This window comes from Thermobia domestica, chromosome 5 (assembly GCF_964235325.1).
Source record: "Thermobia domestica chromosome 5, izTheDome1.hap1.1, whole genome shotgun sequence".
Classification (NCBI taxonomy): Eukaryota; Metazoa; Arthropoda; class Insecta; order Zygentoma; family Lepismatidae; genus Thermobia; species Thermobia domestica.
The window spans coordinates 197,264,845-197,336,933 of record NC_137458.1 but is presented as its reverse complement, the minus strand read 5'-3'; the positions used below and the strand labels follow the sequence as shown (position 1 = coordinate 197,336,933).

Below are 72,089 nucleotides of genomic sequence, written 5' to 3'. Positions count from 1 at the left end.
AATCTGATCCTTGCCTGATCCCATTCGGGATAACCAATTTTTATAACTCCGCTCGATGCAACTCCTGTTCGGTACGCCTTACCTGTGGTGGATTTTAGTAGTTGGCGTGAAAAGGACATTACCAATACAAATGACAATACTGCAATGGAGAGTGCGGAAACCTCCAAGTTGGATCTCGAACCAATATACTGTTTCATTGAGGTTGCGACTGCGAGCGCCCACCATCCTTGCCACGCCTGCTGGTATCAGCAGAATAAGTACAAGTTATTAGACATAACATCCACCATTTCAGTAGTGATTGTGCAGAAATACTGTAAAGGTAATTGCACATAAAGAAATAGATAGTATGTAAATTTTATTCACTTAACACAGGTTATATATAATACTTACGTTTACAACATTACAACATTTTGTTAGTGATTTTTATTTAACATGTACCAACACACCGTGAGCCCAAAACTTCATTAATGTGGAATTTATGTGAATAGATTATTATATATTTTTACTTTCTCTTTCTTTCTTTAAAGAAGATGACGCACTACGAATGCCGGCTAAGATTTGTATTACACAATGCACTAGTATTAAACACACGCCATTTCGTATCACACTTGGCTGCACTATTAATTGATGGACTTTGGGGGGGGGGTCATATAGTTATTCTTAGGAACAAGATTTCTCCATGCTTCTTGTTGTTCGTAGGATAGTCATTATTTAAGTTCCGTGGAAGTTACTACTTTTCAATTGGGAGTGCAATTCACTCTTTTAGCTGTATCGATTCCTTACTCTTGCCTCGTTGATTTCATGGTTTTACATATTACACGTTGTCTTGACACACGAACATATATTTTGTGTTAATTTTATATTTAAATACTTATGTAGATTCCACTTATTCTTCCCATTATCAAATTTACAAAGTCTTGAACGATTGCAAACAAAAACTCAGATATTTTTCTCTGGCGTCACAGTAGTAGAACAATTCAGACCGCCATAACCACTTAGCATACCTTTCGCGGCTTTTTGCCTCAGCGTCAGTAAGTTTACGCTGAGCACGCCAGAAAAGATTTTATAAATATTCGTAATAAATATCTTTTATGAGAAATACACACATCAGAGGGCGTTAAATAAGTTTACCATTAAGACGAAATAATTAAAATGTTAAAAACAGTAAAAACATTTCACGATGGCATTTGAGTTTAAGGAACTATATTTTATATTTAATATTATCATGACCACATTGCACCTCTTTTGTTCGATGAACAGGAAGCACAAGTCACCATTCACAGGACTGCCACCTCATAGAAAAGGATAAAACTAGAACACAGTTTGCGTCGAAGTACGGTACATGAAGCCTCATTCCAATTCAGCCAAAGAAAACGGGAAAATTTAAAATGGAATGGGAGTGAGGGGGGCTACACACTCATATCTTAAGGAGTTCTTCATTCCCACTAGAAACAAAAATTTCAGTGCTAGTATACTTCCTGAGTTTATGTTTTTGAGACCATTCATCTTGTTGGTATTTAATCGCTTTAGCTATATGACGTACATTGTATATCACGTGTAACTTTTGAAGTGCTTATTTATCACATTTAGTGTTCAAAAAATTTTATCAAGGAGTATGCTATGCGTAGGAACCCTAAACAATACGGAAAATTACAGTGAGGACTACCAAATTGTTGTAGAGAAAGATAGGAGTTTATTGAATTCAAACTTTTTGCAGACTGCAATGGCTCAGTGATAAAGTGTACATTTCTTGTGCATCTTCTTTTGATTTGCATTTATTTGTCAGCATTATCCATCTCTCTTAGCTTAAAGAACATAAGCACTGAGACGTTAAACGGAATAAGCAATGTAAGGTAACTGTTAGAACATTCAGGATAATTCCAAAACACCATCAGAGTTCCTCCGTAGCTAAGCGGTTAGCGTACATGCTTTTAGCATAAGAAACCTAGCCCAATTTCCGGCAAAAGCTTAGATTCCACTTTAGGTCCACGTCTCACATAGCCTAGCTGCTAAAACTACACAAATCAAGTCAAGCTTTTTTAAAAAAAACAAAATTAAGCATCAATCTAGTAATTGTTGTGATATTAAACCTGAATTCTTTTACATAATGCTTGTAACAAAATCTTAATTGTTCTTTTCCATGTAAGCTACATCTACAAAAATCAGTTTACTTGTAATTAATCTATTAGCGCTCGGGTCATTAGTATGGAAACACAATTCAACGTGGTTAATCTGAAGCTCCACGTCTCACATAACCTCACTACTACTACTACTACTACTACTACTAGTACTACAACTACTACTACTACTACTACTACTACTACTACTAATAATAATAATAATAATAATAATTATAGTTTCTTTCTTCGGTCTTTAACGTCATGCCTGCCTATGAGACGGAATGAAAGATTTTGGTCATGGTTAAGCAGTTACCGCACACGCCTTTGATATCTAATATTTATTCGTACGAAGCAATTTCCAATCCCACTTTCCAATGTTCGCAGTCATTGAGGGTTCGATTCCTGGTGGAATGTCATATTCCGGTGGAAGCTTTAAAAAAAGGACTTCAAAGTCTAACAGTTTACTGTATAAGGATTACGAAAAATAACCTTAATGGTTGACAGGACGCTAAACTCCAAACAGCACCATTACCGCTACCATAGACCATCTTAACTGAAGTTTTCCGTAATCCTACCACGCAAATGCGAAGTGAAATAAAATAAGATCGTTCTCATCTTACGTGCAAGTGGTTAGAAGTTCGAAACCAAGGTACGTTTTCACCAATTAAATGTTAGAATAAGATTTAACATACAACTGACAGCCTACTTTTCCTCCCTCCGTTTCCATGAATACATATTTCAAACTAGCTGTTTAACTATACTTCGCCTTAGATGATTGGGATCCCAGGTTCGATCCTTGACCAAATAAAATTGTGGTGGACAATATCGTGTCTGTTGGTTTTCTTGGGGATTCTTCCGTTTCCTCCTACCAGTTTCTTCATTTCTTATCATCACCGTCTCCTTTAGCCTAACCAACATAATCGTGGAATGTTAAACTAACAGATATCATTTTATTTTAATATATAGCCAGGTGAAATCGAATCCAGTACTTCAAACCCAAAAGGAGATCTCTAATTATTCATTCAGCTAATGATTTCAAATTTCAATATAGGGGCGGCAGTGGCTGAGTGGCAGTTTTCCACGGTGCTGGGGGGTCCCTGCTTCCAGCAGTTAGACTTTGTGGTGAACAACATCGTGTTCGTTGACTTTCTTGGAGTTTTCCCGTTTCCTTCAACTTTTCTACATTCAAGCATTTCATTCATTTCTCATAATCACTGTCTCCTTTAGCCTAACCAGGACGTAAAATTCAAGGATTTCGTTTCACTTTACCAGCACAAAACAACCAGCATTTAGTTAAATTCATATCATTACTTGAAAACTCTGATTAGTTTGCTACAAGAAAAAGAGAAATATCACTGCTGAAAAAATCAATTAAGCATTTAGCCTTAAGAAAATACTGCTTCAATTGTCATTGAAGGTTAATGTTTCATATAGACGCGATTTTTGAAAAAATCATAGTTCGTATTCTACTGTTGAATCATGTAAGATCTGTAAAACAAAAAGAAAGAAAGAAAAAAGATTCCATTTTCAAAAATAAAAATTTACCATGTTCTCTCATGGCCAAGTGGTTAGTGCCCAGGACTTTGGATAAGTGGTTAGTACAACAGCCTTTGGCATTGGGAAACCTGGGCTTGGATTCCCGGTGGAAATTCTGGTGGTTTGGATCAATCATTAACCTGTAGGAGCACGTCTCATAGTCCCTCGTTGCTGAAAAGAACAATAAAATTCAAAAAATCCATCCATCCATGTATCCTTCAAAAATATAATTTCAAGTATTGAAAGAAAAAAACATATGTCCTGCACAAAATGAATTTTCATTACACAATATTTACTGACGCTATTATCAAAATACCTCAGCACTGTTAAGAAGGTTTAAAAATTCAGAAGAAACAAAACACAAATTTTTCCCAGTACCCATTATCAATAAACAATACACACTATATTTACAAACTTTAAAAAAATTATTTCACATTTTTTTAAAAATTTTTTAGCCCTCACTAGTCTTTCTTATTTTTCACCAGCCTTCACTATAGCTCAATCTTCCCCATCATTTAAAAATATGTTAAGCTCATTATGTCTATCCCCCACTATTTCCACTGGTGCATTAACTTCCCATGTCCGCACTTCCTCTTCTGTTTGTTGAATCACTAGAACCGGCGGTGCTAATTCTAGTGGTAAGTAGGCTCTGTTCTTTTCTCGTGTCTTCTTTCCTTTCTTCTTCCCTTTCTCCTCCTTCATTTCGCCATTTGCGGCGTTTTTTCCCTCCTTTAGCATTATTATTCTGTATTTCAATGGGGATTATGAGCTCATCAAATTTTTTAAACCAGTCCTCGTCAAAAAATGCGCTTCCTTTCGATGTAGACGGTTGTGGATACATTTTCTTCTGCAAATAAAGAAATAAAAGTGTTATTAGTACAAGATATTTTCACCAAAATAGTACAAATTATAATGAATTTTTTTAATGTGGACAATATATACTTAATACAAATAATACTTCATAAGAAAGATAAGTCGCAAACTTCTGTTATTCTAACCATGTACGAGATTAAAATATCAGTTTCTTTAGCGTACAAACCCTATAAAATATCTTTAGTTTCCAAGAGCTATGTAGGATTCTGGACAGAACTTCATACGTTTTCGGATTCCCGATAAATCCGCACAAACAAACTATCCATGTTGTGTGAGACCGGAGCCTAATTCCCCAAAAAATGTTCATATAATTCGATTTGCCCGTTACGAAGAATATTTTTCTGAGAATCTACAAGAAATTTCGCTGTTAAATAGAACGTTAAACTCAATATCAACTCTTGTGTTCCCGCGTAGCGTATTCGCTAATGCTCTCGCCTTGATTGCGAACGGTCCCGGGTTCCATTCCCGGTAGGGGACTAGCGGTCCCGCGTAGCGTACTCGCTAACGGTCAAACGTTCGTTGCAAATGGTCCCGGTTTCGATTTCCTGTATGGAATACGGTGCAAACGGTCCAGGGTTCAATTCGCGGCAGAGGCTGCGGTGCGAAAGGTTCCGTGTTCGATTACTGGTGGGGCACTCGGTCAAAGAAGAGTAAAAACGCTTTCAGACCACCCACTCTGATTGAGGTTTTTCTCTTATTCACACCAGTCAAATGCCTTGGGTGCTACCTAACTTACAAGTCACAGACCGCTTCCTTCCTTCCTTCGCTCTCCCCGGATGTTGTGCTCGCCGAGGGACATTATCCCTCAGAACGTGACGGTTAAAAAAGTCTTCAATGTCTAGAGCCCAGAAATATAAAATCCTAATGAAAGTCAACTCAATCTTTCGCCGAAGTATAAAAGTTAAATCTAATTCCCAACAGGAACGTTCACAAAAACTCTCGCAGTTGTAAAAACATCCCGTATTTCAATCTTAGTGAAAACGCATATGATTCGAATTTTCCCCAACAACAAAGTTTTGATACCATAAAAACAAAGTTCATACAAAATTATTTATTTAAAAAGTGGTAAAGCGTTCACTTCATATGTCTGGGAGTCTGTAGTTCGATCCCGGTTTACGCCAACTGAACAAACACTATGTCTATGGTTTCCTTATTCTTTTTTCACATACTTTTTTCAACTTTAATGTAACCAGAATAAGTGTGGGACGTAAATTTCAAAGATTTCACTTTATTTATTTAAGTATAAAATATAGTCTCCTTGGCAAAGGAAAAAAATAATATTGTTCGAAGTAACTATTTCAATAGATACTCAAGATACAGGAAAACATTTATTTCCTAGCAAATTATCAGGTCCATTACTCCGACAATAGTAATCTTATAGTATATCAATAATAAAACCATCATATCTACCAACATTGGTACCACCAGAGACACCTGGCGGCAGAATTCTAAATTAGAGGTTAGTTGGGCGATGAATGTTCTTCAGTGGACACGTATATGCGCGATTGTCCCATATATTTCTATATATCTTAAGGTGAGTATAGTACTGCTTATTTCAATAAATAGTATGTTACTTTTCTAAACCCCTAGTTAATACTAACAGAAGCAAAACATGTCTGCCATGCTTTAGGTTTTCTCTCATCCACAAGATTCAGACATTTTCAATAGCCCCACAGTAAAGCAAACTATTTAGTAGGGGGACCATACCAGCATCATTTGCGGGGCATATCTCCCTCTAGCACTATTGCAATAAAGATTTAGTTTGCAATCCTATTACCAAAAAGATGGAGTAAATGGTCTTCGGTGAAGCAAAAGTATAGAGGTAAATTCACTGTTAAACACTGGTAAAGTCCCATCTCAAAACGAGGGGTGTATGTGTGCGCTAGCTTCTTGCGTTTTCTTTCATATACTAAAACCAAGCCTAACAAAATTTTATTCGCCTTATGCAGAGTCGTTTTGAAGTCTTATTAACACCATACTACGGGTTGACTAACGGATGCTTATCAAAATTGTATTTAGAGTCTCTGATTAGGACGTAATATTTGATGAAATTAATCACATGTGACTAATTAATCTAGAGCAGAAGCTAATGTTTTACTCACCGTTTAGGATGCGACACAACATTTCGTATTTGGTATTTCATGTATTTTCATTTTTATAACCTACGCATGCGCTCATCTACTTTTCCGTAGTTTCGACATTTATTTTTCTCACCCGATGCATTGGGGTTATATAAGTTAATCATACCCAAATCAGCTTTTAGTTTTACTCAAAGTAGACTCTGAATACCAAACAGTGCACCTTCCTTAGTAAAGAGTTAGTATGCCACTTACAAGTCTGTGACCAACCCTCGATTAACGAATTCGCCCCACATGTTTAAAATACGCAAGTCCATATTTCTTACATTTTCAGAGGGTTCTCCCCGGTGCTTGTGCAAAGGCAGAACACCCATAAATCAATATCTACCATCAATTTTTCTCACCAAAAATACAAACCATTATTTCTTACGTCTTGGAAAACAATTGGCTATTCATTCCCTTTTTCGCAAAACTTGCGGCGGCTATACTATTCTAATGCAAATCGAAAAGGGGAGCCTACCGCGCACTTCCATGTTAAAGAAAAGATCGTGTTTCTTTCTTTCGAGTCTAACTGTGAAAAAGTGCCACACATCTACAGAAAAGCCTGCACATCTACGTAGGAAATATCAGACGCAAACGCAATATTTGGGATAATCAAATCTACCTCTGGAAACTGTTCAGCACACACTGAAACCGATTTCTTCCAACATACAATAATTGAACACAATTTTTGCGATGTGCAATCTATTTCGGTAAAACTCTGTGCAACAAACTAAATCCTCTTTTCTTTATTTGTTTCTTCCAACCTACGTTAAAATAAACGAACAATGTTGCGAAAATAAAATGTATCTCGGAAAACTGTTCCGCCGCAAGCTAAAAGCTCTTTATATCTACATTTTTCAGTATAGGTACACTTTTTAGTCGATCACAATTTGAAAATCGCTCATTGAGTATTTACGAAAAAAAAGCGATCCAGATAATTACCAGAGTAACAATGTTAACAAAAAATCAATTAAAAATTAAAAATGTTGGGCCGTACGCAATTCTGTTTAATCTCGCTTTCAGTTACAAAAAATCACAAGAAATTCCATACTTGGTTTCAGCAGTAAAGTATGAACTATAAACGGTACTAAATCATTTTCCTCCATCAGTGGGGGCTCTTAAGGAAAATCACCATGCATTCTCTAAAAAAGACTGACACCTGTAATAATAATAATAATAGTATCGTCCTTCAATCTTTCTTCGTTAGATTAAGCAGGAGAGGATACGAGACACACTTCAAACAACAGTTTCCTTCTTAAGTCGCCAACGAGACGAGACAAACACATAGTGTTCAAACAATAATATGGTTAGGGATAAAACAATTCATGAACAAGTAAATATTCACAACATACATGGCTGGTGCGGGGGCCCCGCTGGTTCAGGGGTAGTTTTTCCCGGTTTAGAAACATAATGGCTCAGTGGTAGAGTACATATCTCTGATGCTTGGTAGTTTATAGTTCGTTTCTAGTTTTCCCTCAATTATTTTCAGAAGAAAGATAATGTATGTAAATTTCCTGCGGGTTCCCGCTTCGATCCTTTTGCAAATAAGTTTGTGCTGGACAAACACAATATGTGTAAATTTTCTAGGATTCCCTTCACTCTCAATACAAATATATCAAAGCAATAATAATAATAATATAAAACTTACTTGAATTTGATATCTTCTTTTGATGATCACTCAAAAACAAACGATAGACACGAAGTTTTTAGACTTCGTGATACCCACTAGTTAATCGCAAGAGTAACGTTAGTTTAGAAATTGGCGCAGTGAATTTATATATATATACCATATTTATTAAGGTTGTAGGGGTGGATAAAAGACAAATAAGGTAAATGAATTTTCGTGTGTCCTTGTGTAAATGCTGCTTTGGGTAGTAATAAATCTCATTGTACTAACAGGAGAAGGAAGGGATATTTCGTTTGCAGACATCTTGTCGGATCTATAATAACCAGTTCAAACAATACATTCAAAGATAAACCATTTTTTCTTTTTTCGTAGTTCCGCAGAAATTTTAACAAAATACTTATGGTGGGAGATGTTCATTAAATATCAATTTTTTCAAAGCATTAACCATTTATTAGACAGTTTTACAGTGGGCTTAAAACTCTAGTCGCTAGATTTTATTTCGTAGTTCCCTAGTATGTCTAAATTCGTGGCGCGCATAGCTACCAATAGAAACAAGTTCGACGGGGTTTAATAACAATGTCGCATCACAGACATTCAAGCTGATATCTACAAAGATAGTGAACAATGTAAAGGCGTGTTGTTTGTCCTAATTTTATTTCAGTATACAGCTACTAATTTACATTTCAATTTACAGCTACTAATTTCAATGAAAAATGAAAACCGTTGTCAATTTTATACTCTTTAAATTTATTGTTTTCATTTCGACATATATCTCAGTAAATGTATTCTTGCCGAAAAGAAAATCCTGCATCTGAATAAACAAAATCCAATAACCTATGGCCAATAAAGCCATTTCACAAGAGGTAATGCTGTCTCACATAGTGTTTATGAGCGCCAATATGACACCCAAGGAAGGTGCAAAGAACCCAAGCATTTATCCAAGTTATGGGCATAAGAGAGGGAGACAAAAATGTGCAATAAATTCAGCCTACTGCCAACCTTTTCAGTTGTGTGCAGAGACAAAGCTAGTCACTCAATGGGTGCGGGTGGGGAGTCAGATAATCTTCCAGCAGGGTCGTTCACCTACAAATACAGTTCGTTAGCCAGCGGGAAAAGAGGGAGGGAGGGAAAGCACTTCAAGTTGCAGAATGGCTGGTTGGCAGACAGAAACGTGTTCAAAAAGTGGGAAAAAATGCATTCATCCATTCGCAACAAGAAATGTGTGTTCACCCAGCGGAAAAGAGGAGAGAGGGAGAGCGATATAGCTGGTCAATCATCAATGGGAAAAGGAGAGAGGAGGAGGGTATACCTGTCCAGAACAAGGAAACTATGAGGGTTGAGGGAGAAGTGATTGACAACTGTCTACCTTAGTATCGGATAATGGTGAGAGGTGTGGCTAAACTGGACTTGTTTTACCAATCAGATACCACCGTTGGTTTCTGTAGCGGGAGCATTGGAAAACTTGGAAACCCATCATTTCACTTGAGAGATAGCAAAGCTGGAGAACGCAATGGTATATCTGTTTCTGCAGCAGAGGACTATGTCAGTTCAGAGAGCAAGGCTGGAAGGAAGACGCTCCAAAACAAAGTTCTCTTCGTAGCAAAAAATGAAAAATAAATAAATAAATATTTGTCCCTTTCCTTCCCTTTCTTGGGCATCTTTTTTCTATTTTGTTTTGTTCTGTTCTGTTAATATTTTCAGAAAAAATTTTCAAAGTTCGCAACATTTTAACACTCAAATTATTTGTAAACTAATCGCGTAGTTCTTCCTATAAGTTTCCAACATTTTAACAGTAACTTTGTGTAACAATCAAACCAACTAAAATTGCTATAGAAGCAATCTATTAAAAATCATACTTTTTAAATATTTTCGAAACATTTTTACAAGAAGTATGCTCTGGCATACGAAGTATTACATAAGCTGAATTTCCTATGGAAAAGAGGCGGGAAAAGACATTGTATTCGATTAGTTACGAGCTATTTTAGTAGATTCATAATTAAAAATTATTTTTCGATTAAATTAAGGGGGAAAAGCTTAAGGACGGTAGGAATCGCGTTTCAAGCCTTATAGTTGAGTTCTAATAATCTGAAACACATTTTAATTTTAATTTGATTATAATTTTTAAAATTCCGATTAAAGAATCGTGTAGGATCATGTTTCAAACTGGAGAAAAGGTCATTTCACATTCCAGGACCGCCTCAACCCCTTCTGGTGCCCAGATAATAAATCTTCCTTTCCCAGGGACCTACCCAGGGCCGGTGCGGCCCCACTGACATAAAAGTAGTCAAGTACCAGTTGAATTAGGCCATCTGCTGAGCTATGGTTGACGACTTGTAGCGACAGGTCTACTGCTCACATGAGCTTTGTGGGCCCAGGCCCCCCTCGGCCACCCAGGATCGTTGCGCTTGTAAGAAGGTATGAGTTTTTCAAATTGAAATGTTATTTTTTAACGCGCAGCTCTAGCAAGACACAAGGCGTGAAATATATAAGGGTGATTTTTTAAAATGGCAAATTTTACGAATGAAATTAAAATGAACGTAAGGTTAATTACAAATGTCGCAGAATTAATGTTCTGATGCTCATTCCATGTGCCATAACTGATATGGGGCCTACGCCTCCCCTCCTTTCAAAAATCACATCAAAATTCACTATAAATATCCTTAGCATGGATATACGGGAAGAAGGTTGATGTTATTTATCCTATTATTATTGCAGAGAAATTTTCGGATTTTTTAAAATCTCAAATCTACTATAAATGATTATATCTTCGATCAGATTAAAAATTTGCATTTGTTAAAAATCAGTTGAGACTCTTGTTATAGCACAAAATCACACACACAAGTCACCAATGTATTTTCTGCACACTTAAGCAAAATCAGCTGGAAGTAGAACATAAAATGACAATGGGAAATGCCGCAGAAACCACACCCACCCACACACAAAATCTTAATGAAAAGTAAAATTTTAAAATTTTCAAGTTTAGTAGGTTAGCTTTATATTTCAAGATTTTTTTCTTTCTTCGTAATAAGAGGGTATCTTTTACACAGTTCCTACAAAACAACCGCATGATCCCACTTTCCAGACAATAACCTACACGTACGAACTGCAACGTAAATAGTCAAGAGATTGCATACTAGGACACACGGTCGTAGTAGAAACAAATTCCTCGTGAGAATAAGAATCATTTCTTCAAAATTATTCGTTCTTGAAAACAACGTTTTTTTGGCTCTGTCATTATTAATTTTTAAAAAAATACTATTAACCTAAGTATAAGACAGATAAAATCAACTTACTTTTATTTAGCATGCCCTCCTGAAAGAGCAAAGCAAAGTAATGTGATTTACTATAGCCATTCTGAACACCTTCTTCAACGTATCTGAGTGGTTACCTCTACACTCTGGACAATTCTCTGTTTCAAGTAAGGTGGTATATATATATATGTTGCAAAATGCGGTGGAGGCAACCGCCCATATCAGTAATTGGCACATGCAGGGAGCATCAGAGTATTAATTTTGTGACATTTGTGATTAACCTGACGCTCACTGACAGTTTCAGAACACATTGGAATTTTTATAAAGATCACGTGTTTCATCCCCTGTGCCCCCTAAGGCGCTGCCTTGCCAAAACAGCAATCCAGATTTCATAAACGCACTTATTTTACTACAAGAACGCCAATTTTCACATTAATTGACCCAAAATAACTTCCTACCCATATGTCCCTGCTAAGGATATTTATGCCGAATTTTTAAGTAAATTTTGGATGGGAGCTATAGCCTCATATCAGTCACTGTATAACAAATCGTTTTTAATCATAGTTTCTTAAAGCTAATTATGGAGCTGAAGTCGCTAATTATAACAACACCATCTCAGGGTATTGAAAAAAAAATCAAGGTTATATTAGACTTAATGTTCAGGTTGCGTTAGCTTTAGCAAAAGAGAAGGAAGACAATACAATAAAGTTATTATCTATCATCAGAAGATTTCCAAATTCTTGTTTTGTGGCCAACCAAGAAATAAGAATTAACATTGTCCAGCTTAATTAGTATATATAAAGAAAATAAGCAATTAGAACCGTCTAAGTTCAAGTTTATGAATTGCATTTGAAATCATAAAGTCAAATTCTCAAGACTAGTTTATTTGTGCCATTAGTTAACGATTACATTATAACAGATTAAAAAAAAAAATTGTGTCATTAAACATTTGCCTCCATCATGGTATCTCAAAAATACTTTATCAACATCTTATATGGAAATATGTTATCATAGTGGTTTAACATATTCATATTATCAAACATGATTCTCAACATTGATACATATAGGAAATTCTTAATACTAAAACAAAATTGGCGATCCATCCTCTCTACTTCTATATTTCTAAATAAACATCTTAATTGAGCGTTCATTCTTTATAGTATCCCTGTCGTATATCAAATGAAATACAAACATAGGCCATATCATTACTACTACAACGTCATTCTTTTAACTTAAAGTGAATAAGTAGCATTATTACTTCACATTAGCCTATTCATCATTTTCATAATACATATAACGTGGAAAACACTGCTATCAATGAAGAATGAAATATTTACAAATGTATAGTGAGTGAAAGAAAAAAAAATCTACTCGACAGGTTCAAATATTAAAACGCCTTTCCAACTATTATTATTTTAACTTATTATTGTTTCTGTTCATAATTAGTTAAGCTTGAAGAGGGATGGATACGCGTAAGGAATCATATTCTAATTGGGTGAAGCAAGTTGAGACATATTCCAACGTTATTAGTTTCGATGAGGCAAAATATATGTTTAATGGATAGGCACGTAACTATAATCATGGCACGTTCAAAGTAAACATCTACCTACAGAAGAAAAAAAAAACGTTGCACGAAGTGATAGTTTTAGAAATAATGATATTAAATCCAAAGGTATGTCCAAATAAAATTTCACCGGATCAGCACAGACCGATATCAACATCAAAGAATACGTTAATTTTCTCTTAAATTTTTTTCCTAACCTACAATACTAAATATATGTTGCGAAAACAATGTGACAAGACACACGAAAGAGAATTTTAAATTACGAGTATATTACGAGATACTATGAAAAGGGCACATCACTAAATAATAAAACACGTTCAAAGTACAAATTTTCCGATTTCACACATATTGCGCATGTAGAAATGTATTACAAATCAATATTAAAGAGCACACGATGAAATATGGAAAGCGCACATACAAAATATATTACGAAATAATATCAAAAGGACACACGGCAAAATATGGAAAACACGTTCAAAGTACAATTATTACCGGCTCTACACTTACGATATACTTTTCCCTAACCTACACAAATGTATTTAAAAAAAAAAGGACACAGTAGTATATATAAATGAAGACACTCCCAAAGAAATTTCATCATCATTAACACTTATCAATGACATACGTTACGGAGCATTTAATATTCTAACATAAACCGTCAAGTTATCACAAGTGCGTTCAAAGTGAAGTCCACCCCGGCAAAACAAAATATATCACATAGCGAAACAAAAGGCACATATTAGATTTGAAATCACAGGCAAAATTAAATTCTCTAACCTAACCAAAATATTATGGGACACATCTTCTTTAAATTCAGATTTAACCTACCTACAAACACATATTAGATTCGAAAGCACGGACAAAATTTAATTTCCTAACCTAGCCGACATAAATATTATGGTTCACACATTTAAGTTTGACCTAACCTAACCTACAGCAAATATTTTCACGAAACAAAACACCATTATGGGACATAATGTATCAATGTATTTAGACTAAGCCTACCTAACCTAAACATTCAAAATAAAACAAGAATCTCAAAGTACATTACTATGGAGGAGTGCGTGCAAAGTAAAGTTTATCATGTCAACACACAAAATTTTCAGGTTCACGTATCAAGTACATAAGATTTAATACTTCGATCATACATGCTTATGGCATGCAATTATAAGTACATGAGTGGACTATGACAATGAGCTTGAAAGACGCGTAACGCTTTTCGATTTAATTACGCATACTGATCTTGAAGCACTTCATGACTGAACAAGAAAAACAGAGAAAAGATATTACCAGTTAGGAAGGTTCCACAGGTTATGCAAGTCCAATCTTTCAGTTCAATAGGCAGGTTTCGTATACCCACTTCTTAAACTCCAAAAATTGATGCCACTGGATCACCAGTTCGATACCCTACAGTCGTAGGAGACCGTCCGTGTGGCCCATTGTCGTCAACTTTGAAAAATTACATCCCCCTTGCCATCACTATACCTCACCAGTAATGGCGGAGATGATATTTGGCGGCCTTGGGCCTAAAGGTATTTAAATTAATTTTGAAGTCAGGCTCCTCGATTTTCTTTTCCTTTTCTTTCTACTTATTCAGGTTGACCAAAATATTAAAATTTAGACAAGGTTGACTTCCAGAACTGTTTTAGCTATCGAATTTTCCGAAATTTAAAGGAGCCTAACTCAGACCGCCTTCTGTATTCTTTACCTCATGGTGGTGAACTACGTCATCTTTCTCACAATACCAGACCTTTATAAACGTGTTTTCGATACTAGATATGTGACTACGATTGAAATAATATTTATAGCCATTACATGTCAATACCGACACTTAGCCTTCGAAACAAACTAATTTATGCATGGTATTTAATATCCGGATTCTATAGCTTTTAAATATGATAAAAATTTTAACTCACCTATATCTGCCCGGTCTTATTTACTCGGTTGTCAAGGCGACCGCTACTTGCCAACTACATATGGTCGCCATCTTTATTAACAGCGATTGCTCGATAGCGACTCAAATGCCCTCTTGTGGGAATAACCAGAATGATCGCCATATCAGCAGTAATGTAATATAACAAATGAAAGCCAAAGTAAGTAACAAATGAATGAAATATAACTACATCGTATTCGGTAAATTTTTAAGGTAGAATTTTCAATAGTATTTAATTTTACTTATATTAATTGTTCGTATGTGTGAGCTAAGAATACGATATGGACGTTAAAGAAACGGTTACAGTTTGAAGTGAATCAGTAAGGACTAGATTTAAAAAGATTTCCGGATGTGTTTACGTGCGTATCTCATATCAAAATTGAGTGCATGTATTCTTTTGTGCCATTCCTTGTACTAACAATATAAAACGAATTAACATTAAATTAGTGTAGACTTACACGTAACAAAACTGGGCACAGTAATACTATGCGGGAACCAACTTCAACTTCAACCGGTACACATAACAATACGGACCCAATGTAAACAGCCGATGGTCGGTCTGTTACATTTTTACCGGCGGCTTTAAGAAAAAAAATTTTTTTTAACTACTTAAAACATCATTTTTTTATTTTTTTATTTTTTTTATTTTTATATATATATATATTTTTTATTTAAAATCTTTTAACAACTCCTCTCTCTTTTCCGGAGAGCAATTGAACAATTTTACATTCGATAAATTTTGAGTCGGCTCTTCTCTCCCCTCCAAATCTTTTAAAGAAACAGAGTTGTGATGCACTCGAGTCACAACAAAAGGCCCCGTGAATACAGGCATGTACTTGTGTGACCTTCTTAAATGCATCCGATTGAAAAATGGGTTTTAACCATAACCAAATCCATTTCCTAAATTTCAATCACATTATTTTGCGACTTTCGTTTTCGTTTTGATAACAAACGGGGTTCCACCTGAATATGCCGTTTAGAATTTTCTACTGTTGTTCTCAATTCAGAAGGCCATGGAAAATTTTCTCGAAATCTATCGGCAGCTGAAAAAGAAATGAACACCTCTGCAGGCGTACATCCAATGGTACTATTTCAGACTTAACGAACTGACATTTTCCAAAGGTTTAATACAAAACTTCCAAAGGGATAAAATTTCGAAAAGTTGTTCCAAATAAATAAAAATGTTCATCAAAAGTAGAACTAAAGCACATCAAATCATAAAAAGAAGTAAACCTATCAATAGTTCAGCCTTCATTCCTAACTATAAATACTGGTATACTAGAGGAAGACTATCTTTTTCCCGAAACCGCATTTCAAATATATATATTGGGCACAGGTCAATCTTATCTGAACGAAAAGAAATTTAGAAAGTTTGCCAAATATTATAATTTTAAAAAGTTCAGCTCGACTCCTGTGTTCAAGATACATTTTACTTATATTTCGATTCGCTGTACTTCCTTCTTCTTCCTTGAGAATAAAGTACAATAATAAATTTTAACGAAGGCAGTACAAACTCACTTCATCTCGAAACGAAGTCATTTTACATTCAAAATATTGTTTTGAGGAGAGAAGTTCCAATTGAGCAAACACCACTTCCTTTTTATGATAACTGCTCAATCTGTTTTCACGAATTAAGACCGAGATAGCTAACAAAATGGGAAACTTTATTGTTATTACTGTTAATGTCATCAATCAATTCTGATGCGACTAGAGAATGCGGCGATACAACGAAATGGTACGTTTGAAGAAAACAGAGGAATCATCATTGCATTCGAACGGAATTAACTAACAGGTAGGTTTATAATGTTAAACCATACATTTCCGGTACCGCATACTATACCGGTACGTAAACAACTTCTGAATATTCTGAATTAGTCCTAACAATCCCTTTTTAACAGAAATTATTCCGCGGGTTTAGCCAAACCGGAAGATTTATTTATTTATTTATTTTCTTTAAGCTGAAATGATTATGCTCACTAATCAAAGGAACTTGAGTCAACTTGCCACTCCTTTACAAAATTTCAGTTCTTATGTTAACTAAGTCCACTAAAAGAGAAGTTTCTAGATCAAATTTCTAAAATCCCCATTTTGTTAATGCATGTCTATTTTACCTCCTACGTTATTCATAGAACATCATGAACATAACTTAAACCAATAGAAATACAACAAAGAAGAAGAAAACAAAATTCACGGTTACAATTTCAATTGCAGGAGGCGCTAATACAGGCGGTGAGACTTTTGCCTGTCTAATCCTATGGAGTGCTTCTAGCCACTTCCAACAATATTTTCCAGTTATCATATGTCTCCGCCCCTGGCTAGAACAATTTCCAACTAACCATCTAAACAGTTTCAGTCTACTTATATTAACATTGATGAACAATATCAAGTCAGGTTTTCCTATCTCCTTTCTCCCTTTTTGAGATCTACCTACTCTTTTGTCATCAATATCAAGGAAATCATCAACGTCATCACCACTCAGTATATGAATCTTTATCGTATCGACTATACTAGACATCGCTACCCTGTCATGCTGCTTTCTTTCATAACCGACATACATAAGAGAGCTATTGTTCACATCATCATGCATTACCGGGGTTTCGTTTATCAAATATTTACTGACACGTACATTAAATCTACTACTACATACTAAATCTAAAGCTAAATCTACATTTACATCATCATAATAATCATCAGTCTCATCATTTAAATTATCCTTAGTCACATTTATGTGAGACTTAAACTCAGGCGCTTCTAACGCAGCCCTGTCATTTTCTAAACTATTACTTATTTTATCTGATACACCGCACAAATTATTTACTAAAAGTGTATCCGTGTCTTCAATATTACTGTTTATACATGAACCCCTAGCTCTTATGTCTAGTTTATCATTCGTGGTTACAGTTTTAACTTCTTTTTCAGAAGTCAATGTCGATGACGTTACAGATGACAACTCAGATGCTACTTTATGTTCTAATTCTCGTTTGACAGTGGATAAATCCGACTGTACCCTGGAGAGAGACTCTTTAATTGTACCAATGTCTACCCTTAAGTCATTATTATTAGCATCTATTTTATTGTTTAACTTGTTTATGTCAGATTTTAAATCATTGTTACCAGCATCCATTTTACCACTCATAACTGACATTTCAGTTCTCAAGTCACCGCTCATAACTGACATTTCAGTTCTTAAGTCCTTAATGATGTCAATCAACGTTTTAAGCAATGGTTCTCCATCAATTCCAATTTCAGGTTCCTCAACGGTTTGCTCAATTTCTGTAGCTAACACCTTACCTAACTTACAGTCAAAACAAACCCAATTACTATCCGGGGTACGTAACATTTCCTGTTCTTCCTCAGGAATATTGAGGCACCGGATATGGAACCATAGGTTACAAGTTTCACAGCATATGGATACACTGTCACGGTACTTGTTTTCACAACATTTAAAATGTTCGGTAGAACCATCTACACTAAGACTTTCTTCACTCATTTTCATGAATTGGGTCACGCGTCTAATAGCTCATTATCATCCATCCACTCATTACTTCACATACTTATCTCAGTTTGGCACACAAAACAATAATTATAAAAATATTAATACATATCCTGGCTGGGTCGCCAATTATAACAAATCGTTTTTAATCATAGTTTCTTAAAGCTAATTATGGAGCTGAAGTCGCTAATTATAACAACACCATCTCAGGGAATTGAAAAAAAAATCAAGGTTATATTAGACTTAATGTTCAGGTTGCGTTAGCTTTAGCAAAAGAGAAGGAAGACAATACAATAAAGTTATTATCTATCATCAGAAGATTTCCAAATTCTTGTTTTGTGGCCAACCAAGAAATAAGAATTAACATTGTCCAGCTTAATTAGTATATATAAAGAAAATAAGCAATTAGAACCGTCTAAGTTCAAGTTTATGAATTGCATTTGAAATCATAAAGTCAAATTCTCAAGACTAGTTTATTTGTGCCATTAGTTAACGATTACATTATAACAGATTAAAAAAAAATTTGTGTCATTAAACATTTGCCTCCATCATGGTATCTCAAAGATACTTTATCAACATCTTATATGGAAATATGTTATCATAGTGGTTTAACATATTCATATTATCAAACATGATTCTCAACATTGATACATATAGGAAATTCTTAATACTAAAACAAAATTGGCGATCCATCCTCTCTACTTCTATATTTCTAAATAAACATCTTAATTGAGCGTTCATTCTTTATAGTATCCCTGTCGTATATCAAATGAAATACAAACATAGGCCATATCATTACTACTACAACGTCATTCTTTTAACTTAAAGTGAATAAGTAGCATTATTACTTCACATTAGCCTATTCATCATTTTCATAATACATATAACGTGGAAAACACTGCTATCAATGAAGAATGAAATATTTACAAATGTATAGTGAGTGAAAGAAAAAAAAATCTACTCGACGGGTTCAAATATTAAAACGCCTTTCCAACTATTATTATTTTAACTTATTATTGTTTCTGTTCATAATTAGTTAAGCTTGAAGAGGGATGGATACGCGTAAGGAATCATATTCTAATTGGGTGAAGCAAGTTGAGACATATTCCAACGTTATTAGTTTCGATGAGGCAAAATATATGTTTAATGGATAGGCACGTAACTATAATCATGGCACGTTCAAAGTAAACATCTACCTACAGAAGAAAAAAAAAACGTTGCACGAAGTGATAGTTTTAGAAATAATGATATTAAATCCAAAGGTATGTCCAAATAAAATTTCACCGGATCAGCACAGACCGATATCAACATCAAAGAATACGTTAATTTTCTCTTAAATTTTTTTCCTAACCTACAATACTAAATATATGTTGCGAAAACAATGTGACAAGACACACGAAAGAGAATTTTAAATTACGAGTATATTACGAGATACTATGAAAAGGGCACATCACTAAATAATAAAACACGTTCAAAGTACAAATTTTCCGATTTCACACATATTGCGCATGTAGAAATGTATTACAAATCAATATTAAAGAGCACACGATGAAATATGGAAGGGGCACATACAAAATATATTACGAAATAATATCAAAAGGACACACGGCAAAATATGGAAAACACGTTCAAAGTACAATTATTACCGGCTCTACACTTACGATATACTTTTCCCTAACCTACACAAATGTATTTTTTAAAAAAAAGGACACAGTAGTATATATAAATGAAGACACTCCCAAAGAAATTTCATCATCATTAACACTTATCAATGACATACGTTACGGAGCATTTAATATTCTAACATAAACCGTCAAGTTATCACAAGTGCGTTCAAAGTGAAGTCCACCCCGGCAAAACAAAATATATCACATGGCGAAACAAAAGGCACATATTAGATTTGAAATCACAGGCAAAATTAAATTCTCTAACCTAACCAAAATATTATGGGACACATCTTCTTTAAATTCAGATTTAACCTACCTACAAACACATATTAGATTCGAAAGCACGGACAAAATTTAATTTCCTAACCTAGCCGACATAAATATTATGGTTCACACATTTAAGTTTGACCTAACCTAACCTACAGCAAATATTTTCACGAAACAAAACACCATTATGGGACATAATGTATCAATGTATTTAGACTAAGCCTACCTAACCTAAACATTCAAAATAAAACAAGAATCTCAAAGTATTTGGTCTAGGAATTAATTCGTGCGGGTGGACAAGAGATGGAGCAACGAACGGAGCGTCCCACAGTTCCGTGTATCCACACATGTGTTGCAAACCCCTGTCATCGCGTATCGTTCGTAGTATAGGGCAGTGGATTAAAGCGTCAACAACACCAGTTTGTAGTTAAGTGAACATGGCGCAATTTGTGCCTGATAAAGTGTTTTTGCGGGGTGTCCTGCTGCATTACTTTAACATGCAGAAAAGTGCGACTGAAAGTCATCGTATTTTGGTGGAAGTGTATGGTGACCATGCTCTAGCTGAGCGAACGTGTCAGAAGTGGTTTGCACGGTTTAGAAGTGGTGATTTCGGCTTGGCAGACCAAGAGCGAGCTGGACAGTCAAAAAAATTTCAAGACGAAGAATTGACCGCATTGCTCGAGCAGGATTCGTGTCAAATGCAGGAACAACTTGCAGCAGCATTAGGCGTTGATCAAACAACAGTCTCCAAACGCTTGAAAGCCATGGGAATGATTCAAAAGATGTCACATTGGGTTCCACATGAATTGAAAGACAAAGATGTTGAAAGACGAAAAACCATTTGCGAATTGCTGCTTCAACGACAGAGCAGAAAGGGGTTTCTGCATCGAATTATTACGGGTGATGAGAAGTGGATCCATTACGAGAACCCTAAACGAAAAAAGGCCTGGGTGAAACCAGGTGAACCAGGTCCATCACAACCAAAACGAGATATTCACTGTGCAAAGGCTATGCTGTGCATATGGTGGGATATGAAAGGTGTGGTGTACTATGAGCTGCTGCAACCGGGTGAAACTATGAATGGAGAACGTTATCGACGACAATTAATGCGTTTGAAGCAAGCTCTGGCCAGAACACGACCAGAATGGGAGAACAGACATGATAAACTTATTGTTCAACATGATAACGCTCGCCCACATGTCGCAAAACCGGTCAAAACCTATTTAGAAAATGTCGGATGGGAAGTTTTACCCCACCCGCCGTATTCACCAGACGTTGCTCCTTCGGACTACTACTTGTTCGATTGCATGAACAACGATTTGATTGGACAGCGGTTTACTTCTTCAGAAGATATCGAAACATGGGTCTCTGACTGGATCGCTTCCAAGGATGAGGACTTCTTTCGCCACGGAATCCGTACATTGCCTGACAGATGGGCGAAAGTGGTGGCTAGCGATGGACAATATTTTTCTTAAGGTATTTATGTATTTTGTGTTTGTACTACAGCTTCAATGTGTGCGTACCAACCGCACGAATTAATTCCTAGACCAAATACATTACTATGGAGGAGTGCGTGCAAAGTAAAGTTTATCATGTCAACACACAAAATTTTCAGGTTCACGTATCAAGTACATAAGATTTAATACTTCGATCATACATGCTTATGGCATGCAATTATAAGTACATGAGTGGACTATGACAATGAGCTTGAAAGACGCGTAACGCTTTTCGATTTAATTACGCATACTGATCTTGAAGCACTTCATGACTGAACAAGAAAAACAGAGAAAAGATATTACCAGTTAGGAAGGTTCCACAGGTTATGCAAGTCCAATCTTTCAGTTCAATAGGCAGGTTTCGTATACCCACTTCTTAAACTCCAAAAATTGATGCCACTGGATCACCAGTTCGATACCCTACAGTCGTAGGAGACCGTCCGTGTGGCCCATTGTCGTCAACTTTGAAAAATTACATCCCCCTTGCCATCACTATACCTCACCAGTAATGGCGGAGATGGTATTTGGCGGCCTTGGGCCTAAAGGTATTTAAATTAATTTTGAAGTCAGGCTCCTCGATTTTCTTTTCCTTTTCTTTCTACTTATTCAGGTTGACCAAAATATTAAAATTTAGACAAGGTTGACTTCCAGAACTGTTTTAGCTATCGAATTTTCCGAAATTTAAAGGAGCCTAACTCAGACCGCCTTCTGTATTCTTTACCTCATGGTGGTGAACTACGTCATCTTTCTCACAATACCAGACCTTTATAAACGTGTTTTCGATACTAGATATGTGACTACGATTGAAATAATATTTATAGCCATTACATGTCAATACCGACACTTAGCCTTCGAAACAAACTAATTTATGCATGGTATTTAATATCCGGATTCTATAGCTTTTAAATATGATAAAAATTTTAACTCACCTATATCTGCCCGGTCTTATTTACTCGGTTGTCAAGGCGACCGCTACTTGCCAACTACATATGGTCGCCATCTTTATTAACAGCGATTGCTCGATAGCGACTCAAATGCCCTCTTGTGGGAATAACCAGAATGATCGCCATATCAGCAGTAATGTAATATAACAAATGAAAGCCAAAGTAAGTAACAAATGAATGAAATATAACTACATCGTATTCGGTAAATTTTTAAGGTAGAATTTTCAATAGTATTTAATTTTACTTATATTAATTGTTCGTATGTGTGAGCTAAGAATACGATATGGACGTTAAAGAAACGGTTACAGTTTGAAGTGAATCAGTAAGGACTAGATTTAAAAAGATTTCCGGATGTGTTTACGTGCGTATCTCATATCAAAATTGAGTGCATGTATTCTTTTGTGCCATTCCTTGTACTAACAATATAAAACGAATTAACATTAAATTAGTGTAGACTTACACGTAACAAAACTGGGCACAGTAATACTATGCGGGAACCAACTTCAACTTCAACCGGTACACATAACAATACGGACCCAATGTAAACAGCCGATGGTCGGTCTGTTACAACTGACACGTGCAAGAAATATAGGAATAGTAATTCTGTGAAATTTATGACTAATATGACGCTCAATGGCATTTCCAGAATAAAGTTTGGAGTTGAGTTGAGTTGATTTTGGGTTTAACGTCCCGTTCAGCAGCGAGGCTATATGAGACGTGGACCTACTGATTAACGTGGAATTCGAACCACATGAGCTCCCGCCGGGAATCGAACCCGGGTCTCCCACGCCAAAGGCGCGTACGCTAACCGCTTAGCCACGGAGGAGCTCAGAATAAAGTTTGGATTTATATAAAGATTCACCATAATATGTTTCGTACCATGTGCTCTTCTAAGGCGATGCGTTACCAAAATAACATTCTATATTAACCCAAAAATGCATGATTTTTTATTTTCTGTGAAAAATAGTTTTGCAAGGGAAAACAAAAATGAGTAACGGAAGTAAAAATACGCTTGATAGTGCAATCCATGTGGAAACTGTGGAATTACAACTAGGTTCAAACGTTTCCTATCTCGTTCAACATGCACTAGCAACTACATGCTGTTATGTAGAAAAGCACAGATTATTTACCACTATGACACATAAGCACCCTGGACAAACAATTAGTCACCCCCGCGCGAGAGCAAGGCTGCGTCGGCAAACAGGTACAGGTGGCGTATTTGTCGAATCACATGGCTAAACGTGCATACCCTGCCTCGAGGCGATCAGAGAGCAACTGTGGAGTGACACAGAACCGATCGAAGCGGTGAGTGTGCGGCAAGATGTGGAAGGGCGCGGACGTGACGGAGTGGCAAAAAGGTGCAATCCTGTTTGGCCGTACCCATGGCCACACAGTGATGAAAGTTGCCCGATTTGTTGGTGTTTCGCTGCGGACTATTCAACGTGTCTACAAGCAGTGGTATAACGCACGTGGCCATGAAACATGACGCCAGAACTGTGGTCGGAAAAGGATCCTCACAGATCGGGCCCGAAGACGGCTTTCCAGGCTTGTTAATCGAAATCGCTTCCAAACCCGCCAGGAATTACTGCAGTCCGTGAACGCAGGCCCCGTGCATCCTGTCAGCGAGAGAACATTGCGACAGGAACTGCATGCAATGAACATATGGAGTCGGGTACCTCGCAAAACCCACTGCTCACACATGCACATAAAGTTGCTCGTCTGCAGTGGGCCAATAATCATCAAACATGGACAGTAGCAGTTTGGCGCCGTGTCATATGGCCTGACGAATCACGATTTTGCTTGTCCATGTATTCGAATGACGCCCGGCGTCGTGTCCAACGACGGCCACATGAAGCATTTCACTTGCAGTGTGTGGAAGGTCAGTTGCAGGCCGGGGTGGGTATGTCATGTTCTGGGGGTGTTTTTCGTACTATGGGGTGGGCCCACTCATTGAGGTGTCCACGAACATGAACCAGCACGTCTATTTTAAGATTCTGGACGAGGAGGTGTTGCCCTTCAGCCACTTTCTTCGCTATGACTTTGATATAGACCCCTATTTTTCAAGACAACGACAGCAGGGTTCACAGAGCTAGACCCATATGTGACTGGTTTGAGGAACACTCAGGTACCCTATCACACTTCGAATGGCCCACAAAATCGCCGGACCTCAACCCAATTAAGCATCTGTGGAACCAGTTGGAACAGCGAGTGAAACGCCGACATCAGCATCCCCGACGTTTTTTGGAATTGCGTGATATTATCCTCCGTCAGTGGGTTCAACTGGATGTGACGGGACGGCCTTGCATACACATGTGGACTCCTTTCCCGACCGCATCCAGACGGTTATCCAGGCCAGGGGCGGTGCTACACGGTATTAACGTAAGTACCGAAGGGGGTGACTAATTTTTTGTCCGGGGAGCTTATCTGTCCCACTATGCATTGTAGGGTTAAGATACACATACCTTTCTACTACAATAACACCGAATTTTACATTAATTCATCCAAAAAATACCTTCTTCTGGTAGTCCCTACTAACGATATTTATGGTGTTTTTTTATGTGATTTCTGCAAGGGGGCTCTACCCCATATCAGTCACTGGCATATGCAAGGAGCATTAAAGCATTAATTCTGTAACAACTGTGATTAAGCTGACGCTTCTGGCCTTCCCAAAATGCAATTTGGGATTTTGGTAAAACTCACCAATCACATGTTTACGCTCCTTGTCCCCCAAAAGAGGAGCCTTACCCAAAATTATATTTGAGACCACTATACTAGCATTGCGGATGAGTGTTGTTGCAGTTTGTAACAAATAATACTCATATGCCTCAAAATCCTCAACAATAATACTTGGAGAAAACTGCTTCAAAAATTTAACATTGATCTGCCATAAGGAAAATGAACTTTTGTGCTTACGCCTCCAAAAGAGGGGCTAAACATAGACTTTCTCTCATTTACTGTTAAAATTTGACTGTACTGACATTTGTCAATAAGAATGCCAAATTTCACAATAATTGGTGAAAACTTCATCTTCTTCCAGTTATGTAGATTGCACGAATTATGGAATAGTCTCTCTCTCTCTCTATATATATATATATATATATATATATATATACAGGGCCGGATCCAGGATTGTCTGAAGGGGTGCACCAATAACTACCAAAATAGCCAATCACACTGAAACTCTTCAAAGTGACATCTGACAATATTCCTTACACCTGACAACAGTCATACATAGAACGGAAGGGAGGGAAATATTTTAAAGAGGGTCGCAAGTGTTATGCAGGAAAGAAGTTCTCTCCTCCTGGTTTCTGTTTTCTTCCCTACTTGACAAATGCTACATTGTTTTGCTTGGTAAGTCCTTTTCCTTCAATCTTTTGAAAATAGATTTAAACTACTGCTTCTGCGAAGCTCTGTTTTCTTTTAAGCCCCAGAGAGAAACATGATGGCTGAAAGTTTCGGCGAGTGTGGCTATTTTCAGTGCTAGCTTCTCAATTTAGGTGGTATATATTTACAACGAAGGGGTGCACGTGCACCTTTGCAACCCTCTCAATCCGGCCCTGTATATCTATATATCAAGCTATATATATATATATATATATATATATGGCAATTGATTTCAAGAGACAATAGAAACATCAACTACTGTATAGCCAATACACGTGTTCCAAAACCCGCTTAACTGGTTTGGGTTCGGTGAAGGTTCAAACAAAAATGTGTCGGTTTATTTCACAAACCGAACCATAATTTGGTTCACTTTTATTTGAAAACAGACACTATATTTCCAATTTTCAGAATATCGAACATATTTTGGAAAAGTTCCGAAAGATATGTAATGCTTTCGTTGTATGTTATTATGAATCTGCTGTTTCACTTTTGAAATTGAATTACGATTCTCCATGTTTTTTCTCTCTCTATTTTTTTGAGAACACGTTAATGAGCAATAGAAAATACAACTGTTTTTCGGTTAGGTTTGGTTTCGGTTAACCGTTTGAAAATGAAATAACATCTTTGCGTTTAATGTCCCACAATTAAAGCAAATGAATTATGATGCAGGAATTGGTGGAATGAGAAAGAGGAAGGAAACAAGAGTGACATGAGAAAACCAACGAGCACAATGTGGTCCACCTCAAGCTTAGTTGCCTTGGGAATAAATCAGGTACCCCACCCATCAAATAGTTCAGTGCTCGGGGTCCCGGCTTCGATTCCCGGTGGGAGAGCCTTTGAAATTTTTAATATTTTCGATCTGTGTTTGTGTCCCTGTCGTTCCCTTTTCCTTTGAAATGGTAGGCGGGGGCGGGGGCTGAGTGGTAGAGCGTTCACCTCTGGTGCTTGGGGTCCCTCGTTCGATCCCAGCTCGCGCCGTGTGAACTTTGTGGTGGAAAAACACCGTGCTCGTGGGTTTTCTCGGGGTTCTCCCGTTTCCTCCCACTTTCTTTATTCCACCATTTCACTCATTTCTCATTATCACAGTCTCCTTTAGCCTAACCGGCATAAGCGTGGGACGTTAAACTTAAAGATTTCATTTTATAATCTTAGGCGTTTCTTCTTTTTCGCATTTCCCGTAATGCCCTTTTTCTTCCGCGTTCCCGTGGCGGACTAAGTCAAGTGCATATCCACCTAAAATGCCAAACGTTGTTCATATGCGATTTCTACACTGCTCCTATATCTGGAGAATTTGCCACACAACAATGGAATCGTTGTTTTTGACCGAGTTATGAGTACCCTTTGAATCCTCAATTTGCGTCACATTATCCGACATGACTTTAATTGGTGATTGGACCTACACTGGAATGATCATACACCCCGCAAATCATAATACACGTACATTATATAATGCCCTTTTAGCCTTAACCTGCCCGCAGACGGCCGTTAGAATATCTCACCATTTTCCACAAGTTATTTGGCCACAGGTATAAGCCAATATTTTAGCGTCTGTATTACTTTCTTACATGCAAGGAGCGTGGTTTCAAGTTGTTCATTAGCTCATTCCTACTCGAGCTCGTTTATTTGCTATTCAACGCGGACCTGTATTGATTTGTATTAGATGCATCCTAGAGGATAAGTTTGCCCATAGTTATACGCAGTGTGTATGATATTTTCCAATTTGAAGCAATCTGACGGCGATGTTAGGCCGTATTTGCCGACGTCCACCCCATTAGTTTACTGTTGAATACTTGTTATTTCCAGATTTTTGTTTTTCATACCATCGAAACATCATGCGGTGCTCTTTCTAGTAGCCTGTACGAATTTATTTTCAACGCAATATGCCTTTGTTAGATGCTTGTATGCATTTTGATTTTTTTAGACACTCGCAGAGAGCTCTTCCCTCCCGAGTTGGAACGGCGACATTTTAGTCGGATTTTAGAGGTGGTGTTGTCATAGTCTCTTTCTTTCCCGTGCACCTGAGTCCAGTTGTGTTATGTTTGAGCCACCTTCAGTGTGTCTCGTTTTGTTTTGTGTTTTGTTATTGCTACATGTTAATGCTTTATAGTAGTACAGCTCTTTGTTAGAGCTGCACTCTTAAGTTGGTTTGTTTCGGCATTAGTCCGTTTGTTGTAATTTTCTGTATATGCTTCTATAATGTACAATAAATCTCACGTTAGTGGCGTGAGCATTCGTTTCGTAATTTACGGGTCCTGGCTTGGATCCCCGCTGAGGTAACTAAGGAAATTTTTATCATTTACAACATTGATGCTTCTGATGCATAATAACTTGAGAAATATTCAATTTCTCTCGCTTTTAGAGCTGAAACGACTTTCTTTATAGAGGGAAATACTAACAACATGGCGTCACATGCCTACAACTTTGACTCGTACTCTCTGAGAACGTAACGTGTTTAGCATACAATTAATGAATACATAATACTTATCCTAAGGGCCTAGTATGAATCATAAATGTGTCTGATCAAAAGTAATGTTGTTTCTTAACAATTGTGGAGTTATTCGTAACTTCTCCCACTATTACTAATAGTGCTAGAAATAATAATAATATTTTCGTTGACCATTTTCAACACGTTCCATATATCCGTTAAACCAAAGTTCGTTAATAGGAACTATTGTTTTTTTTTTATTTTCGTATGTAAAATATGTTAAAAATATTAATATAACGCATATATAACCGTCACCAGGTTATATAAGTAATTTTTGTGGACGCTCTGTATATTTTGGAAAGAGAAATTATTCTTCAATTTATACTTTATTTTTGCGACGCAAATACTTTCTTTTCTTCGGAGGGAACTGCTGATAATTCAATTTCTTTCCAAGGAATCAAGAACAAAAAAGTCTTTCATTGTTCACTCATACATATGTCTGAAACACTTTCCATCGTGATGGAATTTTAGTGACTAACAAATGCCACATTCGTTATCTGAACTACATATATGATAATTGTATTTATATTACTTGGATCTTCAGTGTTTCTTCCTTACTCATTAAATATGCGAAGCCTACGTTCTATAGTTATTTGGAACTGAATAAAGTGCTTTCCTCAATTATTTATGAAAAGACTGCGACAGACCAGAGCAGACTGCCAGGTGTGTGAATGGGTCAGCAGCGCCAACCATATCGTTCAGCCAGGTATTCTGCATCGGTGCCAGTGGACTGTGAATTAACGCAAATTCTTTCGACATATAATTTCCCTACTCATACAGGTGGCTTAACCTGATTACGTTTTAGAATAAACTGCCAACATTGACTAGTTGGTCAATCCAGCTTACACCTGGAACACCTCAACCCTAGGAGTTTTTCTCCGAGTCTGAAGATACCGAAGACGTTTGTGAAATCCACTATACAATTAAGTAAAGCGGCACATATTTAGTGACCGATAAAGGATTGGTATAGCGGCTAGACCAAGTTAAGTCCTGGGTCCTCAGATCCTGTGCATATAAGTAGTAAACGGGTCCTTCTGCGTTCAACCTGCTGGATACAACCGTGATTTCTACGGATTTTTATTGGAGTAGCCAGGAACTTGCGTCGTGGATTTACTTTACTGTTACCCCACACAGTTAACCCCCACGTGCATTAGTGAGTGGTGTGAGAAAAGTGTTTGTGGTGAACCCTCAAATACAATCTTTCATTCATCTATACATGTGATACAAAGGGCTATTATCTCGCACAATGTGAAGTGTAATTTGTTTGTGGAGCGTGTATACCTATATCAGTGTTTAATGTTGTGATTGTTTGTCTTATATATATATATATGAGTGTGTGTATGTGTTTTACACATAGTGCATTTAATAAATAAGCATAGTATCATTTTGTTTAATGTGTTTTCTTTGCATGTATGAGTGATATTTTTGTGTGTCGTGATCTGAGCGATAATCTGGATGTTCGTGAGGATTTCGAGACGAGACATCCGAACTTCTCGGTGCTTGATGCTCATCTCATTGTTGAGACCGTAGGGCGATCTGGGAAAAGTTCTGTAATCCCTTTTTGGAAATGTTCTTTGATGTCTTAATCAGGTAAGTTCAGATCTCCTGAAAGTACTCGTTGGTGGAACAGTGGGGGCAGATTTGAAGAGCGTTTACACATACACAATCCAAACTCTTTTACTCAAAGAATGGGCGTTATTATGTATCGTGGTAAAGATAAATCCTCCTTAGTTTCTGTTAAGATATCCAAAGTTTGGAAGATATTGTCCAACAGCTGACACCTTCTTTACTCCTCTCTTTTTCTTCCAGACACTAATCATTCCAAAATATCTCTTATAAGGTAATTCATCCTTAGAAAGCGTCGAAACAAATTTCTCTAGTTTATATCAGTTTAATTTACTTATCTAAAAAGTATTACACTTTTAATTATTTCATCATATTTTCATGCTAAAAGAATAAATAAAACACCTGAGACCGAGTTTCGATCTCTCGATCTCCAAGTTTCATAAATTCTTTACAAATAATGACCGGCTTAACAAGCTTGACTACTGGCGGAACATGTATAACTTGCAGCTACATATAAAGAACGGAGGGAAAATGCAATTCCTCCTGTATAGATCTGTGGAAATTGTAACAGATCTAGGCTTACATTTTAGGTCAGCCTCTGAACAAGTTTCCAACTTTATGTGAACAGGAGTGTACTACTGAAACAGGAGCAAAATGCCCACAATCTTGTTGGAATAGGACGTAATATGGAGGTCTGAAGTCATCAGTAATAACAATAATAATAATAATAATAATAATAATAATAATAATAATAATAATAATAATAATAATGTAGAAGACAAATTCCGCATGAGGACAATTCTATTAAAATATGAAAAATCGCCCCAATATTAGACAAAATTTTAAAAAAATAGTCGGGATTGGAGAGAAGTGTCAGGACCACAAAAACATACCCTCTGCGTACGTCCCTACACAAATTAAATGTTAAACAAAGGTTTTGAATCAAATTTCATGTGGAACATAGGGCTACGGAATTTACAAGAGCCCTGACAAACTATGTTTACGTTCCTTGGTTATGTCGGCTAAGCTAAAGGAGATGTCGATGATGAGAATAAAAGAAATACTGTAATGAAGAAAGTGGAAGGAAGCGAAACCTCAAAACTTACACACACGGCGTTTGTCCAGCTCAATGCCCACTGGGTCAGTTATGGGATGTATCCAGGGACACAAGCTTCAGAGCTAGCGTACGCGCCTTTGGCGCGGGAGACCCGGGTTCGATTCCCGGTGGGAGCTCATGTGGTTCGGATTCCACGTTAATCAATAGGTCCACGTCTCATATAGCCTCGCTGCTAAACGGGACGTTAAACTCAAAATCAACTCAACAAGCTTCAGAGCTAGCGTTCTACTACTGGAACAACCATAAAAAAGCTCTTACCCTTTTTGAAACAAGATGTACAATTAAATTTAAAAAAACTTGAGTAATAAAATAATAATAATAATAATAATAATAATAATAATAATAATAATAATAATAATAATAATAATAATAATAGTTATTATTATTATTATTATTATTATTATTATTATGGAATAATTTTTAAAGTTGCCCTAAACTTACAGAGAAGTCGGGATTTCAGGGAGAGGGTCCGGACCTCCAGGACACACCTCTGAAACTACCCAAATATTAAACGAAAGCGTTCTACTAAGGTTTCATGTGGGAAGTATTCTACTGTACGTTTTAAGGAAAATAACTATAATAAAAATAACTGAATATCACTGAAAATTAAGGTAAAAGTAAAGTTAAAATAAACTAACTTTTAAGATATGCGGAAGTAATTATAAAAGCTTTACAAGAAAAATACATACACAGACTATAATTCTATGAGCTCCGAAATACAAGGTAACAAAGTACCGTATAAGATTCATTCTACAGAGCCTTTGTTACTTATAGAATGGACATACCCTATTTCGAGGATCGAGATCATACGAGAAATGTTTACGATACTTTTCGTCTCGTCTCGTCTATCATTTCCAAAGTGAGACGATAACCTTGAGGGGTCTCGAATGTAAAATGTTATTTGAGGTCTCGATATTGTTTGTTTTGTCTTAGAAAGAGATGAGAAATTCCTCTTCTCGTGCGAACACTAAACAAAACCTGCTATTCTGCTTGTAATTGCATGACCTGGGTGATGATAAGCTCCTAACTTTTAATCTTCTACGATATAATAATAATAATAATAATAATAATAATAATAATAATAATAATAATAATAATATTTTCTGGTCTGTTGAAAATGATTATATAATGATTTTAACATAGTGCTATATTTTTGCCTATGAGGTGTTCATAGCACTTAAAATTAAGTTATTATTTTTATTATTTTATTACTATTATTAATCCTGAAGACTTGATAGTTCAAGTATTGAAACATCCGCACTGAGAAAAAAAGGACTAGGATTTCCGTGTGGATACATCGTATTTACGCGGGTGCGCTCCTTAAGTAATGCAATTTCATGTATAAAAGTACAGCAGGAGAGAACACCATGCCAGGTCTGGAGTTCGTTGTCGTCGCGTCGAATTATCCGTGACGTAATGAGTCACAAATGACGTAACGAAAAAGTTTAGCACAGCCTGTGGGTTACATGCACAGGACCGACACGGCATAGGATCGACACGGCATAGGATCGACACGGCGTAGGATCGACACGGCATAGGATCGACACGGCGTAGAATCGACACGGCATAGGATCGACACGGCACAGAACCGAAACGGCACAGGATCGACACGGCATAGGATCGACAGCAGAACTTCCATACGATCGAAATAATAAAAAATACATTATTTTATAATTACGCAATATTAAGTAACAATTATTTTCTCAAGGATATATAGGAGAGAACCGTCATACGATCGAAACGGCATAGGAACGAAACGGCGTAGGATCGACACGGCATAGGATCGACACGGCACAGGGCCGACACGGCATAGGACCGAAACGGCACAGGATCGACACGGCACAGGACCGAAACGGCATAGGATCGACACGGCACAGGATCGACACGGCACAGGATCGACACTCTGTAGGGTGGTCAACACTTTCTGAAAATATCAATATCGCATATCCCTCACCTTGAATTTGTGGATATAAAAAATTGTAAGGATAAATAATTCTAAATGGTCTATTTTTTAAAAAATTATGTATATATATATATATATATATACAAATTGTATAAAAATATTGTGCGTAATATATCCATGCCGTAATAAATACACCTTTAATTTTGTGATATTAAAAAAAATACGCTAAATAACTCCAATAGTTGATTCGAGGTTTTCAATACCGAATAAATAATATTATTTGTCTGATATTTTTATAATGCTGTAATTTTTTATGTATACTAAGTTGAAGTATGTACATGTAACTGCAATTTTAAAACTGTAGGCTTAGAATTTGCGTTTGGATTTTTTTTTTTTAAGCGAAGCAATGCACCTATGTTAAGTTGCCTCCTTTCAAATTTCGAATTGAAATCGGAAGCCAATCGTTTGTTTTTCGTTTGTTATTGACTTTTTTGAAGAAAAATAGTAAAAATCGTATCTTTCTTAAAACATAAAGAGATGTTTACAAAATAAAGTTGGTATATGGCCATATTTACCCTTGTTCCTCCACTTAAAATTTTGATTGAAAATCAAAATCAATTGTTTGATATGCGTATGCTACTAATTATTTTGAAAAAGAATAGTCTGTTTCGAAAAACATTAAGAGTCTTTTCAAGAGAAATGGGTGATGGAATTTCATATTGGCTCCACTTTAAAGTCTCGAATCAAAACCGAAGCCAAGCGTTTCTTATTGGTTGATTTTAAGAGCAAATCGCTTGTTTCGAAAAAATAGAGAAAGAGATTTACAAAATAAATTTAGAATGTGATCAAATTCAATCTGATTCCTTTACTTACAAATTTCGATTCAAGACCAAAATCAATCGTTTGATATGGATTTGTTGTTGCTTGTTTGGAAGAAAAGTAATTTGATTCGAAAAACATAAGAATATAATTAAGAAATAATGTTGATGAAGGTGATTTGTTTCGGGGCGGTTTGCTTATTTTGAAGAAAAAATCACTTGTTTCAAAACAACCAGTAAAATATATCTATTTCCAGGATACATTTGGTGGTCAACTTCATACTGTTTTTTCTGCTTTTAAATATCGATTCAATACTCAAGCTAATAACATGTTTTCCTTTTTTATTGATTGGTTTGAAGAGGAAATAGTTTGTTTTGAAAATTATTAAGAGTCATTTACAAAATAAGGTTGGGTGGGCCAACTTTTTGGTGGTATTTCAAATTTCGATTTAAAATCAAACTCAATCATTTATTTTTCGTTCGTTATTGATTGTTTTGAAGAAAAACTAAGAACCATTAAAGAAATTTTTATAGTAAAGGTGGTCACCTTCACAGGGTTCCTGCACTTCAAATTTCGTTCAAAGCATAAAACGGTTAAAATAATAAGAGAAACACAATCAGTACTCTACGCAAATGTTTAGGGGGTTCAGGGGCTTTAGGAACACAAGTTTATAAAATATATCAAGTGTTTATATATATAAACGTGCTAATATGATAAACGTGCTTAATTTTGCATAATACCTTGCTCAAGGGGGGTTTCAAAGTCCTTAATCCCTTTACTTCAGTACGCCACTAAACATCAATTATAAGTCATTCGTTATCCAAATTGTACTTCTTGTACTGATTCAATCCTTAATTTTAAAGTTCAAAATTATATGAGCACTTATTATGCTATTGGAAAAGAGCACATATTTTACGACAGTGCAAGGTAGTTTCTTGTTTTAACAATTGAAAGAAAGGAAAACACCAATAAAAGTAATAATAATACCTGACACGAATTCCGATAGTAAATCATATTTTATTATCTTATTTGAAACTTTGAGAAAATTGAAGCTCTACACCGAATACAAATTGGATAATAAGCAATGCTTTATAATTGCTTGATAAATTTCAAATTGAGAACAAAGAGAGTGATACTGTTTAAAAGAAAGATTGGATAAAAACAAGAATTTTAGGAATGATCTAAAAAATGGATCAAAGTATTATGATCTTGGCTAATATTAATTTTTGGATCAGTTACCATAAAATATTCGAACGGTCTCTAAATCGAGTTTTCTCCAGATATGTAGTTTTCCAGGTATAAGGAGTACAAGAAAAATTTCGATTAATTAAATATTTTGGATTTTTTTTATAACGGGCCACAAAATTTTTGGACGGTCCCTAAATCGACTTTTCATATTTTTTACGCAATAAGCATATCTCACTGAGTTAAGTGATATCTTGGGTTGGGTTACACTATATGTAGTTCTCCATATATAAGACATACAATAAAATTATTGATTGAATGAAATATATTGGACTTTTTGGATCAGGGGCTACAAACGTTTGGACGGTCCCTAAATCAAGGTTTCGTATTACTTTCGGAATAAGCACATCATGCTGAGTTAAGTGATAGTTTTGGTTTGGCTGCACTATATGTAGTTCTTCAGATGTAAGACGTACAAGATTTTTTTTTTTTTTATTGAATGAAATATATTAGATTTTTTGGATCAAGGGCAACAGAATTTTTGAATGGCCTCTAAATCGAGCTTTCGTTTTATTCAGGCACTAAGCACATCATACTGAGTTCAGTCATAGTTTAGGTTTGGGTACACTATATGTTGTTCTCCAGATATAAAGCCTACAAGAAATTTATTGTCTGAAATATATTGGATCTTTTGATCCAATAATAGTCCTTCATCCTCCATTTATACATTAAGAAGTAACAGTATAACGTGTACATTACGTGATACACTTTGTATTTTATGGTGTGATGTTTAATAATAAATTATTAACAGAATACCCGTTCTTCGCACGGGGAGAATAGTTTCATTTTGAGCATAAAGGGCAATGGAATCTGAGTATGGATTTAAACTGCATCGGGAGTGTTACTGTTCGTCTGAGTGACTCCAAATACTATTTTATCGACACTAATATCGGTATTATTTTTTATCATTATATATATAGTGTGTAACTTCATTAATGTAATGAACGTCTGGAGGTGATTCCTGGACTCGGAAGAAGAATTTAAATGAAACGAAGTCTTTAGCTTATCATAATTATAACTTCTATGCCAATAGTAACGGATGATCAATCAACGGCTTCCTGTTCAACTTAAGAGTGTGTAAAAATGAGAAAAAAATAACTTTGATCCAGAGTAGGTTTATAACGACTGTGCATAAGACAGTCAGGGGCAAAAGATCATGTACGATGAACTAGAGTATAAGGGATTCTTCACATAACAACAGTGATTTCCACAAATTATGTGAATATAATTTGAGCCAAAGTAAGCTAGATTAAAGGATTTCCTCCCCGTAATGCGTAAATTCGTGGAAGATAATAACTACGAGTACAGAAGGAATGAAACTCGACGATACTCAAGGTTTTGCGCGTGTTGCACAAGGAAAGAAAGAAATACAATTTCAAATTATCGATTTATTCTGTTTCGGAGAAGGTAGGATAACTGAAATACTCAGAGGTACCTTGTACAGTATTTGTGCAATGCAGTATGTGTACACGAGACAGCTATGAAGAATAACAGTTCACAGTCTGATATTGTCGACCGTTGACCGCATTGCAAAGATGACATCGGCGAAGCAAATTTTTCCGCGTGTGATGAAGCACATCTGAAATTTCGTAGATGATTGCCGCAGCTATATTACATCGAGCTACAAGTTCTTCGACTGTCGTGGCCGGAGTTTCATACGTATCCCCGAAATAAAAAATCAAGCAGCGTGAGGTAGAATGAACGAGGTTGTCATAACACAGGTTTTTCTCTCCCAATCTGGGAATGTTTCATTTAGGTAAGTCTGCATATTCCTGTCAAAATGTGCAGGTGTACTATCATACTGAAATCACATCTGCCGTCTTATCTTCAAGGGCACATGTTCTATCAATTTTGGGAGAAAATTACGTAAAAATAAAAGATACGTACTCCCACACAGGCAGACCGATAATAAATAAGTTCCTACCACAAAATTATCCACCACACCACACCAAATTTCTGCTGCTGATCGTTTACTAGAGTTGCATGTGGGTTTTTACGCCATACACATGATAGTTTCAAGACGGTTTTGATCATTCGACGTACGCTGTCTTCAAGTTCAGCTGTCCATATGGGGCTATTTCCTCCGATTTCACGTACGAGAAACCGAAGGGACCCCTCTCTCGAAGTCGAATATGGAGGCGTGGAAAAATACAAGGAAAGTTACTCTCTTTTGAGGGCGACGGTCACGATATAAACGCCTCACTTCTGGGCTATTGCCCTTTGCTACTCCATAAATGAGTTGCATATCTGCCAGCTCGTGGACAGGGTAATCTTCCATCGCGCAGGCGTGTACAGGTTAACACAATCAATTTTACTTAAACACCAACGTCTACACTTTTACACGACCTTAAATACCTGGACACAACCCTCTACCGTTGAACACAACATTTCCCATCCTGTTATATAGCAATTACACGTGTAACAGTAGAGCATCTGACTATGTATATCACTCACAAGTTGCGTAGATGCTTATTACAACTCAGCCATGCTAACTGAAGCCATTCCACAATAAAACTTCAAGACAGCCTTCTGTAAGCCACTCGCAATTGGCACACAAGGGACGATAGTTCCGTAGGTATTCCTCCGTGTAGGTATTCCATACAGCTCTAAGGTATGTACATTAGAATGTCGAAAAAAGACTATCCTTTTTTTAAAATGTACTTTCAACGAGCTTCCTTTGAGAAAATTTCTCCGGCAATGATAAAATCAAAATGTAAGTGGTCTACACTAGGATAGTATTTTGGTATATTCACAATAGCAATGAAGTTTTTCATAGCTCAAGGAAAAGTTGAGGTTTGCCAACTCGAAGGAAGGGGAAAACGCCATCAAAAGTATTCCTGGGAGAAGATTCATCTAACGGATAAATCAAGTATACTATTCCAGCGCACTTCTTGGTATCGTTATGCAACGTGTACAACATCCCTTGTTTCTCCACTTTTGTTGCTTCTGTGCACAGAAGTACCATATTCCACGGAATTACATATTACGAGGAAGAAACCGTTTAATGCAGCTTACTTTTGCCCCATATCTATTCACACAATATTTGGAATCCCTGGGTCATGTGGAGAATTCCTTGTACACTCGTTCATCACATATGATCTTTGCATTTTTCGATGTTATATTTATTTACATGCCGCCTGACTGTCCTATGCACAGTCGTTTTAAACCTAATCTGGATCAAAGTTATTTTTCCTTTTTCACACACTCTTGGACAGGAAGCCGTTCATTTATCATCCGTTACCATTAGCCTAGAAGATATAAGTGTGATACGTTAAAGACTTCGTTCCATTTAAAATCTTCTTCCGAGACGTCATTATGTACTGAGACAAAATAGATGAATCACACATGTGTATCTCTCTTTCTTTCGAATTCTGAGTGTTCTTCTAACTTGAACGATGCACTATTATTTTTTAATGTTAAATCTTGTACTTGATTGATCATTTCTTCATTCAACGTTTGATAAAATACTCAAAGGAATACTCCAGTTTCTTTGGAAGTCATCCTTGCATCGTCACTGTACACTAATCGAATCTACGACTAAAAACAATGGACATTCTTTTGCCCGACTTCAATCCGACGTTTTGTTCATGAGTTATGGCGGTTTATACATTTTTCCGACAAATTTTCGGGTGTTGCACCCAGGTTGTTGTATAGTTTTTGTTTTATTTCGGTGTCAGGAATCACCTAACGACGTTTGTTATATTAATTAAGTTACACCCTATATATATACGGGCGCCATTTTATGTATTAAAAAAAAAACAAATTTGTTCAGTAACGTCAATAGCTAAACTATGTAAACGTATTTACTAGAGAAACACTTTTTAGTTCTTGTAATAATTTTCTCTCAAACAAACTGAAGGTAAATATCAGTAGCGGCTCGTAGTCTGTACAAGCACCGGTTGCAATGTTGCAATATCAAAGGTATGTAGGTACGCGCAAGTGTTCCCCTCCCCCAGCATTCTTGAGTCTTATCCAAGAAATATTCAGGAAATATGAAGAGGAAAGTCTTTTAAGCTCTATTTGTATATTATTGATTAAATTATTTCTCTAATATTAATGTAATATATAAGCGATTTCCTTTTTTTCAAACAACCACTATCAATGTACGTTTATACACTATTTATATACAAAACCTCTACACTCATGTTATTGAACACGAGAAAAATCGAATATATAGTATGTGCTGTAAGCCATGAATGATGGCGTTAATCCGAAAAGAAAAAAAAAGCAAGAAAAAAAAAAGCAAGAAAATTGCATGCACGCAGTTAAACAAAATTATATAATTATATAAACTATGCATTATTTTAGAATGGAAGGTCTTTCTTCGATCTTTCGGGCTTCAAATTTTTCTATGACTTTATTGAAATCGGAAATGCTGCTCGCCAAGTTTCTCTGAATAGAAAGCATCGCTACCGCAAATATTTTCCGCTTTATTTTCTTTAGGGTCCAGAAACACCTCTCTCCTCCGACAATATGCATTTTGTTAGCATTTCTTTGTATAAATATACGGGAAAAAAGTCCATTTTCAGGAACCACGTATTTTTTTGTCTGTAAAGAAGCATGAAATCGAAGATATTTTCCTTTGAAAATGAAAAAAAAAAGTTTAACATTCCAGCAAATTAGGCTAAAGAAGACAGATGAATATTGGAAGTAAATGATTTGATATTAATTTATGCTCTCCGCCGGAAATCGAACACGGAATCATGTGCACGAAAGACACAGAGCTAGGAATTAGACCAGTAGTAAGACATTTTCTTCTTGGAGACTCGATTGACCCCCCCCCCCCAGAATAGGATTTTTTTTAAAAATAAATCTTATCCCAAGAATTTTCACCTTTGTATTATAAATGTTGAATAAAATCTATTGACTTCGAACGACCGCCCCCCAAACTTTCAGCCTGGATCCGTCCCTGCTACCACCAGACTTATAGCCTATTATTGTTCTTTGCGAGTTTAAGTTTTGTGAATAACTTCTTTCTTCCACGCGTCTGTATCTTCCTCACCCTATCGATTGAGTCAAGCGCTGCTAAGCGGAGGAATTCGTAACTATTACAGAAGCTGACCAGTTGCGGAGAAAATACAACCGGAAGGGACCAATACGGGAAGATAGGAGCGTTGCAAGAATAAATCCACTTCCCCATGTTAAGAGATAGGAGCTCGCTGCCATATGCTCAATGTTACTGCTTCCAGTGGCAACGTTCGCTGCCACTGGAAAGGTAAATCTCTCTTTTTCTTTCTGTTTTTCAATTGACTTTTTTCAGAAATGCATCAATACTGTTTTGCGCTCAAGAGCAAAGGTTTATTTTTTACTGATACACTACTTTAACACTTAAAAATATTTTTAGTATTTAAAAAAAATATCCAGTTGCACAACCATGCAACATATAGTACCAGCCGCCACTGGTAAATATATACCAATAAATCAATACAGCTATATTTTAGAAAATGAAATGAAATCTTTGAGTTTTACGTCCCACGGTTATGCCGGTTAGGCTGAAGGAGACGGTGATTATGAGAAATGAATGAAATGGTGGAATGAAGAAAGTGGGAGGAAACGGGAGAACCCCGAGAATATCCACGCACACGGCGTTTATCGACCACAAAGTTCACTTGGCGGGAGCAGGGTTTGAACCCGAGACCCCATGCACCAGGGGTGAACGCTCTACCACTGACCCACCGCGGCTCCAGCTATATTTTAGAAATACAATAGGCACTGATTTTTCGAAGACTGCTCTAATACATAGGAACAATCAAATTTGTAAATAGAGAGTTTTCTTTTTAAATAAAACAAACTGATTTGCTTAAACTGCGCTATATCGATTGGTTTCAGCATCTGATTTTTTAAAAATAAATAATTAGCAGCACGAAAAATTCCTATATTATCTTCGAAAATAGACCTACATGTTAATTGCTTTACTGGCTTTATACATTTTTTTTTTGAAAAAGTGATTGTAGGGGAAGATGGGGCTAGTTGCAACAATTTTCAGGTCTGTTTTGTTACTCGAAAATTATTATAGATATAAAAACTATATTGAGTGTACTAAAAGGTACATGCCTTAACTACATACTATAAAAAGAGAAGTGCAAAACATCGAACGGCAGTTTTGATAGCATCCACTTTTTGAACTAAGTCCGACTGTTGACACTTGCCCCACCCATGGGGTAAATTGCAACATCATCTGGGGTAAGTTGCAACAATCGGACTTGATTCAGAAATTTAATGCTATCAAATCTACAGCTTGAACATCGCTTCACTCATTTTCACTGTGGCAGTCAATGTCTATAAACTATACAGATGTAGTACGGATTTCTCTCGGAACACGACCAATGAGACCACTTCTCATAACATAAACACTGTACCTAGTCTTCTTCTGTATCCTGTTCTTCGTACGGTTCTTCAGAAACCAAACAGACGACTTGAGAATAAATTCTTCTCAGCTGATGATTTTACGTTTTCGGTTGCTTTTAGATGCTTCTTTTTCATTTCGAAAGTACTTTTTTCTAGAGTGTCTGTGAGAATAGCACATCTCTTCCTTTTCCGAGCTGTCAGTTTTCTAGTTCCAGATTTTGGATAGAACCATACATGTTCAGGAGATCATCTGAAGGATTCTACACTATCTTCTTAGATGCATTTGCAGGTGATCCATGAAGCTCACTTTGACCTGCAGTCTGAAGTTCTAACTGAGAAGATGAAAGGAAACAACTACTACTGGGCACTGCAAGCAATAAGCCATCACTGTTGTCCTATAATAATAATAATAATAATAATAATAATAATAATAATAATAATAATAATAATAATAATAATAATAATATTCGACAGGCCATCTGTCTATAATGACAATTTAAAACTTTATTTTTAAAGAAAGAAATGATTAAAAAGCATTCTATTAAGTATCTAAATCTCATATGTATTAATGTATGCAGGTTAATATCTGAGTAATAAAGCTATCATTATTAATTTCCTGTGTATAGTATCCTAATTTGTAGTTTGTCCAGTTTTTATATACGTGACGAATCACATTAGAAAGAAACTGATCAATTATATAATGACCTCTATAACTATATCTTAAAGTTAGAAATAATATACTTACAAGCAGAGCACATAAACAGGCAGAATCTTTATTAAGCCTATTACTAATATTACATATTAATATTAGCAATAATAATAATGATAACTAAATTCATGGCGCAACAGCCTTTAGAAGGCATGGACTTATGGCACTCATTTCTGTGGGGTAATGTGTTTATAGGTCTGCACGGGCTCGGGCTACTATGATAACCGTAATGGGGTTAGCCATACTGAGAGCTTTATACAGTTCTACCTGAGTTAGAGCGGCAACGCCGGAATCTGGTTACAATGAAGGATTTATGGTAGGGACAAGTAAACCCTTAGATCTTTACTTACTATATATATATATATATATATATATATATATATATATATATATATATATATATATATATATATATATATATATAGATAGATAGATAGATAGATAGATAGATATAGATAGATAGATAGATATCGAGTGTTGCAAAATAAGTGTTACAACTCTTGAGAGGTGACTCCTGCCACTGAGACAAGAAAAAAAGTTCTCTTGAACTTTCGGCTATCGGACATAGTTTCAGATCTACAAAGCGTGGAAAAATGAGTTTCGGACGCCAATAGTTCGGAAACTAACCAACATAAAGAGGGCGGGTAAAAAATTCACTGAAGAAGTCATACCTGCTCCATTGAATTTTGCATGTTTCACAATCCTACCATGCACGCGCAAGGGTTCCCCAAAGGAACGTAGGGAGTCCCGGATAATCTTCCAAGTGAAACTTGGTCTAAATGGATATGAATTGATAGGCTTGTACCAGGTAACAATAATTCGTTTGTATTAAGTCGATATCTGGAACAAATATAAAATGGCGGACACCATGCCCGTTGTGTGTGGTTGCATAATCGCCAGGTATGGATGCCGGACAACAGTGATGTTCTGAGTATTAAGTATAGCGAATTTGTACTCAAATGCTCTAGAAAGACATCTGCAGTGTCGGTAGAGCATAACAGTGAAGCAGGGTGATTCAAATGTGTGGAAACACTTTACGAAAAATCCCCAGAATGCACTCATACTCAGTAAACGTGAGTTCAAATCGTCGGAAATGTAAGGATTAGCGTCAAGAACATGAAAGCCATTGCCAATTCATCAATAATATTCCCTCAAACTGATGCAATGTGATGTGCACGGTTGCATACCAATAAGGATGCGATAACTGAAGCAAAGTTACTTTACATATATATGATTGTTATTAGTAAGAAGATAAATAAGAAAATAATCAGGCAGTATATTATAAGGAAAGAACATTAATGATCATAACGAAGGATTAGGTATAGAATGCACGATACGTATGATATAGTAATGGGCGTGAATGATGTGGCGAGATGCATACACAGGACAACACGTGGGTGATATTAGTTAGACAAATGAGCTTATCTTTAGCCTAGAGGCTGCTCTATTCAATGATGAAAATGAATGAGTCCCATGTTAGTAAATAATGATAATCACTGTGCTGGAAATGATGGGTGAATGAGAGGAAGATGTTCATGAATGACGTAATCGGCGATGATAAGTAAAGAGGGATCTAACGGTGGTAGATTATAGGAGCGAAAGTGGAGAATGATAGTAACGGTGAGGTGTTGGGTGAAGATCTAAATAACGCATTGTATCCTGAAGTAAAGGATGTCGGTTTTCGAAACGTCTGGTGATATATGTTAGCCGAAGTTTTCCAAGAAAGTATTGTAAGGTCGGAAAGGTAATTTGGCGGAGTGTGCAATTAAAACAGTTATCGTGGAATATGAAAAGAACACGAGAAGCTGACTTCCAATACGAGGCCGAAACGTGTAAGTAGCCAGTAATGAAATTTAATGCATAAATGATATATTTACTCTTAAAACAATTCTAAGCGATATAGCCCAAGGCTTATCCTATGTCTGGCGTGTTATTTCAAATCATTTTGCTAATATGATAATCTTTGTAAGTCAAACAAAATATCTATTATTATTTTAAACTCTTTTAAACTAACCTTTGTGACACACAGAGTTTGACCCTGGTTTAGCAGATACACAGTAGTGACCAACAGATTCCCTTTTGTTGTATGTATACCTTATGTAAATAAACTATCATCATCATTATATATTTTCTCTCTTATTCCATTTTGCAATTGTTAAATAAGATTAACAAAAGGTTGTAAGAACTAATAGCATTATATTAACAAAGGTTCACCAAGTAGTTTATAAAATAATATCGTCCTTATTTGTAATGGAATTGCAGGGGCTTATCGCCCAGCCTTGTTAGGAAGAAGAAGCATATACAGTTTATTGCATTGCAGATAGCACACCCTACAGGGAAATAAAATCATAGGTCACACTCTATCACTGTACTACCAAACCAAACTAGTAATATTCCAAGACAAGAACCATTGTCTTGTTCTAAAAATAACACTAGACTAGTAAGTGATAACACAATACGTGTACAGAAACCAATACATAGTCATTCAGGGTATAGCCAGCAAGTTTTTCTAGAGGGCCTTCATTTTTACAAACTAAAAACAAATCAAAAGTTTCTTTCAAGATTATGAAAGAATTAATAACACATAGATACATATGTATTTCAGAAGTACATATTATTATTATTATTATTATTATTATTATTATTATTATTATTATTATTATTATTATTATTGTTGTTGTTGTTGTTGTTGTTGTTATTAATATTTAGTAGTAGTAGTAGTAGTAGTAGAAGTAGTATATTTCATATATGCTACATTTCTGAGACTTGAGTCTTGATAGTACGTGAAGTTTAAATCAAAGGTTATGTTACGGACGGCAAATGATAGCTTAACACCAAAAACATATTCTGGCCGGGACCGGAGGTTAGTCTGTTTTATGTTTATTAAACGTGTTTAATAATTACAGCAAATGAAATATGTTTATAATAGAATGTGAAAGAATACAGTTTTAAAAGAATTAAACTACGTCAACATGTTAAAATAATTAAAAGAACCTAATTAATCAGCCACTTTGTACTCTCGTTTGCTTAACTGGATGAACCGAGGCCTAAAGGAAAAAGAGTTTTCTGCCCAAATCTCATAAGCAGTGGGATATTTTAATATTATAGAAACTGACCCTCCTTTCGCTTAGAAGTGTAATTTTCAAGACGCTGAAACATATAGTATTTTATTACTTTTAGTTAAAAGTTCAAATGCCGAGTTTCACGCATCTAGCTTAAACAAATCCTTCCTTAATTTATTTACATATTTTCTGAGTAAGTAATGGGGAAATCGAACATAAAAAAATGTGCTCCCTTTGCTCTTTCCCTTTTATGTGTTCAATTTTTAATTTTCAATTTTCAGTTTTTTTTTTTAATAGGAAAGCTTATATGCCAAGTTTTATTTTACTAGCTTTAGAAACTTGCGAGATACACTACCCTTTAAAAAAATCTTACCCCACCCTTTTTACGATACTTATTTCCAAAAATTCTTTCTTATGTACTGCTTTTATAAGAAAATTATATTTTATAACTAAAATTTATCGACTCTACTTGTAGTAGTTTGCCCAAAAATCACTCATCTTTACTCTTTTATATAAGAGTACAGAAGATAAATACAGTCAAACAAATGGACTTCCATGAACAGTTTCCGATTTCTTATAACTAACTTATTCGTACATTTCCCACAAGCTGTGGTTTTAAATTTACGCTCTGTCAAGGTCCAGGTTTCAAAAAGGAAGTAACTGGAAATACAATAATATTATGTATTTATGTACATGTGTAATATGTATAAATTTATTGTCTTATTGAAGCTTTCGTAATCTGAAAATAAACTTTTGATTTGCTTTTAATATATAAAAATCAAGCTCCCCTAGAAAAAATTGCAGGCTACACGCCTAAATGACTATGTAGTAATTTCTGCAAAAATGGCACAGGACCTAAAATTTAGGTCTAGTGCCTATATTTTTAGGACTTGTGCCGTTTAGAACTTATGAATGTCACCCAATGTATTGCATAATAAATGTTCTTTGTTCAATTTTAAATCTACTGCGTTCTTTATGTATACCGTTGGTATTTAATGTTCACTCGTGAAATGTCTAGTGAGCTTTTGTCTTAATTAAGTAAACTTTGGTGGATTTTTGTCTTACTCTTAATAAAATTCGCTCCACACAGTATATATTGAAATTCTGAATGTTTTCTTGCTTTCAGAAGTCTGGTAAAATATGCTTTTTAAACATTTTTTCAATTTTTTATTTATTTATTTTTGTTTTAGGAATTTGTCTTGGGATTCTCGTATCTCCATTCGAAAGAAACGAATTTCTTAACTAATTATGTAATTAATTCTTAGAATGAAATAAGTTGTATTATGTAATTCACGTATAAGTGCAGAACAGATAGTGATAATAATAATCTTAGTAGTACAAATATAGCTGTTATTGTTGGAATTAGCTACGTTCGTGACATTATTGCCAACTAGTTGCTGCATCGTCGCAATTTCGTGGGGTGGTGGCGAATTTCAGAACTAAAGCAAGTGAATGAAAAAGGCACAAGACCTAAACGGCACAAGTCCTAAAAGGCAGAAGTCCTAAACGCCAGAAGTCCTAAAAATCATATCGCGGCACAAGTCCTAAACGGCAGAAATCCTAAAAATCATACCGTGCCACAAGTTCTAAACTGCAGAAGTACTAAAATTCAGGTCTAGTGCCTATATTTTTAGGAGTTCTGCCGTTTAGGACTTCTGGATGACACCCGACACATCATGCTGCCTCAGTGATGGTTTGGAGGGGAGTGAGCTACTCAAGCACAACCCAGCTGTATTTTTGCGAACAAGGTGTTAAAACATCTGCCAAGGTATACCAGGACACAGTGCTAACACCTATAGTGTAACCACTATCTGCTACCATGTTCCCTGGAGAAAGGTGGACCTTCCAACAGGATTCCGCTCCAGGCCACACAGCGAAACCAACTTAGGACTGGCTGGCGCGGAACGTCCCTCACTTCATTTCTACCACTGATTGGCCTTCTAGCAGCCCGGATCTTAACCCGTTGGACTACAAACTTTGGGCAGTACTTCAGGCAAAGGTCTGCCATAAACGGCATCCATCTGTCGACAGTCAGAAACAATCTTGGCCCGAGCAGTGAACAATTTTCCCATGGACAGTTTTGGGTAAGTTACATGTAAAAATGTAACGCGTTACAAGTTACTTTACTTTTTCCTAAAATGTAACGCGTTACTTGCCCCCAAAAAGTAACTGTTACTTTACTTCGAAAGTAACGCGTTACTTTTAGGTCTGAAACTTAGAATATGTGAACAAATGTTATCACTTCAATTTTCCGTACTACTATTACTATCGCTTTTATTATTATTATTATTATTATTATTATTATTATTATTATTATTATTATTATTATTATTATTATTATTATTATTATTATTATTATTATTATTTAGCCCAACACGAACTTTGACTGTACGTTCATAAAATAAACCAATTTGTTATTCATCAAAGCATTTGGAGTTGTGTTTAATTCCTTTAATAATTTTGTTCAGTGCTTCTTCTTAACAAAAATGTTCATTAACTTAAGGTTAACATTAATTGAAATAATGATATGCGTATTGCCGACGCAGTAAGATATCATATACAGTACTATTATACTTGTGTCCTACTTTTCGATTGTTAGAATGTGGTCATCCTACGATGGGCACGAGTGAGTACGAGCGAGTATTCTTTGAAACTCGATTCGACTAAAAACAGACATCTTTGAACGCGATTCGAAAAATTTCCTCCAACTCGACTCAAATTCGGGTCGAGTCGAACCAAATCTGGTTTGTAGTTTCGAGTATTCTCTTCAAGTATCTTGCATAGACAATATAGGTTATCAATGATACTAGTACTACTACTAGTACAACTTTTATTATTATTATTAATAATAATAAATAATAATTATAATTATAATTATAACAACACTGTGTTTAAACATGAAAGAAACGCGGTCTGTGTTTGAATACTAAAAAACTAGTTGATTGCTAACCTCGGTAGTCGTGAATTCTAGGAGTCAAGGATATTGTTCACGAGCTTGTGAATTTGGGTTGAGGGTTTAGGTTGAGTATTCGGGCTCGAGCCAAACATTGTTAAAAGTTATAGGGCACTGGCCAAATATCTTCAAAACTGTTCGGCCCGGGTTTACAATTGTAAACAACTTGAGCAGCTGGGCTCACAGCTCACTCACTATGGACCCGAACCGAGAAGTGAGCCGAGCCAACAGCTCACCGAACCGTGTTAGCAAGAGCCTTCGGCCCAGATGAGCCGAACCGAGCAGATGGTTCATCCAACCAAGCCAGCTCGAGCCGATGGTTCACCCCGAGCGAGCCGGCTCGAGCCATCGGCTCAGTTATTACTTCCCAACTGAGCTTCTTATTAAAAAAGTCTCTTGTGGTCTCGATATCGAGACGAGAAGACATGCGAGCATGTTTCCTCTAGTGAGCAACATTAAAAGTATTCCATATTACTACTTAGCTTACATTTCTCATGGCTTTCGCTTTCTAGTGGAATCAGGCCATGATTTCAAAACGAGTTAAAACGTAATAATAATAATAATAATGATAATAATAATAATAATAATAATAATAATAATAATAATAATAATAATAATAAATATAAGTATTCCATACATATAGAAATGCTTTTGACCAAGCACACAAGAAATTATATTTTGTCCATTTAGCACTATCATTCTTTTGTCACTCACAATTATTAATATTCATATAGTAAATATCTTATAATTCTTATATTTTAAAATCAATTGACAGGTCTCTGATTGCTTTTATGAGAAATAAATATTTGGTTTTATAGATACTACGCAGTGGGGATGATCGTGCGTTGTTTCGGTCCTATGCCGTTTCGGTCCTGCGCCGTGTCGATCCTGTGCCGTGTCGATCCTGTGCCGTGTCGATCCTGTGCCGTTTCGTTCCTATGCCGTGTCGATCCTGTGCCGTTTCGGTCCTATGCCGTGTCGATCCTGTGCCGTGTCGATCCTATGCCGTGTCGGCTCTATGCCGTTTCGATCGTACGTATTCTATGCATATAACTTGCACAGACATAGAATCGACAGGAGTTTATAATTTGTAAGCGCAAAGATTAAACAGATAATAAAAATATTATTTTTTTAGGCACATGATTAAAAGTTAAATTATTTCAGAGCAGCGGCGTGAGAGCAAAACGGCACAGGATCGACACGGCATAGGATCGACACGGCATAGGACCGAAACGGCACAGGATCGACACGGCACAGGACCGAAACAGGTTTCTGAGCTGAATTGTCGGTCGTATGCCGTGTCGATCCTGTGCCGTGTCGATCCTGTGCCGCATCCCCCAGCCTGTTAGTCTGGTGGTTACCTCCTGCTTTTCTGTCATTCACAAACTGTTTTTACGTGAGTTAACAACAGTCTGAAATGTTGAATTGTGGTCACCAACAGCTGAGAAGGACGGAACTGCATTACTGACAGTACGTTACCAACCTCATGTAGTGGAGGTACATACTGCTTTAAAGAAGTAACTCAATTTCAATTAGTGGTCACCACAAGTTAAGCAGGAATCAACTCCATTACTGGCAGGTTGGTACATCTTGCTGTACTGGTGTGTCCCCTAACTAGCATGGTGTAACTGAAGTAGTGAATGTGTGGGCCACCCGTATAGAAAGGGTGTTCCGCAAGTAAAAGCATGACGGCACAACATGCAGTACTGTGTTCCCAACACAGTACTGCATGTTGTGCCGTCCTGCTTTTCTAGCAGTCAATACCATGCATAGAATGTACGGACCAACAGATTTTACGTTGATTCAGCACGTACCTGCTGACTACATATAAGCGTAATGCAGGGTTGCATATCATGTAAAGTCAAGACTGAAGAGTTAATCTTGAAAATGATCTTCCTCCGATTAACACTTCAGCTTTTACTTTACAGGTTTAGAATTCTACCCTGCACTACGAGTTACATAATCAACCGGTACGTGCTGCACCAACCAAAAATCTGTTCGTACTACAATGCAAAGGGTCCTTACATTCCTGCATGTTTGTGCTGTATCAATTGCCAATTTCCAACAAAGTACTTACCTTTACCATGGATCTAAGGATTTGTAGTTGGGTCTACGGAAACTTCCTTCTCCACATATTTACGTTGTATTGCCTTATACTTATCACATCTATGGATCAGCCCGTTAATACCATGACACAACTGTGGGACTTTCACTTTCAAAAACTTCATACATGGTCACTAATCTGTTTACCAAAGCATCCTTCAGAATGCTTTGTGAACATTGCACATAGCGCAATTGGAAAAGTGTCAAGCAGTGGCGTACGCATGGGAGGGTTTGGATTTTTAACACCCTTGAGAAAAAATATTAAAAAATAAACATTCACAAACTGGTATAATATTAAGATATGAGATACCAGCACTTTGAATTATATGAACTAGGAAACTTGAAGAGCTTCTGCTTACGCCACTAGTGTTAACAATTGGGGAACCCACCTTTCCGTCACTTTCCTCACGTGCAGAGTCTCACTCAACATGGTGTGAACGGACCGCTACTCACCTTCACCTCTCTAGCTAAAGAATTAGTAGTCATACTTCTATCTTCAAGCATTAAGCTGCTAATTTTGTTGCCAAACTTAGGTCTGTAGACACTGAGTGGCGAACTTTAGTCATCCTGTATACTTGTGCGATCATATCTAAATTCTTTCTTCCAGCGTTTTACTGTAACAAGATAGGCATCCCTCACTATATACCATAATGAAATAAATTATTTTCAATAGCGTACATTTTAAACTTCTGTGGGAGTAAGACAAACTTAACGCTTTGGCATTGTTTATTATAATTTCAGGATTCTCACCTACCTGGAAAAGTGAGGGAATTTTAAGTATGGACTTTTACATTTCTGTTGGATTTTTCTTTTTGCCTTACCCCGAAATAAAGTTATTTGTTTTGAAAAATTTTCTACCTAAACACACAGACAGACAGACAGAGAACGAGGTACGGTCTACTGTCTGCTTTGCCTGCTGAGAATGGACTATCGTTCGTCCTCATGACCGGTCCATGAACAAAATATAACTTAAAGAGAAGTGGGTACCTACAACCAATTCTTTGTACAATTATAAGCGAAACACATATTATGAATAGAAAACACCAGTTGAAATTTTACAAACGTCTTGTATTATGGTGAAAAATTTACATAACTTTACACATTCTCACACATGAAACATTGTTACATTCTTCAGGAGAAAAGAATAAACATTGTACTGAACTACTATATTTTACTTCACTTCTAATTTTAAAGCATTATTGCAAATTACTTTGTTACAAAATAACAAAAATGCAACACATGAAACGTATGGTAATTGAAAAATACAAAAACTTGCCATTCTCGTTCAAAAAATATTAATTGCGTTTCAATATGGGAGTACAAGAATTGTTCCAACAAATGTAATACAACAAATAATGTAAACAAAATTACAAACAAAAATACAACACAAAATTATGAAATACGAATAATGTAAAGATTATGAACTTTTACGATAAAGTGTAAATAGACACTTAACTAAGTACGAGGGATGTTCAATTCCAAGTATTATTTTCTCTCATGAGCATGAGAGTACACACTTACTATTACTTATAGTGTGCTATAGACGCTGGACAAAGCGTATCATTTGTTAAATAACCTATAGACATGTCCGAATGCATATGTGGAATTTGATGTTTTTGAATAACATAAACGCGAGTGAAGTTTACACATGACTTCAAGCTGAATAGAGTTAAGATAACCATATAATAATCTGTATAAGTTCTAGGATGCATATTTAAAAAAAGAAAAAGAGAAACACACCTTGCATGTGGTGCTTTATTATCTTTGTTGAATCTCCCTTTCAATATATCTGCCTGCGCTGGGGCCTTGCTTTCGAAAACTCCTATTAAAAACTAAAAGAAATAACATAATGTGATTTTTAAAGCCATGTAATACGAAACACTCCGCATGTCCCTAAACCACTAAAATTCTTTCACCTTAACAGCTCGAACTGTGTCCTTTCGTTTTGGAGATGTAAACGTATTAAAATTATTTCCATTATAAAAATAAATTTGTGTTCTGGAGAACAGAGTGGAATTGAATCATTTAGCAAAGTAGTGTACACAAGAAAAGTGAGAAGTGTAAATTATTAAAAAACGAAATATTTTCTTCGATACGTTTTACATCTTCGGAACAAAAGGACACAGTTCAAGCAGTTAAAGTGGCAACGTTTATTGTTTTGGGGACATGTGGAATGTTTTATTTTAGAACTTTAAAAGAAATTCACACACTTTCAATTTATTCTAGTTTGCAGTAGGAGTATTCGAGAGCGGGACCAAGGCTCCAGCGCGGGCGGATATATCGAAATGAAGAACTAACAAATACAATAAAGTACAGGGAACAGTACAACAAAAAACTCATCTTGTACTAGATGTAAGATGAGTTTTTTTCCTTGTTAAGGTAATTCTGTCAATAGTTAACCTTTGAATAGTGTACATAAGTACAAGATAATCTCAAACGAGGTTGCTCAGAGTCACAGTCTCTGTTAGCACTTGGCAAGTGAGATTATGCCCAATACTACTTGGAAGGGGTGTCGAAATGTTTTATTCATATATTAACATTGAAATATCTCTCGGTCAAAGGTGTACTCGTCGCATTGGGAGGATGACAGTCCCTAATGGATGGTCTAACAGAAACTCTTCTTAGAGTGAATTGTAGTACTCACTAATTGTAAAATGCCGGATGATTGGACTCATCTGAATATTTTACTAATTTTCGTCTTCATATCAAAGAAATTTCACAACACACTGTTCCACGTCAACACTCACATACTTTTCTACCATATCATCTAACAAGTGATTTGTGTGACTCATAGATTTTGCATATAATTGAATAATAGTAAATAATTGCCTTTTATAAGCATGACATAACAACATTTGTGTGTTTGCATCTCTTATACTCATGAGAAAGAAGCTTTTTACAATTACAATAAAACAGGAAAGACAAAACCTATTAAATCAGACCTAGTACAGTTCCCTTTAACTTCCCAAGAAAAAAAAATTCACAACACAGTGTTCCACGTTCACACTCATATACTTTTCTACCACATCATCTAACGAGGGACTTGTGTGGCTCATAGATTTCACATACAATGGAATAATAGTAAATAATTGCCATTTATAAGCATGACATAACAATATTTGTCTGTTTTCATCCCTTATACTCATGAGAAAGAAGCTTCTTACAATTTCTATAAAACAGGAAAGACAAAACCTATTAAATCAGACCTAGTACAGTTCCCTTTAACTTCTCAAGCAACAAATAAATAAATAAACAAAATAAAAAATAAATACATAAAATATAAAATGATGGAACTCCATGTAATCTAAGCTAGCCAAGCTATTCTAAGGGCATTCTGACAGTTATGTATATCTTACTGTCGCACATGATAGTAATTGCATTCGGCACTAAAGAAAACAGAGCAGAGGGTTGAAACCAGTCACTCTCATTGGTTCTATGTACATGATATGCAAAATAATAAGTCCAATTCCACTGTTTGAAACAGAGAACATAAGAAAAAAACTCATCCATCATCAGCAACAAATATTTTAGTAATTTGTGCAAAAGCAGGAGTGTATCAATGCATAGATCTACTGTGACAACAGAAGAAATATGTAACCTCTGACCCTTAACTTTAATCCACTTCACTACGAACAAGTGTGATTGCCGCAGATCAAACCGCTCACACAGGAGGTGATTAGTTAAATTACTAACTGATACTTTCTTTGCACATGCAAAGGCATCCAACGTTTTGTTTTCAATAAAAATATCATTGAGGAGTAGCTGTTTTCTTAATGCTATTGTTTTAAAAATATTCAGTCGGTTACAAGAGGCCTTTGCAGAAAGAAAATCTGTAATCATAAATTGCAACTGTTCTGTGGAATCAACACAAACTCGGCGATTAAGTAGCCTATCCATAATTTTACGTTACATATAAATACAACTCCCGCGCACCTCACAGTCTGTGGGTACATACTCTCTAATTATCAGACCCAAGTGTCTTATCAATACCATCATCTCAGCAGCTGATGTTTTAATTCTTACATTGCAACCATCAACAACAATACAGTTTGTGGGTTTTGAACCTGAGTCGGGCCATAATTAAAAGCTTTCAATTGCTTTCTAAAATGTTAAGTGAAGTAAGTTTAGAACGAATTAGTAAAAATTCAACAAGAAATGGCATGACATAGCGACAGCAACCTTCAAAATAATCGTGAAGAATATCAACAGACACGTGGTCAAAAAGTTGAAAGCCATGCAATGTATCAAGAATGACACATCTTTCTTTTATACCAGTTTTTGATTTATTCTGTAACAATACAGCATGTTCATAATTTACTATTGTCCTTATGAAGAACAGATTTTCAAAACACATGGTCTGCAACTGTTTTTTATTTACTGAACATATTCGACACCAACAGTCTGCAACAAAACTTTCCACAAACCTCAAAATACTGTTTAGACCAAGATTATCGCCTGAGAAACAAACATGAAACCTTATATTACCTGTGTGCACATCTGTGGATACATTAATACCAGTATTACGCAAGAAGTTAAGTTGTTCACTTACTTGCTTAAAAACTGTCATTAACAAACTGTACTCTGTCTGATGCATGAAATAATGCTAAGAGAAATATGTGATTCAATTGTGAAAGCAAATGGCCAGCCAGAAAAGGTAGTGATAAATAAACAGCACCCAATTTATGAATGGTATAATGGCTACCAAGAGGATTGCTTATCTCGGAATAATAATAATAATAAAAAAAATCAACGGGAGCATTAAACTATCCTGCTCTTCAGTTTTGGCCATGATGTCTAGCCAGACTCTGCTTTGTATTATGTTTTCCATACCAGCTGTACAATTTTGTAGCCGTTTCAGGTTCCGCAAAATTGGTTTTAAAACTTCATTCATACATAAGAAATTCTGAAAAACTGAGGCGGAGTCTTTCTGCTTCTCACTTGTTATTCTCTGGAGTTTTTCTGCTTCTCATTTGCTATTTTTATTATTTTGTCACGGACCCTAAGGATGCCACTAAACTGTGAATAGTTTTTTCCAGGTTCCTTGTAGTCAAAATCGGTAAGTAACTGAAATAAAAAGCAGTGTTGATGTCAGAAACCTATTAATATCTCTGTCATATATAGCCTATTACATAGAAACTACTGAATTATTAACATTTGGGAGTAACTATATAAAAGTGCCTTTTCTCAAACCAGTCAGGTATTAATGACCTCACCATGGAGAATAGGTTTGGAAACCAGAAGGATAAAGATTTGTTTTTCACAGTTAAAAATCAAATCGCGCTTTAGGTAAATTAAGGTAATCTGCTATATTCTTGCTAGTATTCATGCAGTTGAAACATAAACCAATCATATATATATATATATATATATATATATATATATATATATATATATATATATATATTGTTCATTTTTATTCGCGGATCTGATTAGCCAGCGAGCCGCCATTAGGTCATCAGTGATTTAAGACATTTAAGCTACACATATGAAATAATTCAAAAGTCATGTGCGTCCCTAAATTTGTTACAAAATTTCATATATAGGAAATAGATTGTCACGATAGTTGATCAGGCAAAGAAACAATTTTTAGAATTTATGTTCTTTCGTCAATTACTCGAAAAACATTAAGCAGATTTTGATGGGATTTTAGTGGTAGATAAACTTACTGGCGAACTTCAACTAAGTTTGACTGTTTGGTTTATAATTGTTTTCATGTTCCCACGAGATACGGTAGTTCTGGGTTTCAGGCCAGGCATAGAATATGAGGTCTTATCAAATCCAAACGCACTACAAAATGGTTGTATATATTAAGGTGCTGATGATGATCACCTACACTTCCCCCTGCATCACACTTTATTGTATCATCTAGGAAACAGAAATGTTTCTAGGAACGTTAGCGAATGGCACTAAAGTATTATAAATCATGACGGACCGTATAGCTGACAATCTCAGTTTGTGAATTGTGAACATATTTAAGTAGGTACCCTCGTTAGCTTTAAATTGAAGAATGGAGAAATATACAAATATTACGTTTATTTCCAAAATTCTTACCTGCGAAGACACAGGACAACTGATATAATTTAACCCTTGAAGCTATATAAAATATACTCCAACTTACACACTACAAAGTTTCTGACTTGCTTCTTGAGAAAGAAAAAGATAACGACTTACTCAAGAGAAACATCTAAACCAGCTTTCACATATACAAAAAAAAAAAAAAAAAAAAAAAAAAAAAACCTTAATAGAATGAAATATAAAACTTGTTTGCTCTCAAATTTGATCTTACACTTTTTGTAATGCAATATTTTGTAGTTTTCTCTTACAAGAAAAAGCATACAATTGAATTTCGTATCTATGAGACAATTATTCGTCAAAACTGAAGCTGCTGCTTGTGAGGGCTAAGATTCATAAGAAACGATAAAAATTATTCGTATTTAGCATTTGATTCGAATATTGTGAAAAAATAACCAATGCACTAACATATCCCCCTACACCACTTACCAGTTGATATCCCTGTTGTTGCTTCAAGGCTGGGTATTTATTGAAATACTCGCTCAGAGTAACTTCAGTATCTTCTAAATATTTTAGCCGAGAGTCTACGGTTTCCTTCCAATACAGGGACCATGGCTGGATTGCATTACTCAGCCACTGCAGGTGTTCAGCCACAGATGGAGCAACTGAAAGAAAATAAATATTGAGATGACGCTTCAGGTATCTGATTTTAATGCTTTTTAATATTTTATCTTTTGTAAAAGTACTAGAGACCAGATATGTAAAAAAAAACTTTTTTTCTTTGGCAGAAGGTCGTCGATGTTGATGGGAACTATTTTTGATCTTCCACGTACGTCTAAGGTGACATATCGATGTTCGAAAATGCGGGTGGAAAAGGGACTAAGAACTAACTCTAAAAATAAAAAATAAAATGTTCTAAGGTATAGACATTTCTTATGTATATGAATTCCTTCCATTATGTTTCTTATTATAGATTTATTTTATTATAACAACTGTATACAATTTTAATAATAGGTAAGTGCTTCTTCTGTAAATAAGATTTTAGTTTAAAAACTGATCATTTATAAAATGTGTTAGGCATATCGTATTTTTTTCTGACCTTTACAGTAAGTATTAAGAGGAAACGGTGGTAATGTATAAAAAAACGTGGATGGCAAATTGTTCATGATTCTCTCTTGAAGGCAATTTTGAAATCTGGTTCCTGCTCTATTTCGCTTAGTATTGATTGTAGTAAATAAATCGAAGGACTTGTGGCAAAAGCAACCCTTGTTGAAACAAGATTTTTTTTCAGAAAAATGAAAAGAAAGCTGCATGTTTTACAAGGTATCAGAGACACGTATAAAGAAACAGATTTGCAGAGTTTCTCATACTGTATACTAGAGAAAGCTCTCTTTTTATTCTTCAGAGAAATTTTGTATTTTAACAAGGGTTATTTTGGAAAAAGCCCCTCAATTCATATTAAAACTGGATAACTGTAATTAGTTTATACACAGACTTAATTATCAGGATTATAGACTTACAGGCAGACAAGATTATATATATATATTAATCATTATCAGCTGCTGATATATACCGCTTGTGGGAAGGTAACTCTTGGGCCGCGCCGTGATCAGTTTCACACACGACAGAATAAAGTCGCTTTAACTCAGGCACTATTAGTCCTACACTAATATAAGCATGCATTTTTTGGAAGAGCATAAAATGGCGAAAAACGTTTAGAAGACACATTTTTCCAAATTCGATCTTGTAAATAATCTGTGGCTAAAAACTGACTTCACACGCAACCAATACTAAGTGAAAATAACAAGAAAACCATTATATTTAGCTCAAAAATGCACTGAAATTAATTTGAAGACAATTACGCAAACAAAATGAAAAAACTTTGTATGCTTTAGCTTCAATAGTTACGAAGATATAGTGAATAATACAAATGGCTAAAATTTCGGCTTTCTGGCATCCGGCTCTGGTGTTTTTGTGATCAGTGATGGGTATATATTCAAAAAAATATCGGATGCCAAATTGTTACATGATTTGCCCTTAGACCTCAATTTTTTAGCCCCGATGCTTAGACTATACTAAGTAATAAAAGTACTTCTGAAAGAAACTCACATTACATCCAGTGCTTTATTATCCTTATTAATTCTTTCTTTAATATTTCTGCCTGCGCTTCTCCCTTGGTCTCGAACATTCCTACTACGAACTAGAAGACACTGTGATTTTTAAGTTTTGTAATATGAAACACTCGACGTGTCCTCAAAACAAAACACATTCTTTCACCTTAAAGTTCGAATTATATCCTTTCGTTTTGGAGATGTAAAACGTATTAAAGAAAATATTTTGTTTTGTTTTAATAATTTACACTTCTTTCACTTGTTTCTCTTGTTCATTTACACACAAGGATGTAAGGTGAGTATAATCTATTCCAGCCTGTTCTCCTAAATACAAGCTTGTTTTAACAATGACAACAATACGTTCACCTCACCAGAACGAAAAGACACAGTTCGAGCTGTTACGGTGAAAGAATATTCAGTGCTTTGGGGACATGTGGTGTGTTTAGTATTACAGGATTTAAAAACAAAAATAAATAAATAAAAGAATAATAACAATAAAATAGCATGTAAATAAATAAAAATATAATACAAATTCTAGTATATAGTAGGAAGATTTCAGACCAAGGCTCCAGCTCGGGAGGCAATATTGAAGAAATGAAATATTAACCAGGATAAAAAGCACGAGATGCAAGGTAGGTTTCTTTTTCTTCGTTAAATATTCAACCTAGAGCACCTACACGTTATTAAAATTACTTATTTACACTTGTATAGTGTGTGTTTTTTGTCAGATCTTACTAATAGTTCTCAGAAATGGAATAACGGGAAAATTTTAGTGTTTACATGAGTCATTCGGAAACAAATGCAATTAGCAGGATTTGGACGTGAAAAGAACATAGCAAAAATTTGAAAATTTAGTCCTAATACAGCAATACCCATACATCAATTCGCGGGTTGCACTTTTCTTGTGTCTCCAGCTGCTCTAGTGGCTAGCACATATGCCTTTAGTGCGCATGGTCCCGAGTTCGATCTCCGTTGGGATACCACATAAAACTTAATTCCACCATCATTCACTTTCATTAACCATCCAGCTCCTTTTGCTAAAAGGGTATAACTGTGGGCCGTTAAACTTAATTATTGATAATTAATTATATGCACTTCGCTTGGGAGATAAAGTCACTATCACAAAAACGATATCTTGTCTTGTAAGCTGATAAAAGATTCCATTCACCAGAGTGAACCTTTTCTTTAAGGCTTAAGTGCTTTAAAATATTTACCAGATAAAGTAAATATATTATACAATAGATCCTAGCACTTTCAAAATATTTGGCAACTGAAAAAATACTTACCGACTTCAGTATCATCTTCAGTACAGCTGGAATCTGTTAGTGTTGCTGGTGATGAGGGCCTTGAGTTTCTTGACCTACTGAATCCAGGAAGCTCCCCAAGTTTGCGGAATCTTCTGCGCCTTGATATATAAGCTTCATACAAGATGCCACCAGCGTTCCGTTTCTTTCGGTAAGGGATAGCACTTAATGAAGAAGTGAAGTAAATAGCTGGAAGCTCCTTCGGAAATATTTTTCTTATTTCAAGAGCTAACTTAGTAAAGGTTTCTGCGTGAACTTTTAAGGATGTGCTATCACCTAAGATCGCTCTGATTATTATTCCACCAAGCTCTTTTCTCTGCCTCTGTGTTAAGAGTCCACCGGTTGTATTTCCTGCTGCAATAAGACCTTTCCCATCCATGGAGCTCTGTAGTACTTTGAGAACCTGTAATATAAACATATATTGCATATTGGATGATCTAATGTTCATGCTTAATAGAAGAGAGTTAATATTCGAGAAAACAGATACAAGCTTGAACAAAGGTAATGTATAAAGAGCGAAAGGTAATTTAAAATCTTCAAGGAAGCATAGTGCAAATGCTGCTACTTAATTTGTCGAAATACTTTTGTATGAACAGTGACTGAATATACAAGGAATTGTTCACAGTAAAATAAACATGGTATGATAAAATTGAGAACAATGAAACTGGGACTATGTATGTGAACAGAGTGAAAGGTACCTTTTTTTTAAAATAACGAATTGTCATTGAGAACTTGGTTATTTCTCACATCTATGGTTTCGAAGTGGCCTCGTTTAGCAGTGCATTACGAAGCGTCTGGAAGTACGTTGCTCCGTAAAGTGAGCCCAGCTATACGTACAAATATAAAATAAAAAGTTCATTATATCAATAACTTACAAAATTATCATCCTGTTCCCTGTTTACTTCAAAATCTTTCCTTGCACACAGTGGTTCATAAAGCTGAATTTGCTGATTTGAAGTTGCTAATTCTTCTCGTCCAACAATTGGTTCCGAAGTGTCCGGTAAAGTTTTTGCTGTGTTCGTTCGACGCTGTAAAAATACTTCTTCTGCACCTGTTGCTTTTAATACACTCGTAGATATGTCCAGTATGGAATCTTCAAACTCCGGTTCAAAGGAAGGATTAACCTACAAATAAACATATTAAATACATACATACTGGAAAGTACGGTTGAGAATCATTATTCAGAAGCAAACTTAATACACTAATAATAAACTTTTTAAAAGTTACAGGAAAGCGTATGCAAGCCACAACAATTAAATACGAATTGTCACTGTCCGGAGAAAAAAAAATTGATGAGTGATTAGAAAAGCTTCACGAAAAGCTGAGTATTTTACAGTAAAAATGAGAAACAAACTTTATAAAAAGACGATATGAAACAGTAAAATTCTAGGAAATTAGTATCTTGAGCTAAATTGCTAGAGCTAAATTGGTGTAACCATCCTCTAGGCTACTACTTTGTGATTTACAAGTTTCGGTCCGAAGAGATTGGACTTCATCACCTAACTAAGGGTGGTTATACTACGTACTTAAAATTTCAAACCTATTAATAAAAGCAAGTATTTACTGACTGCATTCTCTGTCTTTCCCAAGGCATCAATAAAGGAAAAGTCTCTGTGTGGGACATCAGAAGGCAACTAACGAAAAAAAAGAAGAAAAAATACTCGGATCTGACAACACGGAGCGACCCAGCATTGTGCGTAGCTAAAGACACCGTAATGCAATAGGCAGAAAATTCAACGAAACTCACGTTTGAAGCAGTTAATATATTATTCATTATATAACATTTCACGTATATTCAACTAAAAAAAAAGTATTCCTCATATAAGCTTAGCACTAAGTATGAGATTTAAAAAAAAAATGGCCAAAATTACAATTAAACTGGAAGTCTTGACAATAGTTGATTGTTGTTGCACATTGTAAAACAAAACCATAAGAATGTAACAATACAACACTATCTCCTACAGAACCCCATCTCCCTGTTTAACACAAAGATGTGACTTGTATATTCTTTTTCAACTTTTGAACTGCCATACTCAGAAGTTGAAGAGAATAATTATATACCTAATCTTATGAAAAAAAAATATGATATTTCCTTCCTTTCTTCTTCGCTGAAAGCAGGGACATTTAAGCGTCCCGAGAAACATTTTCGGGACGCAGATCTCGATTCCGTGACAGTCCCGGAATTTCCGGGACAAATGATGACCTTTCATTAACCATACATCAAAAGTATATAGTTGAGTAAATAAAATAGAGTTTTTAACTAAGTAAAATGGGACAATCACGAGGAAATGCATGTTTACGGTGTTTGTCTACTAAAAAAAAAAACACTTGAAAGAAACTGAAATCGAATATGGGACCCATTAGAAGTGTCACCGCAGCCCTGAGTATTTGCATTAATATTAATTATACATTTATTGTGTTTTTCCCAATTCTGGAGGTCTTTACAACGGCAATAACGCAAGTGAGACGGATAGGGCAATGCACATCAAAAATTCCTTAGTGTGGTACTTTTATTTGAGACTATTCTGGGGTTAAGTGCCGTATTGCCGAACCAATTTTAGGAAATTTACCGGGTCAACTGGAGAACTTATTTAAGTTTGTGAGGAGGAATGAGTGAAAGTCAGGTAAGTGAAATAGTAAAAGTGAAGAACGTTGTCTTTGTTGGCTGTTTTTGATGTTGTAAGCAGTACTGTATGTGGAGGCGGAAGGACTTTTTCGCGGAGAGGTACATTTCTTATGATATAGTAGCGTGAAAGACATGACGTTGGGGAAGAAGGAAGAGCATTTCGAGGGCTATTTAGCGAAGTATTTATTTAAGGAAAGGAAACCCCAGGAAACTGTTGTACACAATTTTCTTCTTGAAATTGGAAAAGTTTACAAGCCTGAGTTTTGAAGGTAAGTGACTTCTAACTGAACGGGAATCTATTTCTGCATAGTGTACAGAAGCTATATTGTATGTTAACAAGTGAAGCGTTGCAAGTGTGAAACGATGACAAGTGCTCTTGTAATTTTTACGATCGCCAAAACCCAGATATTTGTAACCATTCTCGCTAATGCATACACCCACCGTCGATGACGCGCCTGCACCTTTCGGATGTACCCCCTCGCTCCCCTCGGCCTTCCTGCCATGACTCGGCTAAATAGCATTTGTGCTTTTTAGTGGCCACCTAGCACAGGTTGGTTTCTGTTTTGGCATTTATTCCGAAATTGGGCGTCCGCTTTCGCCACGTTTTTTCGCTGTTATCTCTTTTCCACACTTTCTGCAATTTGTTATTAGGTTCATTAATCCGTGCTCTTCACAAACTTTTAAAAGATTTTGCTCGTTATCAACGTATTGCTTCATAAATGTTTAAACTGTTAGTTCATTGCCCTTGTACACTCGCCATTTTGATAACATAAATGCTCGTTTCTTTCCCACAATGCAACTGTTCAGTTACCTTGCGCCAAATAGTTCCCTCCGCTCGCCGTATAGTCCCATGTTTATAACCGCTTATATATAACAAATAACCAGATCTTTCGAGACTCTTATATATTATCAAGCACACAAACGATCAAATTATCCATATCCTTCCTGTAAATTTTAAAAATTTTGCTGCAAACGGACGCCCAACTCTGGAACTTAACCCCCTGTTTTTGCGTTTTAGTTACTATGTCCCTAACGTAAAGTGACGTAACTTTATGCAACCCAACAAAATATAGGTGAATGCGGTACATTTTTTTTTTTTCGTTTTCAAAGTGGTCCTACGATACGGCACAAATGCCCTATTCTGTATTTCACCTTCAGTTTAAATGCTGGTGCAGATTAAGAATACTCCATCAAATTAAGATTGCATTTATCTCTTTTCTTACTTGAAACGATTCCCTACATTCTGGACTGTTCTTACATTGGCGCAAGCCCAAATAAATCCGTACAGATTGATAACATGGTGCAAACTGATGTGTCTTGGAAATTATCATGTTTCCCTATTACATAGATTTATTTAATTATGAAACCTACTTGTAGTGCCTCAGAAATTGTTTCCTGGCATAGGTGTAGCTGTACCGAAATACTAAGCAGTAGGCCTACGGTTTTAAGGTGTAAACAAAATTAACTACTCTGATGACTGAAAGGCAAGGTTCTAGAAAACAGGTCCCCCTTCTCATTTAGCTGTAATAAAGACAGAAAGCAACGTGCCCTGCGGGGCTCTAACCTGCCTTCACTCGCTAACGCTCGCTCGGCAATACTATGTAAATTAAATATTAAACTTTGCTACAGGAAGGAATCAACCTAGCTACTAATCTATATAGGGCGACCTGTGTTCTAGAACGTTCCCTGATTGAAATGCATAAAATTCATATTCGTATAATTAATTGACAATAGCTCTGCATTAGATAACTCACTCACTAAATTTGCTCAATCAACATAAACTAAAATAAATCTCAGTATGCAGCTAAAAGTTACTTGCGCATATAGAATGTAGCATGTGCCCTCCAATATTTAAACGCTATCGACGCCACTTTTATACTTTGTTAACAATATTCCCCATCTCGCCGCACCTTTGAATAACGTTCAATGTATAAGTGTGACGAGCTTTAAACTTCTTTTCGGAAGTAGTAAATACACAATATCAAATTAATATTTAAGTTAAATTGAAAGTTTGGAACCAACTTTGTAAGGTTCCATTGCTGGAGTAGTATACTTACTTCTTCATCCATTACCTTCAACGTATGGTTCTTGTTTTTTAGTCCTAGCTTCCTTCACTTCACTTCACAGGGAGGATAAAATCCCCCCTTTATATGTTCCCGGCAATAACGCCTTTGAACAAGGTTTGTAAGAAATGTATTCAGGTAATGAGATAATTAGTACAAAGGTAAAAGGTAGAAAGGTTAACAAGTAATAGCAATGACAAAGTAAAAAAAAAGGGACTATCGTAAAATGGTAATAAGTAAGTGTCACAATCGAGATAAGAAAGTCAAAATCGGGAAAATAAAGGTCAAAGTCGGGAAAGGAGTTCAGACAGTGAAAGAGGGCTGAAAGCCAAGTTGAACAGGGCAAAAGTTAGAGGAAAGTGGGAAGTGTAAAATGTAAAAAGAACAGTGAGTATGAAAAAGAAGGGAGATGTATGTACGTATAAATGTAAGAGAAAATAGAAGTGTAGTGTAGGTGTATAGGAGGGCCCACTCCACTCTCTTCCTCACGTAGCACCACAGCGCACGAGGCACTCGACGGAACCCCTAGCTTCCTTAGCAACCACGTTAATAGCTAGTTGTTTCCCTCTTTAAGTGTTGCCAACAAGTTGACACAAGAAGTCGCTAAATGGGAGATGAAATGACTCCAATTTCGGGTGAAAAGTCGCAACAAAATTATTAATGGAACTCTCTCTCTATCTCTCTCTCCCTCACTATATATATATATATATATATATATATATATATATATATATATATATATATATATATATATGTGTGTGTGTGTGTGTGTATGTTTTAAATTTGTGGTCAATTCAGATTGAAAGAATCATATGTAACTAAGAATAATTTCATTTTTAGAACGATATATGTATTTTTTAATTTATGATCAATTTCAGTTCAGCAAAATCAAAAATGAGTTTAGAAAAACGAACAAAGAATTGAATCTTACATCCACTTCACTTTTACTTACGTTTCTACAAATTATCAACTTACTCTTGCTAACGTATTATTTTTGCCTTTAAACGGAAGCTCTGCAACCTAAAGGACATTATAAATTGGAATTGGTCTCCGTTAGCGGACAAGAGATAACAGCAATCGTAACGAAAATATGGAGACATATGCTATATACTTTCCCAGCTCATCAGTGCTTACGCTAATTTAAATAAACAAAAGGAAAACAAACATATATCTAAGCTGATTCGACTAATAGTACTTCATTATAGGACAAGTTGTTGGTAGCACAAAAGTCGCTAGTTTTGTACGTAAGTCGCCAAATTCTCATTCAAAAATCACCAAAACAGTCGCTAATCGAAAAAGATATTTTTGTCGCTATCCTGAAAGTTGAACCCCCTAGATTTAGCAACTTCTCCCCCGAATTGGCATCACTGCCCTCTTTTCCACACTTTTTCGTCGCAGAAGAACTAGACTGGCTGTGATTGGATAATTTTATTCACATGATTGATTTCGTGTTAAAAACATCTTTCCTCTCTCTCCTTCTCACAGAATGATATGACGTCATATTACTCTCGTAATGTAGGGAGTCACAGATTTAGAAAGAATCAGGAGGGAACAGCCGTAAGAAGGTGGTCACAACATTATATACGTAAGTTCCCACCGTCGGAATGGGTATGGCGTTAATTCTAGATTTGAAATGGTGGTCCCACAATACAAAATTTTCGCTGGACGGTGGTGTAGACAGTACTACGGATGAAACAACATTACTTAATGAGGTGACGCGCGTAAACTGGTAAAAACAGCATTTACATGCCGACTGGAGTATGCATTTCTCTCAGTGCGAGTATTCAAATACCTGAAGATAATAAAAAGTGTCTCATCGTCGATCAATCGCCACCAAAAATTCTAAAGTAAAAAAAATACTTTCCCGCCGTGGATCCGATCCGAAAACCTTCAGATTACCAGTCAACCACTAAACCCACGAACACTATTCTATTGTTTGTTGATTGTTCTTACAGAATGAGAAATGATTTTATAAATATTTGTCTGGCAATGTACAGTTGAGACAAAATATTCTTTGAGCTTAAATTAATGAATTGAGTGATATTTAGAAAAGGCTTTTGAAATGACTCAATTTTAACGGTAATTTGACAGAATTGCACACTGCTGTACACAGGGAGGGCTTTTTTTTAAAAAAAAAAACTGGTTTAAACCACAAAATGAAAAATGTTCGTAAAATTGTAAATGTTTGTTAAATCTTGATGAACACAGATTTGTGAGTTATCACGATTCACTTCCTATATTATTCGTATTATATTCAGACCTAAATTCCCCATTCATTACTTAAAGATATTATACCACAAAAGCAACCTTTGCATTTTTATAATTTTATGAATGTTACTTAATAGTTTGTTATTATTGTTATGCAATTTCAATCAAAGAAAAATTCTAAATATTGTTTCGTTTCAATAATGTTAATTACACTAGTTAACAAAGGTTTTGTTACATAAAAGGAAATACCTGTTCTTAAAGGAACTTTTTGCGCTGAATTCGAATATGCACTCGGGTTTTCTCCATCACGTACGATTTTCCCTAACAGAGGGATTTTCGGGAAAATCCCTCAAAAATTTCCCTTTTCGTTTATTTTATACCCCAAGATCTTGTCCCCTTGCATATACTAACATAGAAATTATATCTAAGTATACTTTGATTCATATTTAACAAACCCTTCAAGTTTCGTAATAATCGCTTTATTCTTTCTAGAGAAATAAATATGTTTGTATGTATACTGTGTGTACTGTTTATTGCACCTTATAGTAATGCTTTCAGATCTCTTAAGTTGAGGTAAAACGTTTTGCTTTATTACCACAAACACATATATAAAATACAATACAATATAATTTACAAGTGTGACAATTTACAATAAACAATAAAACAAATGTACCAAAAGGTCATGAAAAGACAATCAAAACTATCACAATATATGAAACTTCCATTGGGTTACAAAAACGTACACTACTTCCTTCTTTTGTAAGAAATGTTGCATTCTCTAACAAGACCCCAACAATAGTCCCCCATCATTGAAGGATCCCATCGTCCCTGGTACCTTTTCTCCATTGCCATTATATCTTGGTGGAATCTTTCATCCTGTTCGTCGCTGAGAGCACCTAGGTTAGCAGGAAAGAAGCTGAGGTGGGAGTAGAGATGCAAAAAAGCCGGCTTTTTTGAATCGATGGTTTTTTTCACATAAAAAGCCGGCTTTTTTGAAAAAAAAAACCGAGAATTTTGGAAATTTTGGCTTTTTTCATGTTCATGATTTTTCTATCCAAATAGCTTTCTTATAGTATATTCTATAGTTAGATAAGATTTCCACGACCTGAATGCCATATTTAGCTCTGTAATTCACCATCAAGATGGATGGAGCACATATTTTACGAATTAAAGCTAACATGAAGAATGTAGTATTTGAGGGCAATTTTACAGGTTATTTAACTTTATTTTAACTTTTGAGTTATCGACATTTTTTTCCTTCTCTAGATCATTTTAGTTTGTCATCCGTGTTTCATTTCTAAGAGCTTAGTACTCCAGCTTCTAGCACGAAAGTTAAACTTACGTTTTTCTATATATCCGTCAAAGCATACGTTTTTCAATATGTCCGTCAAACCGTATTTGCACATTTCTGTTATACTGTAGTGTGCAATGATTTAGCAATAATTTTCCAGATACAACCTTGAATACCAATTTATACAAATAATCAATAGCGGATTTAGAAAAGTACTTTGGGAGGGGTTTCTCTGATTGTTTCGTTTTCTAAAAAGTCCTAATTTTATTTGGGAGGTGCTTGAAGTTTATGAGTACAGGCATAACTAATATTTCGTTTCGTTTATATGTTTAGCAATAATCTTCCGGATACAACTTTGAAGATCATTTTATACTGAGAATCAGTGGCGAATTTAAAAAAGTGTTTTGGGGTGGGTTTTCTTACTACTAATGTTTAGTTTTTCTAAACATTTGTAATTTTTATTTGACGGGAGCTTAAAGTTTATGAGTAAAGGCATAACTAATAGATATTTCGTTCGTTTTAGACATTCCACAACTTTGGAGAACAGGCTTCAGTCCGAAAGACCGATCCTCTAACCTTCGCAAAACCGTCACTGCTGGTAATTAGTAATAATAACGATTTAAAAACAATAAGAAAGGAAGTCGGCCAACTCCTACACTCCTAGTCGGCCAGTACACGCACTATTTCTACATTCTCAGATGGAATGAAGGAAGGCTTTGTCAGAATGGTCGAATGCTGGGTTGAATCCCGGACTTCCCGATAGAAGCGCAAAAGCCAACCACTCAGTCACGTTTGTTGTGCAGTTGTATTTAGCTTAACTTAAATATATTCCGTAGTCTTTTTTTTTTTTGTTCCGTAATGATATGTTGAATCCCTCTTGTTAAAAATTCAGAAAACTTGAGGACTGGGTAAACCGTGATGGTGGTCAAGGGCGCCCATGTTGTGGTTTCCAAGGAGGGGAAGTATAAGCGACGTTTCAAAAATAGTTTCAAATTTTGCTGTAACTAATGTAAAAATCCTATTGGATTTTCAACATTCTGAAGTACATTTTCCTCTAGGGGGGCAAGCGCCCCCTTAACCCCCTGATGGGCGCCCTTGATGGTGGTTATAAAAAACTTGACTGTAGAATTTCAAGAATATACAGAACCATGTGCAGCCTTTAATTGTATCATACAAATCTAAGTATTTCTCTTATGTTTTATTTTAATTTTATTTTGTTTCAAAAAGAGGGTATGGAATATTTTGAAGTAAAAATACTACATACAATTTTGCTAGTTATTTGTGTATTTTTTGAAAGAAGATTTTACTCTTAGGGTTGGCTCGTTTACACCAGCTGTTTTTTTTTAATAACTGGTTTAAACTAAAAAATTAAAAGAACAAAAATGCGAATCGTGTGAACTTCATAGTGACGTTTCACATGTCAATCCATCTGCATTAATCTTATTTCCTTTTCACCTTTTAATCAAGGTGTCCCATGTTCAATTGTCGGTCGAACCACAATCCTTCTTTCATGTGTAAACCAAGTACTCTTTCGGATGTCACTTTAAGCGAAAGTCTTCTCCTTGATAACCTCGGTATTACGTAAGGATGTTAAGCCTAAACATACAAAACGAAACCAAATTATATATTTTTGCATGCCTGTTGTTTTATAAAGAAGCGAAGGTTGCTTAAATATATTGATTAAAATTGGTAAAATTTATCGATTGCCTACTTAGCTTCCAACATTAGCTTGGATTCATTCATTCATTCATTCATTCATTTATTTGCCTGTTTCATTAGCTTACAAAGCATGAGAAATTCTCATGTAAGCATTACAGTTGTCAGAAAGAAAAAAAAACATACAATATTGTCAAGTACCAGAGGTATACATCATGCATCTTTCTAAAATATAAAACCACATAAATAGGATACACTAAGTATAAAAACATGTCAATTTACATCTAATTAGGTAACTGTTTGTACCACACCAGGCATGTACTCACGGGTAAGTATCTGTTACCAACTCTTCAGTTAATGAGTCATTTAAATATTCTTTAATTGTATAATAGCACTTTTCAGTGAGTAGATTATATAAAGTCCTAGCAAGAATGGAAACATTGGTCATATTTTTCAAGTACAGAGGAAGTTTATTATACAATCTGACAGAATTCATGTACACGGTTTTGCTTATATTAGCATATTTTTGATGCATCACAAATATGTCACTACCTTGTCTTGTATTATGGCTATGAACATTTTTGTTAAAGATAAAAAGATGCTTGTTTTTCACAGTAAAAAGAATAGATTTATAGATGTATAAGCTGGGGAGTGTTAAAATTTTTGCTTCTCTGAAAACCTTTTTACATGTCGATTTTGTGGGTAACCCAAAAATTATTCTAATCGCTTTCTTTTGCAATCGGAAAGTGCTTAAACTATTTTCAGCAGATCCCCAGTGTATTATGCCGAAGTTAATTAATGAATTAAACTTGGCGTAGTAAAAGCTAAGAAGTGCTTCTCTCGATACAGTACCTTGAAGTTTGTATAAGGCAAAACACACGCTACTTAGTTTCTTGTTTAAAGTGGAGATATGAGCAGACCATGAAAGATCATCACTTATGATTACACCTAAAAGTTTTGTTATGCAAGAATATTGGAGTAAGTTAGAAGATATTTTTATTCTAGGTGATATACGCGGTTTTCCTGGAAAATGAAAATGTAAGAGAATCGACTTATCATGATTTATAATTAACCTATTCGCTGTTAACCATTTTACTAATTTGTCCGTAAAAATGTCAGATTTCCTCTCAACTTCTTCTATTGATTTTCCTGATATTATCATACTGATGTCATCAGCATATAGAATACATTTTGCTGGATGCATAAATTCTAACAAGTCATTTATATATATCAGGAAGAGAATAGGACCCAAAATGGAACCTTGAGGAACACCTCTAATTACAGCTGATAAAGACGAACAAGTTGTTTGAAACCCATCTGCAGCTAATTTTGATATTTGTACCGCTTGTTGCCTACTGGATAAATAAGAGAGAAACCAGTTGTGAGCTACTCCTCTAATACCATAAGCATACAACTTGCTTAAAAGAATAGCATGATCAATTGTATCAAAAGCTTTGGATAAGTCGATGAATAGACCAACAACATATTTACTGTTTTTTAATTCAAGAGCTATATTGGACATGTAATCAAACAAGGCTGTTTCAATACTTTTCTTATTTTGGAAGCCATGTTGTGATGGTGATAGTAAGTTACATGACTTCAAAAAATTGCAGAGTCGTGACTTCATCACATATTCAAAAATTTTTGAAAACGTGGAAAGAATGGAGACTGGGCGATAGTTTCTTACATCATGCATACTCCCCTTTTTATGGAGAGGAATTACTTTTGCCACTTTTAACACTGATGGAAAATATCCTTTCTCAAGAGATAGGTTTACTAAATAACAGAGATGATTTACAATGAAAGGAAAACAAAATTTAATAACAGTCACTGGAACTTCATCAAAACCTGAAGATCCCGAATTAGACATCCTACTCAATATTTTCCATAACTCCTCTACTGTTGCTGGAGTTAAAAAAATCGTATGTGAATGCATTGGAAATTTCATCGAGTCGTCATAACTCGCTTGTATGGGGTCAGGTAATGGTACACTATCTAGAAAATAATCATTGAAGACATCTGCAATCCGCTTAGGTTCTTTAATAATTTCGTCCCCAACTTTAACATACTCAAAGTCGCTCTTTTTGTTGTTTGTTCCACCATTTAAGATTTTCCACATAGTTTTAGCTTTATTAGTAGAATTAAGTATTGTGGAGCTATTTGATAGTAATTTAGCAGTTTTAATTACTCTTCTGTATATTTTCCTGTACTTAGAAACATAATTTCGAACCCT

The 72,089-nt window shown here is 35.6% G+C and overlaps 1 protein-coding gene across 1 annotated transcript; it reads right to left on the bottom strand.

Moving 5' to 3' along the window:
• Positions 1-51,957: 51,957 nt before the first annotated feature.
• LOC145686331 (uncharacterized) lies at positions 51,958-65,232 on the bottom strand. Its single transcript, XM_081759549.1, has 5 exons — positions 64,696-65,232; positions 60,888-61,136; positions 59,995-60,415; positions 57,087-57,262; positions 51,958-55,649 (listed from the first exon to the last, which is right to left on the bottom strand). Exons 1-5 carry the CDS (start codon positions 64,705-64,707, stop codon positions 55,527-55,529), a joined length of 981 nt encoding a protein of 326 aa, XP_081615675.1. The 5' UTR covers positions 64,708-65,232; the 3' UTR covers positions 51,958-55,526.
• Positions 65,233-72,089: the final 6,857 nt, after the last annotated feature.

Excerpts from the sequence above, each read along its gene's own strand:
- LOC145686331 (XM_081759549.1), bottom strand. Across the intron at positions 57,263-59,994 it reads TGAAGATGATACTGAAGTCG|TTGCTCCATCTGTGGCTGAA; the intron begins GTAAGTATTTTT and ends ATTTTCTTTCAG. Across the intron at positions 55,650-57,086 it reads AACAACAGGGATATCAACTG|TTACTTACCGATTTTGACTA; the intron begins GTAAGTGGTGTA and ends TTTTTATTTCAG.